General features: G+C 47.7%; 3 protein-coding genes and 1 long non-coding RNA gene across 6 annotated transcripts; 3 read left to right on the top strand and 1 right to left on the bottom strand.

Annotated features, from left to right (window-relative positions):
* Positions 1-27,543: 27,543 nt before the first annotated feature.
* On the top strand, positions 27,544-28,344 carry LOC120663922. The gene has a single exon (XM_039942872.1). It carries the CDS (start codon positions 27,702-27,704, stop codon positions 28,155-28,157), a length of 456 nt encoding a protein of 151 aa, XP_039798806.1. The 5' UTR covers positions 27,544-27,701; the 3' UTR covers positions 28,158-28,344.
* A 4,209-nt stretch (positions 28,345-32,553) lies between these two features.
* Positions 32,554-40,642, bottom strand: LOC120668070 (probable serine/threonine protein kinase IRE). The gene is made up of 11 exons (XM_039948020.1): positions 38,940-40,642; positions 38,350-38,842; positions 38,066-38,158; positions 35,354-35,558; positions 35,139-35,224; positions 34,799-34,887; positions 34,641-34,692; positions 34,493-34,549; positions 33,011-33,187; positions 32,814-32,891; positions 32,554-32,678 (listed from the first exon to the last, which is right to left on the bottom strand). The coding sequence occupies exons 1-11, from the start codon at positions 40,640-40,642 to the stop codon at positions 32,598-32,600; spliced, it is 3,114 nt and encodes a 1,037-aa protein (XP_039803954.1). The 3' UTR covers positions 32,554-32,597.
* A 1,015-nt stretch (positions 40,643-41,657) lies between these two features.
* LOC120668068 lies at positions 41,658-42,373 on the top strand (the record flags this gene model as incomplete). Its single annotated transcript, XM_039948019.1, has 1 exon — positions 41,658-42,373. A coding segment is annotated over one exon (465 nt), but the record flags the coding sequence as incomplete, so codon positions are not given.
* Positions 42,374-43,699: 1,326 nt separating this feature from the next.
* LOC120666995 lies at positions 43,700-48,448 on the top strand. 3 transcript variants are annotated; one of them, XR_005672042.1, is made up of 4 exons: positions 43,700-44,011; positions 44,448-44,522; positions 44,694-48,242; positions 48,341-48,448. It is a non-coding gene; the product is annotated as an uncharacterized LOC120666995 (long non-coding RNA). The 3 variants fall into 3 exon arrangements; XR_005672040.1 differs by lacking the exon at positions 43,700-44,011 and adding an exon at positions 44,086-44,168; XR_005672041.1 differs by lacking the exon at positions 43,700-44,011 and adding an exon at positions 44,088-44,168 and having other exon boundaries at positions 44,451-44,522.
* The last annotated feature ends 4,579 nt before the right edge of the window (positions 48,449-53,027 follow it).

The raw sequence follows: 53,027 nt of genomic DNA, 5'->3' as shown, positions 1-53,027 counted from the left end.
TGACATGCATGGGGAGCAGCTCTCTTGGTGTGGCGCGGCATTGTTCATACTGGCCACAACGTAGTTCATCAACGTAGTTCATCATGGGCACCAAGAAACCCAAAACAACTAATAATTTGGAATGGAGGGAGTACATTTTAGTTGCAGCACATGAAAAACATCATTGATCCCTTTAATTTTGTGCAGATCGATACAGTAGGATGCGATCGATCATCACCTAGTAGCTAGTGTGATAATTGACGGCTAACAACGCAGCTAGCAAATGCATCAGTAAATGATCAGTACAAGTAATATATATACTACACCCCCACTGGCTGATTGAGTGAAACATGCATGACTAACTCTTATAAACAAAGGCACATCGTGCCAGCACTTGCAATGGTTAAACGATCAACGTGTTTGGTCTTTGTCGTACCATCATGCGCACATATATATGGCTTCTTCTTCCTCCTCTGGTTAACACCAGCGGCATGCAAAGCTGTGCCATGGATTGGAGTCAGGGGTACGGTGCTGCTGGGAGGAGGAGGCATCAGGATTCAGGAACTTGTAACGAACATGGCCCCATTTAGGCCATTTCGAGTGATTTTGGTGATCGAGTGACAACGCAATCAATGGGACTAACGAGTTTGCGAGATCATATTTGTAGGATTTCTTAGGTCTCTTGGATGACCTCCAAACCATATCCGAGACGTTCAATGCACCGTCCAGACGAGATGTCCAATGCACCGTCGACACAAGACGTCCAATGCACCGTCGAGACGAGGTGTCCAACCCACTATAGAGATATCAAGTCGCAGTGAAAAAGCAAAGATAGAATATATATGGAGTGTCCAAATAACCACTGCAACGAGTTGGACAAGTGCAACAAAGAAATAGGAAAAACTCAGTGAGTTCGGATAATCCGAATACCCCTGGTCGGATAAACAGGCCAATGCACTCGGATTTTCCGACCCTTGAGAATGTGCGTCGGATTTTGAGTAGCAGCATTTTGCAGAGAGCATGTTTTCAAGGGCTGAAAATTGTCTATGGGATCGGATTATCCGACGGTGAGAAAAAAACATCGGACAAAGGCTCGGGTGATTCTGCAGAGAGCATGTTTTGTCGAGATGGAAAATTGCCTTCAGGGTCGGATGATCCGACGTGGTGACTTCGGAGCGTCGGACTAATGGGCAGTAGCAATGATCAGTGACCGTTGTTTGGAATTCAAATTTGGCAGTGGCACCGGATGATTTGACTTGTGATTCAGAACACATCGGACTAATAGGTCGGATAAATGACGTCAGCACAAATTGCAAAGGGTAGCGGCTATCGTGGAGATCGCAGTGGGGTCGGATGATCCGACGCCCTAGTCAATGGACAGGTCGGATTATCCGACGCATACGCAGAAAAAGGCATAACGGCTACTCAACGGCTAATCTGAGTTGGTGGCCTATATAAGCGCATCTCCCCGGCCATTTTAGAGTTGCTGGAGTTCAGAGAGATCCTAGACACATTAAAGAACATCTCCAAGCCAACCAAAGAGTAAATTGATCACATCCTTAGGTTTAGCACTAGTTTAGCTTGAGTGAGGGAGTGATCAAGGTTGTGTGCCTTGTGCCTTGGTTCTAGGAGAGAACCATCTTGTACTCGGTGAGCCGGCCATCCTTGGAGTCTTGGTGACTCGCCGGCACGTCTTCGACCCTCCGTCTTGGTATTGAGCGGCAACGACAAGCTTTGTGCGGGGGATGTGGAGACCCCCTTCCTTGGAGGAGAAGCTCCTTAGTGGAACCCGGGATCAAGGTGACCTTGGACTTGGTGTCCTCGGAAGAGACTTGATTGCCGAGAAGCAATACTATTTGTGAGTGCTTCAACAACGTGGATGTAGGTGTGCCTTTGTGGCTAACCGAACCACGGGATAAATCCTCGTGTCACAAGAGTTTGCGTTCTCTCATCCTTCTTTAAGCTTCCGCATTTACATATTGCAATCTTTGTGTGCCTTTACTTTCTAGACTAGAATCTTGATAGGATTGGCTATAGGTTGCATAATTCTTTTGGGATGAGAGTTTTCACACTAGAAGAACACTAGTTGCACATCTAGATAGTATGAATAGTTGGATGGCCCAACCAGATCATCAGAATGGCCCAACCAGTGAACCGAACTCGAGCATAGTTCAATGGGCACAGGACAGTCAACTATTGCAAGGGCAAGCACAAGTTTGAGAACTTGAGGTTCGAGAACTATCATGGCTACGAGAAGGAGCAGCAGGGAGACTTTAGGTTTTGGATGTGGTTTCACACTGACTGGTATGAGACGGTAATCATGACCAAGACCCATCCTACCACTGAGATGAAGTCTATGGATTGGAATCACTTGATAGAGTTGGATGTTCTAGTGGTTACTCAGGCCGTGGATACTTGTCAGAACATGCACTTGCAAGACATCATGACCTTCAACTGTCACTGGAATGATGAGGTAGTGGCTTAGTTCTATGCCACCCTCTATGTTGACCGCCCTGGAAAGAAGTTTCATTGGATGCTTCAGGGTGAGAGATTCTCTGTCACTTACCGCAGATTTGCTTCTATCCTTGGGTTTCCTGATACTGATCTTAGACGGCCCAAGATCCATGATGAGAATGTTATAGATAATGGAGAGATGCACTATATGTATGACAATGCTTATGGAAATGTAAAGTTTGGAGAGACCTCGGGACTCACACCTTATTATAAGTTCATGAATCAGCTTCTCAGATATACCATCTCTCCTAAGGGAGGGAATTCGGATAAGATTTCCAACATGTCTAGGAACCTGCTTGCCAAGATGACTCCTGGTGCTTCAGAGTTCAGTGTGTTTGACTTTCTGTGGGAGGAGATTATTTGCACATCCATCTCGCCCAAGAGGGGTTGTCACTATGCTCCTTATATTTTCTCTATGATCATGGAAGTGACAGGCATCAATATCTTGGCGGATCAGAACCACTTGGTCTACAGGCCTAGCAAGGGGACCGTGGACAGGCTCCTAAAGATTGGTACTCATGCTCGTCCTCGATGCACTCGTGGACAGTATAGCTCTCAGGCTCCTGGTTCTTCTGTTGATCCTTCTAAGGCTGGTCCTTCTAGCTCTCGTGGTCCTTCTCGTGCTCCAGGCAAGAAGAAGGGGATGCTCAACTTTATATCTCGTGGCCTCTTTGCTTGCTTCAACATTGGGAAGCACAATGCCGAGGAGATCCGCGCTCATAGACAGTATGTGGATGAGCAGCTCCTCAAGATAGAGACGAGGCAGAAGGCTCTCACGGCCAAGAGCGACATCGAACACTCTCCAGTTAGAGCTCCTATGGAGTTTCCTCCTCCGCCGGTCTTCTACAACCCTTGGGGTGAGATGGGAGATTTCTCTTCGATTTATGGTGGGCCTCCACCGTTCAATGATGAGGATTTTGGAGGTCGTGAGGGCTCCGACGGTGATGATGAGGAAGACGTGCCAGCTGCCGACACTCCCACCGATGACAACAATGGAGATGGAGATGGAGATGACGACGACGACGACGAGTAGTGGCCTTGGCGAGGCCTCTCCTTTTTGGCGCTTGATGCCAAAGGGGGAGTGAGCTCACTAGGGTCACAAGCGCTTCATGATCATCATTTATTTATCTCGCTTCTCATTTGTCTTGTATCTTAAACTTCTATCTATCTATGGCTTGTGGACTTGTAAGACATTATTTGTGTTATGTGTGAGATTATGTGGTGTGCCAAGTGACAATTTCGGTTTGTAAGACTTTATTTATGCTATGATATGCTAGTGTGACTAGACTTATGGTATTTATGCTTATGATATTCATGTGATGGTGTATTGCTTATTTTCACTTTGTTGATTTGATATATCTTGTCATATGCATCACGGGTTATATTGTGACACTTTGCACCCCACTTGTTTCAATGAAATAGATGTGAGCTTCTTAAATTTGTGCAAATAGCATATGAGGCTATTCTTGAAAACTTTTGAACTCATGCACGAATTTAGAGGGAGCTCATCCATAGCATTGATAAATGATTTTATATGAATATCTTGTGAGCCTTAATTGTGTTGTCATCAATCACCAAAAAGGGGAAGATTGTAAGTGCATTTGGCCCCTAAGTGGGTTTTGATGATAATGACACGCACAATTAAGGAGCTAATGTGTTTAGTGAGTTATGAGCAGGATTTAAAATCATTGGAATTGAAAAGAGCAAGTATCGACGCTAAATTCGCAAAAGGAACGGTGCATGAGCTTCATTGACGAGTTTCATTGATTTCTATTTTGAATTTGAGTATAGGAAGCACCGTACTATTAAGAGGGACGCAAAACTACGGTCTGGAGATGCTATAGTGTCTAGAAAAGAATCCATCCATCCGTTTCCCGACACAATGCACACACGGGCACTAAACCTGAATTTCTCAGTAGGGGTCGGAAGTTCCGACCCCCATCGGAAGTGCCGCGTCTTGTCCGACAAAAGGTCCTCAGCTAGTTAAAATTGTTGGGTCGGAAGTTCTGACCCCCCCCCCCACTTCGGAGGTCCTGTGTAGTTTCCGATAAAACCCTCTCGGTTGTTTGAAAATGAACTGGTCGGAAGTTCCGACCCTGTGTTGGAAGTTTCGATAAACACATAAAACTTTAGCAACAGCTAGTTTTTGATGTGGCTCTATATATACCCCCTCACTCCTTTCAGTTGAGGCTGCTGACTCCCCACGGACACACTCCTTCCTCAAGCTTCCAAAACACTCTCCCAAACCCTAGAAGTGCTAAAATCTTGAGTGAATCCAAGCAAGGGCTTGGGTGAGAGCTAGATTCAAGTGTGAGCTTGAGTTCTTCACAAGTGTGAGCAGCCACGTTCTTCTCAATGCGCTAGAAGCATCTCCATCTGGTGAATCGCGTTTGTTACTCTTGGAGCTTGCTCCTAGACGGTTCGGCATCGCCCGTGGAGCGCCGTCTCGTGTGTGAGCGCCCCGGGAAGTTTGTATTACCCTATCCTTTGTGGACAAGAGCTAATGAGTACTCAATCCTCCTTAGTGGTGGATTGGGTGAGGAAAAGGGTTATAGGGCAACCTGGCTCTTTGTGAGCTCCTCAACGGAGACGTAGCATCCTTTGTGGGTGTGAACTTCGGGAACAAATCCTTGTGTCAATTACTTTGCTTGTTCATATCTTGTTCTTGTTGACCTAACCTTGTTTTGTCGTTGTTGAGTAGTTCTTGTGCACGAGATCACTTGCAGGGGTATCTACGACTCATTGGTGAACTTTTGATTCAAACAGGTTTTTAGATTTCATATTTAATTTTGAATCACATTCATACCTAGTTAGGGTCGGAACTTCCTACAGTGGGTCGGAAGTTCCGACAGGACTAATTTCTGCGAAGATTTTTTCAAGTTTTGCAGGTTCTCCTATTCACCCCCCTCTAGGCATCACCAAGATCCATTCACACGCTCGCCTCGGACACCCAGGCCAACCCACCCTCTCCTGCATTTTACGGTCATTTGATTTCAATTGTAATTCCTCCACTCAGCGCTCATGTACTTCATGTCGTTTAGGAAAACATGTTCATCAACCTTTCCAAAATTCTACATATGTTTCTCCTTCTCCATTCTGTCTTTTGCACTATGATGTTTGGACCTCGCTGGTCTTGAGCCATTCTAGCTGCCAGTACTACCTTGTCGTTCTTGATGACTACACGCACTATGTGTGGACATTCCCCCTCCGTCACCAGTCTGACGTGCTGCCAATGCTGGCCTCCTTCCATGCCTTTCAGACTGACAACGGCGGCGAGTTCGACAACACGACCTTTCTCTCTTTCCTTGCTGCTCGCGATATTGTCCTCCGCCTCACCTGTCCATACACATCGCAACAGAATGGCCGTGCGGAGCACATCCTACGCATCTTGAACGATAGTGTGCGCACCATGCTTCTTCACGCTGCCATGCCACCCACGTTCTAACCTGACGCTCTCCAGACTTCCAGTTACTTGCTTAATATGCGGCCTTGCACCCCCTGAAGCCACGCTACGCCCTTCTTCCTGCTCTTCGGGTAGGTGCAGGACTATAACCACTTGCGTGTCTTCGACTGTAAATGCTTCCCCAACACCACAGCCACTGCTCGCCACAAACTTGCCCCGCGCTCGTTACCATGTGTGTTCATCAGCTACCCTGACAACACCAAAGGCTACCGTTGCTACGATCCCCAATCTCGCCGCATACTAACATCTTGACACGTCCTTTTCGATGAGTCAGTGTTTCCTTTTTCGTCAGGTGAAGCCCCCTCCGATGGCGCCTCCGCCAGCACCTTCCCTAGGTGAGCAGGTCATGGTGCACGCGCCACCTCCCCATCACCCTGGTGGTGCTCATCCAGCGCCACCATCTTCGTCGCCATCACCGCACCACTCTCCGACGCCTTCGAGTGCTGTTGTTGCGTCTCCACCGCCCTCAACGTGCCCGGATCCTATGCCGGTGTTGGAACCACTACGACGTTCTCCTCCGACAACATCGATGCACGACGTCGCGTGAGCATCTACTGTGCCCCCACCCAACGACTTGGTGCCCACGACTGCGCATTGTGAGCCCTCGTCGTTGACCATTCCAGCCAGCCATCAGTTGCTCACGCGACGGAAGGCAGGTGTAATCAAGCCCAATCCTCGGTATGCCAACCTCGCCATGGCGGACGACGTACCATGCTCTGTCTGTGCCGCTCTACGTGATCCCGCGTGGATCCAGGCGATGCAGGAGGAGTACGATGCACTGCAACACAACCGAACGTGGGAACTGGTTCTGCGTCCAAGCAATGCACACTTGGTCAGTGGCAAGTGGATATTCAAGAACAAGTTTCATGCCAATGGCAGCTTGGAACGACGCAAGACAAGATGGGTAGTTCGTGACATCTCGCAGCGACCCGGCTTGGACTTCGATCAGACTTTATCTCCCGTCGTCAAGCCGGCCATCATCCGCACTGTCCTCCACCTTGCAGCAGCATGGGATTAGCATGTCTACCAATTGGACGACAAAAATGCCTTTCTACACGGCGACATTGTTGAGACGGTGTACTGTCAGCAACCTGCTGGCTTCATCGATCCATCTTGTCCTGATGATGTGTGCCTTCTGCGCAAGTCTCTTTACGGGCTCAAGCAGGCGCCACACGCATGGTTCCAGCGCTTTGCCACACATCTGCATCAACTGGGTTTCGTCTCCTCCAAGTCCGACAGCTTCCTCTTCGTCTACAACAATGGAGCTGATGCTGCGCATTTGCTCCTCTACGTCGACGATATAGTGTTGTCGGCTTCATCGTCCACACTTCTTCATCACATCATCGACCAGCTTCGCCTCGAGTTGACCTCAGTCCTCTGCATTTCTCCCTCGGCATTCAAGTTTGATGCACGGCACAAGGCTTCTTCGTCTCCCAAGCCTAGTACACCGACGACATCCTTGACCGCGCCGGGATGACCGACTGCAAGTCAGCCTCCACTCCAGTCGACACAAAGGTGAAGTGCTCAAGCTCAGCAGGCAAACCCCTTGATGATCCGACATTCTACCACAGCATCGTCGGCGCACTTCAGTATTTGACGCTGACTCGACCCGATCTCACCTACGCCGTGCAACAAGCTTGCCTCCACATGCATGAACCGCGTGACGTGCACTGGACGCTCTTCAAACGCATTCTGCACTACGTCCATGGTTCATTGGCGAAGGGGCTACAGCTGCAGCGTTCCACTACACCGAGCCTTACTGCCTACTCCGACGCGGACTAGGCAGGCTGCCCGGACACATGCCGATCCACCTCTAGCTTCTGCATGTTCTTCGACGACTCTCTGGTGTCCTGGCCATCCAAGCGGCAAGCAATCGTCTCCCCTTCCAGTGCGGAGGCAGAGTACCATGGCGTCGCGAACGCCACAACCGAGTGTTCCTGGCTTCGGCACCTCCTTGGCAAACTCCATATTCCCATTGATAAGGCCACTGTCATCTACCGCGACAATGTCTCAGCGATCTACCTCTCCAAGAATCTGGTTCACCATGGCCGGACCAAACATGTGGAGCTCGACGTTCACTTCATTCATGAGAAAGTAGCGGTGGGCGACGTCCGCGTTCTGCACGTTCTAGCGCGGCAACAGCTAGCCGACATCATGACGAAAGGCTTGCTGACTACACTGTTCGATGATTTTAATTCCAGTTTGAACGTTCTACACGACACTCAAATTGCGGGGGTGGCAAAGTGGCTAGCATTGTGTTAGTTAGAGGCTAAGCTAGCATTGGGCTTGCGTCCATGTTCCTAGCGCGGACTGCATCTCAGCACGGCGTGCACCACGCCACGTCTGTGGCGTGCCCGTTCTTCTCGCCCGGCATACTCGGCTCAACCACTAGTCACCGTGTAGGATGTCAATACAACTTGTGCATTGCCTTCCAATACTTTTTCACCGTAGGCATATGCACACCCCAAATTTGGTTCTCTGAAACTGGATCGACTTCCTAATCGAGTTCATGTATGTTGTGTTCCCACATCAGCTTGTGATCGATGAAATTATATTTCGGGTTCAGCCGTTTGGAAGAAAGAAAAAAGAGAGCTTGTGATCCAATCCGAAGAGCAGCATCGGTCGGTTGCGGTCGTCGATCCATGCCGTCAATACGATCGATCGGTCGGTCCAACTGATCGACGAGGCCGTACGTCGAACGCAGCAGAGGTAGAGCAGTTGGCTTAGCTGGTGGTGGAGGTGATGTAGAGCAGCGGCGCTAGGTAGAGATGGAGGGCCAGGAACAAGGCGCCGGCAACAGCCCATAGGACCAGCAGCATCAACCAGAGCCCGCTGGCGATGACTGTCTGATCATCATCTAGTATTGTAATTGAGATCCAGCAAATTAAATGCACCAGTACCACAGCCACAGACCCACAAGCTCATCAGTGAAGCATGCATGGCTATAAAAAAAGGTACATGCCACCAGCATCACTTGCATCTCCCTCGCTCATCCCAAAACCCCAGGCCCACATGTTGTAACACCCAAACGATTGGTGTTGCTGGTCTTCTCTTATTACCATATATAGCTTCTTCTTCCTCTGGCTAACACCAATGGCATGGCATGCAACACAATGCTGGGAGAAGGAGGCATCAGGAACTGCACCTATTTGGTCACTTATGGAAGCGGCGTGCGTGATCTTGCTGCCTTTGCTATAAGCAATTGTACATCCGATCCAAATTCGCACCAGCAGATCCAGTTCAGCTTAGCTTGATCACCGCTGAATCCATGAACACACCTTACCTTCTGTGTTGTGGGTCGTGTCGAACTGACACCGGCGAGGCTTGATCCACCAGTAAGACCATGCATGCAACGGTGGTCTTGTCCACCTCACTGAGAATATTGTACGGTCGCCATCGCCATGGCCGGTGAGACGAAAGCGACCAGATGGTCCAGTCCACCACCTTGCACGAATATGTGTGGAGGTGCGAGTCGGCCAGCACGACGCATGACAGGTATTGGTCACTAGAGAGTTGATGGATTCATTTCATGGCCAAGACGAACGCCGTCGTCGTCTCCGAACCACTGCAACACTTGTAATCCAAAGCTTCTGATCTCTACTAGGCTTTGATTGATGCATGTCTGACCTCGACTGTGGTCTGTGGGGAGTGTGGGCTCCTGGACTCCGAATTGAATTACTTTGCATTGACACTAGCTACATCAACGTACAATATTGAGGTTCACCACATCGGGCTGCCGTTTGAGGCATAGAAGTAGTGTTATGGCGTGCTTATGGTTATGCATTCTAGTGTCAATCAGAAAAAAAATATAAGGATCTCCTTGAAAGGTTTGAAACTGAGTTTACCTAGTTTTTCTTTTGAGAACGTCTGAACGTGCACTGCACGTGTTTCATAAAGAGAAATGGGAAAGACCAGCCTACAGTCGATCTAAACACATCCGAGTAGAATGGTAGTCTGAGACAAAATAAATTAAAGCGAGAGAAAAAAAACTCTAGGTGCCTACAAAACAACATAAAGATAATGACAAAGCGCCTGTGTCATCAATCAGAATGGTTACTAGCTAGGGGGTTAACCAGCGATGCGGAACTCTAAATTTTCCAGGAGGAGGGATACTGAGCATCATTTGTCTAGAGGAAACCGACCTTTGCCCATAGTGCCGCTTCTTGTTTAATTTTATCGGTGAGTTGGATTGTTCTTAGTGTTTTGTTCCGGCCGGAAACCCCTTTCTGAGCTGCCAACATGTACACCAAGAGAGAACTAGCTAGCTGGGAGTCATGCGATGTCGATCGGTTGACAGTGACCCATGTGAAGCACCTTATTACGGCTGCCCAGCCACCAATCGATCATTGATGATTCACCAAGAGGTATGTTGCCATGGAGTAATGTTTGAGAAAAAAAGTAATTATTGATGCTTGGCATGGATCGGAGTAATAATGTATTTTTGGGTGGTGTGTACAGTTTATCTACTGTTGGTGAAAGTGCCCGCCTCAGTTGATAGACGGTTAAGTTGTTAGAGGGATCAATGTATAGCTGTGGTTCTAAACCCTTGATTATATATGCATGTAATAAGTGTCTCCTGCTAGGAAATGATAATAGTTACTATTTGATTTTTTTTGTAATCCATGAGAACTCGACTTGCGAATAAATAGACTGCTCTGAATCCATATCATGCATTGAGTATAATTGGTTCGAATCAATATCCCATCACCAACTTCGTTCCGTTCGTCGGTGAGACCAAGAGATACACATCACTTGAGTAAGTGACTAGCTTGCTGCATTACTCGATTCATCCACACAGGATAGGATCGGAGCCACTGCCACTCCTTTTTATCTACTATGTGCACTGGGAAGCTTGCATTATATATGCGGCTGGCGTTCCAGCACTTGCAATATATTTATATATACACACATTGCTCCTAGAACCGCAGTAATCTCTCTGCCCCGGCCCCGGCCAAAATCAACAATGATTGATCGGTGTACTAGGTACCTGGCCGGTCTTCCTCTTACCATTACTAGCCATAGCAGCGCTACGGTTCTGGGAGGAGGAGGAGGCATCAGGAACTGCCAAGCTTTCCTGTTGCCGATGGTCGCTACCAACTGGATTAGAAAGAGCACAGAGCCCTAGAGTATCGGGACTCATGAGAGCAAATGATGCACTATATCCTTGATCAGGTCATGCGATCCGGATGGACTGCATGCAAATGCTGGCAGCATTTGCAGATTGCATGTCGAAGATTGGAACTCTTTGGTGGAAAAAAATGAAAAGAAGTTGGCTTTCTGGAAGGGGAGTTGTCTGTCTCTTGCTGGCAGAACAACTCTGATTAATTTGAGTTTGTCCAGTTCCTTCATCTACCACACGTCAATTTACCTCCTACCAAAAACTATTGTGGACTCCCTTGACAAAACAGAGAAGGAAATTTTTCTGGCAAGGAGGAAATATCATCGGGTGAGATGGGATGTCATTTGCAGAAGTAAACTGAATGGTGGATTGGTTATCGAAGACATACTTAAATAAAATTAATATTAGCCTCCTTCGCAAATGGTGGTGGAAGCTAGAAAATAAAAATGGCATTTGGCAAGAGTTAATAAAGAAGAAATACTTGAAACACAGGCTGGATGATTCTCCCATATGGGGTGACCTGCTGAAAGTCAGACAGGTTTGCCTTAGGGGGAGGCTGATTCATGTGAAAAATGGTAAACAAACTCTCTTTTGGGAGGATGCTTGGCTGAGGGATAAGCCTCTATGTGAGCTATACCCTATCCTTTATGATTGGTGTTATGAAAAAAAAAAGATAACTGTGTTTGGTGTGTTAGAAAAAAAATGGTCACTTCGACTTCAGTAGCTGGTTGCCACCTCTGTTCTTTGAATCTTGGATGGGGGTGATTGAGGAAGTTTTTGCACATCGCTTTGAAAATCAAGATGACAAAATAAGTTGGAGATGGAGTGGCAAGAAGGTTTTCACAACAAAATCTGTATATGAGCATTTGACAGCTTCCCTGAGGGGCCCAAAGTTTACTCATATATGGAAAGCAAAAATCCCTTATAAGGTCAAAAAAATCTGCATTGGCTTGCAACAACAATCAATCTGCATGCAGTTCCATCATCATTCTCCCAACGATCCTAGTTCATTTACCCTCGCAAAAAAAACAACAAAAGCAAATTAACTAAGCGCTGATCTCTCTCAAACTTTGTGCAGAAAAATAATAATGTAGTATGCATGTAATACCACAGTTTCTGGCTCTCATTAAAAAGATGCACATGCATCGTCGCTCCAGCACTCGCATTATTTATATATATATAGATATATACATACATTGCTCCCAGAACCACACTATTAATACCATAGCAAGCAGCCCTGGAGTAGAAGCCATATAGAGACTAGTATACTAGCATGCCCGGCCCATGCAATGGATAGGAGTCGATCGACTAAGAAAAGGGGCAGAGCTGTTGTTGTAGCTGGGAGGAGGAGGCATCAGGAACTGCCTTTCCTGTAGCCGATGGTCGCTACCAATTGGATCCAGGCGTGCGCCGGAGCTGACCGTATAGTTTCGTGCAAGCCAATGCGCTCTTAGATAAATGGATATCATCTTGTGTTCCATGACTTCCCATCGATCAGCTTGTGATCCAACCGCTGGCGATGGATGTGACAGAATCGTCAAGTTAAAACGCTTAATTAAGCGTAACCACCATCATTTGAATGCATCAGGCGCATTAGCTTCATTAAGTGTAATCTGACAGCCTGTGTCCAACCCACAGGCCGATCGAAACACACCAGTAGTTGTGCACGACGGCGAGCGCAGACGGTACCAGCATGATAGAATCTTATAAAAATAGTAACTAACATTAAGACAATTACAAAACCGCTTTCAATATAAAAATTTACAAAAACAGTTTCCAATTTAGAAATTACGTAAGAAGGGATAGTAGCGGAAAAGAATCTAATCTGGGGAACACTTTTAACAAACGACTCATAAAACAGCAAAATAGATTAAAAACTACGGAGACGGGAGGACATCACATCGAGCCCACCGATGTGAATCCCAATTAGCTTCTACACCTGAAATAGGGTAAACAAAAAATCCTGAGTATATTAATACTCAGCAAGACTTACCCGACCATTAGGTATACTTAGCCCACATATCTAGACATGCAACGCTTTTTGGCCGGTGGTTAGTTTTGCGGAAAAGCGACTAAAGTAAATCCTTATTTTTCATACTTTTAGCTCATGATTTTATACATCTTATCCATCAACTAATATTGGCCTATCTAGAGCAATCATGGTAAAGCATGTGGTAACATTTCAAGTAATCATAACCATATTCCATCCATATTCCATCTCATTACTACGCTGTGACGCAGTGATCAAGGTGCCTATGTCCGAAGGAGCGGAGCTCGGGCAATACTCCCATGGCGGCCGGCGATGGAGGGCCGACTCCGGTGGGGAAGAGCTCGAGCGAGGCATGGAGAGGTGTGGAGGAGGTGCGGTACAAGGTTGTGGAGGTCCTTGCGGAAGAAATCGACGAACAGCGGCCGGAGATGGCCGAGGCGCCGGCGTGAGCGAGCTCCGCTCGGCTCGGTCTGGAGGAGAAAGAAAATGAAAGAGTGAGAGAGAAGAGCCCAAGGAGTAGATAAGGCCGGGGAGGTCCGGATGATCCGGCTCTCACTCGGAAGATCCGGATTCACGATCCGGGGTGTTACAATGGATGACCCCGTAGACCGCAGAGGCAGATCGAGCGGCTAGCTACCTAGCTGCTGGTGGTGGTGGAGGTGAGGTACAGCAGCGGCGCCAGGTAGAGATGGAGGGCCAGGAAGAAGACGCCGGCGACGGCCACGAACACCAGCTGCCCGACGCCCATGTCCCATGCATATGCCTGTGCTGAGCGAGCGAGTCGTCAATGGATCGGATGATTAACCGCCGGCCAGGCCGGTGGCGGCTGATGGTGTATAGCTAGGACGGCCGCTATTTGTAGAGCACAGCAGGGGTGGCCGCCGCCGGCCGGCCATGCGCGCCCATGACGACTGCGAGCTGTGAGCTGTTGATTGGATGCGAGTTGGTTTTTGGTTATTTGCGATAAGACTGGTGGAGACCCACGAGCGGCAGCGCGTCATGGACGCAGCGCATGCACACAAGCGCCGGTCGCCACGTGGGCACCGACGTGTCCACCCACGTATGCCCGGCCCACTACTAGAAGGAAGCGGTCAACGGAGTCGACGAGCGACGAGCTCGTTCCTGCCTAGCCCAGCCAGATTTTTCGGCTCACTCACATGTGGAATCCAAGTCCACCTCTAATGTAAAAGCGGCCCAGTTATCTGCAAATGGGCCGTTTGCTCGCTCCTCAAAAAAAAACTAAGAAGAGAAAATAAAATTTGTTTTTTTTTACAATGCAGACCACCACTAAATGGTTCACAGGGGACTATGCGGCACAAGATTATAATAATCTAAAGAAAGCGTGGAGGTCTAGCTGCTAGCTGCTAGCTGCTACTCCTAGCTGCTAGAAAGGATTCTTCTAGTCGTCGCGCTACAAGGCTAGCCGAGAGAGAGCAGCGAGCTTTTTCTAGCCCCTGCTTGGTCCACTAAGCCCCTTGGAGAAGATCTCACGAAACAGCTAGCTCACGGTGAGCTCGGTGTTGTGGAAGACTCGCACGTTGCATTTTTTTTCCACAGCCTCCAGCAGATGAGCATCACAGCCGAACCCAAGCCCTTCTTCCTGTCCTTCGGCAATTCCTTTGCAGGAGCTGCTATTGTTACAAGAGAGAATTCTCTGCAAAGGAAGGTGGGGATTGATGGCAATCAAGAGAAAGTGCCAAAACCTGCTATGAGAAGCTGCAGCCAGTGAGCAGGTGGTGGTGGTTTGCAGTCTCCTCTCCTGATCACAGAGCAGTCCAGATTCGCCTCCTGCTTGCTGCTGCGCCGTGGTTAGGCCGGCCCATCCTGCTGAAAAGGCTCCGGATCTTTCAGCTTGGGCCATTGTAACTTTGTTATGAGGCCCATCAGAACTCCTTCGCTGTCTCTTTCTATACTAGGGAAGATGTACGTTCCACATGGTATTTATTTTCTTTCAAAAAATAATGCACACTTTTTTTCCTTCCATATAACAATGATGTCAATTAATATCCTTCCAAAACCATCAAGCAATGATGCCATTTATTTTTCTTCTAAAAGTAATACACGTCTTCTTTTTTCTTCCATAAACAATAATGTCAATTATTATCCTTCCAAAAGAAAAAATAACGTGAATTATGGGTTAACGTATGCGCAAAGAAAAGTATGTGTATACTAAAGAAAAGTAATACGTTAATACACATCTTTTTTTCCTTCCATAAACAATAATGTCAATTATTATACTTCCAAAAGAAAAAAAATGACGTGAATTATGGGTCAATATGTGCAAAGGAAAGTGTGTGTGCCAAAAGAAAGTAATATGTGGGTACAAGAGGCTGGTATAGAAAATTGCTGGTGTAAAAAATATTAGGATTTTTGTGGAAAACATTAACGAAACCAATCTCCCCCTCTCTTTCGTCAAACCTTTTGACTTGACAAGTGGGGCCTCCGTGAGGCGTACGGTAGGCCTAATCTTGATGAGAAAGAATTTCAATTGTTTCAACTTTTATAGTATAGATATAGATTTACTTTAGTTCTCTTTTTTCCACAATCCTTTTTTCTGCCTTTACAAATGTTACCTCGTATTGAAACACATACCACATAATCTCAAAAAAAAAAAGAAATACATACCACATGCTTGCGTTTTAATGAATAAAAATACGTTTTTGTATCTTAAGAATGACCATAGAGAATGACCACATGCGGGCCGGCCGTTGCGAACCGCGCCAGCCATGGTGATTGCGGCTGCTCCTGGTGGCGGATCCGGCAACCTGGCGGTCGGATCCGGAGCTCCCGTGGCCGGGTCTGCGCAGCGGGGCTGCGGTGGGTCAGCGGAGGCCGCGGGCACGAGGCGTGGCCTCCTGCAGTTACATCTGGGAGCGGAGGCGAGGAGACTACAGGGCGGCCCTGCGGTGCGCCTGCGGGGGGTGCTGGACGTGGCGGCCATGGCGATGTGGCCGCGCGCGAGCTCGTCCCCGGCGACTCAAGCATGCGAGGCCATGGCGCGGAGTCCCCACGGCAGCATGTCGTCTTTGGTGCGTTGCGTGGGGCGGCGCGCGAAGGTGGGGAGTGGCACGGTCTGCTGCGGCTTCCGGAGGCGGCGGCGTGGCAACGTTGCGCCCCGAGGTGCTGGCCGGCATGAAGCTAGGTCCCCGGCGTGGTGCTCGCGGGGAAAGGAGCAGAGTCTGGCGGTCCGACGATCGCGTGATGGCCATGCGCGGTGGCAGCCAGTGGGCGGCTCCGGGCGTGGGCCTTCGACGCGTCTGCGAGGGGTGTGGCGGTGGCCGGCACGCGGTGAAGCATCGGTGATGGCCGTGGAGGGGCACGGCGTGGGAGCGGTGGACGGGATCTCGTCATGGTGGTGGTGGACGGTGGTGGACGAGACTCCGAGTCGCCGCGAATGGCCGTGTGCGGTGGCCGTCGACGGATTGGCAGCGGGGAGCAGCATCACGACTGTGGGTGGTGCCGTGTGAGGAGGTGCGTGTTGGCCATGACACGTGGGGACACGGCTATGCCGCCGCCCCGAGGGACTTTTTCTTTGTCGGGCTGTGGACGTGTAGCTAGGACGGGATTCTCCTGGCGAAAGCCCCGCCGGCTTTCTGCTGGGGTGTCGTTCTCCTTGTTGGGGTGTCATCTTGGAGCCCATCCTTTCTGCGCGGGTTTCTCCGGGTGAAAGCTCTGTCCACTTGTTGGACGAGCGACGGCGGCGCCTTTAGCGTCGTTACCTTCTTGAAAGCGTCGTTGGTGGAGACACTTCTCGGCCAGGCGGTGGAAGGCTTTCCGGTGGTTTGGCGGGGTGGCTTGGTGCAGATGACGAGCTCGAAGGGGGTTACCTAGCTCTTGTGGCGGCGACAAAAATCATGCTGGAGGCCGGGGTTATCATATGGGTGTTGAATCTGGCTGCTTGCAGCGGACTTCGGTGGTTGACATTGCTTGACAATTCTCAGTGCGGCGTGGGACTGCGTCGGAAGGCGGCTGACGGTGGGTGATTACCACGAGCAGGAATTCGTGGGAACCCCCATTTAGAGATTCGGCCAGGGGTATAAACTGCACAAGGATCTCCCCTAAGGAAGCGGGTTGAGACGATGGTTTTTAGACAGGTTCAGGCCGCCCGGAGGCGTAATACCCTACGTCTTGTGTGTGTTATGGTTGGTTCTTTGACGATCCCGAGTTGGAGAGCCTAAGCCCAGAATGTCTGTATGAGTTAGGTCCCGAAAGAATCGGTCCCCTTACATATTTTGAGATCTTTAAATTCTATTTATAGACTACGTCCGTCTTCTGTTAGTCGTCGCGCTACAAGGCCAGCCGAGAGAGAGCGGCGAGCTTTTTCTAGCCCCTGCTTGGTCCACTAAGCCCGGCCCCTTGGAGAAGATCTCACGAAGCAGCTACCTCAGGGTGAGCTCGGTATTGTTGAAGACTCTCGCGTTGCATTTTTTCCACAGCCTCCAGCAGATGAGCATCACAGTCAAACCCAAGCCCCCTTCTTGTCTTTCGGCAATTCCTTTCTGCATGAGCTGCCATTCGCTACTACAAAAATAATATGTAACAATATTCTCTGTTTTTTTAGAGACGAGTCAAAAAGTAACCCGTTTCTATAAATAGAGTAAGATCATTGTAGCTTTTGAACCACCCTTGAAAATGTATTTTTAGGAACGGGTGATGCCATCACCTACCTCTACAAATGAGCTCCATTCTCAGAAGCGAGTGATCCATCACCCGCCTCTAAAAAGAGCATTTTTAGGATCGGGTGGCGTCATAACCCGCACCTAAAAATAGTGGCATTTGTAGGAACGGGTTATGACCTCACCCGTCCCTAAAAATGTATTTTTAGGGGCGGGTGATGGCATGTCCTGCATCGACAAATGGTGCCACACAAAAAAAAATTATAACTTTTCATATAGTCTCAGACGGAGTCAAGTTTTGTATCAAAATTGTAGAGAATGACGAGATCTGAAACTTTGTAGTTGAATTTTTTTCATTATGATCATCTAATGATCCAAAAAAATCATTATAAGTTCTTTAACAGCTATAACTATATTGTATCTCGTAACTTAAGTGTAGAAGTAAAACTTTTTTATTGGTTTTGCTATCTGTAAAGATTTAAATGGATTTTTGGATAAAATAGAAAAATATTTTTAGGTGCGGGTGGTGGTGTCACCCACGCCCTACAGATCAACTTCAGAGTTAATATAAAAGAATAGCATACCCATGAAATCACAATCGACTGTGTGGTGTAGTGGCAAAGAAGGCATGAGTGAGGCTTGAGGTAGGCGTTTCGAAACCCAGGTGATGCAAGTGTGTATATTTCGTCAAAAGAATTGTAGCTCGACACTAGAGGGCATGTGGTGGTGGCTGGTTGCTTGGAATATTTTTTTTCTTGCCCCAAAAATTATTTTTAGCTTGACACTAGAGGGCATGTGGTAGTGGCTGGTTGCCTGGAATATTTTTTTCTCGCCCCGAAAATTATTTTTTTAGGGCGGGTGCGTTAGCTGTCCTTAAAAATAATATTTTTAGCTGCGAAAACTAGAAATGGGTACCATATCTCTTTAAAAATATATTTTTACTCGTCCCTAAAATTGATTTATATAGTAGTGATTGTTTCGAGAGAATGCCACCATGGAGAGGGAAGTGGGTATTGCATCCTGCAGCCTTGTCCTCCTGAGGCTATCCACACTCGTTTTCCTCTATATCCATCCTCTAAAGGGAATACGCATGCCTAGTCATCGAGATTCTCTTCTCTATATCTAGTTTCTCCGCACCCATGCATCCTCTATATTCCTACCCTATATCAACTACCAGAGATGGGACCTACATGTCAGAATTCTTTTATCTTTTTAGCCCACTCTCTCTCTCTCTCTCCACTCCCTCTCCTTCCTCCTCTCTCTCTCCCACCCCGTCGGCCCCTCCCCTGCTCTGCCTTCCTCCAGCACGCTGTGCTCCCTTCGCCAGCGAGGCAGCGCCACCCCTCCCCTGGCGTGCGGCGGCCGGAGCCAGGAGCGGGGGCAGCGGGGCCGGTGGTGGCGGGCGGAGAGGGGCCCAGCGGCGGCTTCCGGTGAGCGACGTCGGCGGCGTGCGCAAGGTGACCGGGAGCCCCCCATGCCTCCTCCCTCTCCCATGGTGGGGGACCATGCCGGTGGCGACCATGGTGCCGGCGGCCAGATCCGCCGCTCCCTCCTCCCTCATCCCTCCCTCTCCCATGGCGGAGGGCGTGGCGGAGGCCGGAGGGCGGAGGCCGGAGGTCCATGCGGCGGGCTGGGAGCGCGAGCGGCGGCTTGGCAGTGAGGAGGAGGTCGAGGTCGGCGACCGGGCCGCGAGGAGTAGGTGAGCTCGTCGGGGCCGGAGGCCGGCTCGCCTCCCTCCATGGCGCAACCCTTCCTCAAGCCCGCTGGCCGCCTTCCTCCTCACTCTCCCTCCATGGCGCAGCCTCCTCCTTCCTCCTCCCAGGCCCCGTCCGCGTGAGGCGGAGGCGCGGCGCATGGCGACAGGGCCGCGAGCTCTGTGCGCACCGGCGAAGATGGACTCGCGACAGCCATGGTGGGCGCCAGTGAGGACGCCGAGCCTCGACCTCCGCGAGCACGCCGAGCTCCGCCAGCTCCGCCTGGAGCTCCGGGAGGGAGGCACGCGACGGCGGAGATCCCTCCTCGTGTGCGGCGGCGGGGAGCAGCTGCGGCGGCGCGATGGAGGCCATGGCGGTGCGTTGGAGGTCTGTGCGGCAGCAGAGGCCTCGGCGGCGGCCCGTCTCCTGCAGTCCTGCTCTCTCGCGCGGGGCAACAACGGCCGCGCCGTCGGTGGGGCCGGTGATGAGGACAGAGGGATCCCTCTATCCCGCTATGTTTGGCAAGACCCGCTTCGTCCAGGGAGCTTTAGCAGAGCCCGCTGCAGGGGAAAAATCGCTACCCCCGTACTGAAGGAAGGGGTAGTGTAACCAGTGCAGGCATCCTCATACACCGTGTTCGGCTGGACCATTTCCGGCTGGTATGGGTTGATTGTGCAGGAGAAACCAGCCCAGCCGTTCGGTTGGTGGATATAGAGCAGCTGCGGCAATGGCGCACTAGCTCCATGTCGCCCTTGCGTTTATGTACGTGTGATGGTGCACCAAATTTGAATTCAAAATATACTGCAGAAACAGCTGGGCTGCTTCCGGCTGGATCTTGCTACATAGTTGCTGCCTACCTGACTCCGGCTAGAGCAGCTGCAGCCCATACCAGCCGGAAATGGTCCAGCCGAACACGGAAATAGAGTCCGCAGGTGGGTGATCCTGCAAGGCTATGACGACGCCTTGGATCTGCAGTCAGTAACTTTGATCTTGAGACTCCTGATCATATTGGTCAAAGTTACTGCAGCCAGTGAGCAGGTGGTGGTGGTTTGTAGTCTCCTCTCCTGATAACAGAGCAGTCCAGATACGCTCCTGCTTGCTGCTGCGCCGTGATTAAGCCGGCCCATCCTGCTGAAACTCTGGATCTTTCAGCTTGGGCCATTGTAACTTTATTATGAGGCCCATCAGAACTCCTTCGCTGTCTCTTTCTATATTTAATTTAGTTTTCTTTTTCCCATAATCCTTTTTTCTGCCTTTGCAAATGTTACCTCGTATTGAAACACATACCACATAATCTCACATAATCTCAAAAAATAAATACATACCATGTGCTTGAGTTTTATGAATAAATATAAGTTTTTAAGCTGAAGAATGACCATGATTATCTCGAGAAGACAAGTTTATTCGTAGATAATATAAGAGATATACTCTTCTGAATCCAGTAAAAGAACGAATTTAATCATGCCTCAAAGCTATCTACTGATAGAATCATCACACCCCTACACACACACACGAGGTCCTTCATTGTTTACTTGAGATATATTTGTTATTTGTTTGGGAAAATTAGTTCTGTAGCATTGAAAGATCACGGCTTCCGTAAAATATCATAAAAAACATAAGCTCCCCTAGAATACCACTAAAAGGTTGAAACGTTACCCAAATATACCATTCTGCTAGATTTCCTTCACGGAAGGTTTCTTTCATCTGTTTTGAGGACAAAATCCAAACATTAAATGACTTGAATGCCCCTGCCCATATGAGCCTTATCCTCTGCTTCGAGACCACTCCTCTCCTGCAGTCCTGCACCCTGCTTCCGCCCCCGGCCCTCCTCCATTGGCGCCCCGCCCCTCTCCAGCGCCTCCCCTGCCCCCTCCCACGCTGCGACGTGACGCCGCGCCGCCCCCCTTCCACGCATCTGGGCGGGTCGAAGGGGCGCGTGCGAGCATCCCCGGCCGAGGTGGCTGTAACACCCGAATTTAAATTTTTTTGAAATTCAAAAAAAATATTCAAAGGATATTTGTGTAAAAAAGAGAAGAAAAAAACTTCCTTCTCCCTTTCTTTTCTTTCTTCTACCAGCCCAGCCCACCTTCCTTCCCTTTTTTTCTCTGTTCTTTCTTTTCTCTCCCACTCGGCCCAGTCGTCGGCCCAACACGTCGCCCCGGCCCAACTCGCCTCCCTATCTCTGCTCTCACCGCCATGCGGGCCCCGCCCGTCAGCTCCTCCTTCCACCTCCCGTCGCCTCACCTCCTCACCGTGCCGAGCGCCGCCGGCCGCTTTCCCTCCCCGCGCGCCCGCTCACCTCCGTCTCCACCTGAGCCCGCCTTGATGACACCATCAGTGCCGCCACAGCCCCCTCGCCCCCTCCTCTTCCGCCGGTAACGGCCGCCGCCTTTATGGCCATCAAGACCGGCCATCGAGCTCTGCCGCCCCCTCTCTTTCCCGGCCTTCCTTCTCCCTCCCTCGCCCTATAAATGGCACACCCGAGCCCTTGCCTCGCTCCTTTTTCTGCTCCCGGACCTCGCGCCCCCTTCCTTGGCTCTGCAGCGCCGCTGCCAAGCTTGGAGCACCACCGCCGCCGTCGATCCGCCGCATCACTACCTCCCCGTCGACTTCGACCGCCTTCTAAGCTTCTCTGCGCGGTGGGGATCCTATCTGACCCTTTTCCCCCTTCTCTTTCGTTCTCTCACGCCGGCGATTGCTCGCCGGAGTAGTCGCGCCGCCCCTCGCCGCTGAGCACCTATCTCCGGCCGCCAAATCACCGCCCCGATGACCCCATCGAGTTCCTCGAATCTTCCTCTACCTCCCCGGACCTTCTGCGCAGCGAACTGAGCCCGGGCGGCCAACCTTGGCCAACTCCGGCGATCCGCCGCCGCCTCCGCCGGCTGCCGGTGAAAACGCCGCCCGCCCGAGCCGCCAACAGCAGAGCCACGAAATGGAGCCGCTGCTCCGCAAACCGAGCCGCCGAGCCGAGCCGCTTGCCAAGCCGAGCCGCCTCCTGAGCCGTCCGATCGCCGATAAACGGCCCAAATCAAAAACAGACCCAAGTCAATCCCCCCTACCGGTCAACTCTCATCAGTTTTTCAAAGACGCCGCTGGGTTTGTTTAAAATCAACCCGCACACCACTTCTGTTCAAAACTAATTCCAAAAAGATCCTTTCTTTGCTATTTTAGCCCCTGAGCTTTCTAAAATTGCACCCGCCGTCCAGCACCTATCTTTTTGCATTCCAACCCTTGAATCTAAGGTTTATTTGTGCTCTAGCCCTTGGTTTCTTTCAGTCTAGCCCCTAGAAGTTCTAATCTTTCACAAATAAACCCCTAAAACCCTGTTTTAGCCATAATATCTTCTTCGTTTCAACTCCATTTTCAACGACTTGAGCTCACGCGATCCTTGCAATGCGTACAATATCTTTATCAACATATCTTCCTCTATTTTTACTGTTTTATGTGTTGTTCCTTATTTTGTATGTTTTGCTTTGTTGTTCGAGGGAAATCATCAAGAGCAACAGTTCGAGGAAGAGACACAACAGTTTGGCAAGGAAGGCAAGTGGACTTCTCCCCCTGCATATTCCATTTTGTCCCAATAATAGCATGATAATTCACTTTACTTTATTGTTGAATTACATAAACTTGATGGGACACCTATTAAGGATTTACCCAGTATTTTACCCCAAAACCTTGAACACCGGGTATAAAATATCTGTTGGGTAGAAGTGCTTAGTTGCTTAAATTTGGGGATGGTGATATCTTTTAATAAATGTTAATCATGCTTTATATATACTGTTATGTTGTGGTTAATCACAAGATCATATGAATTTAATTGGAACATGGAGAACCACCCAAGAAAACAGTACAACCACAAGGAACACATGGCTCTGGTCTTGGCTGATTAATTAGAGACTCTAGTTTGAAGCGGTCTTACCGAAAGGGAAAGAGGGGCAGCGGTTGACGGGGTATAACCCAGTCGCTCTTGGGAAGTGGGCTTTGCTAAGACACTATGCCTATTAGAGAGGTTTATACTTTGCTACTGCTCCAGAAACCTTAGCGGACTACTTCTTACTTGAGAATCTTTGTAAAGACCTCGTAGCGTCCCTATGCAATCACACCTCGGAAGTGTGGTATTGTGCCTGATCAGCACAGCGTGGTTGGGTCCAAAGTTCTTTTGAACTTTTACGCGACTTGTGGGTAAAGTGTACAACCTCTGCAGAGTGTTTAAAACTGATATACCAGTCGTGCTCATGGTCATGAGCGGCATGGACCCTCACATGATAATCAAACTTGAAGAATAATCAACTTGTGGTTCTTTGGTATATGTTGGTTCCTTTATGATCTTATGCTTAAGTGGGTTGGCATAAACTTATACCTAGTCATTAGGTGCTTGCTAATAAAATCTGACAAACTAAAATGCTAACTGCTATAACCTCAGCCTTTCCTTGATAACCTTGCATCTTCTCCCACTTGCTGAGTACCAACCATAAATGTACTCACCCTTGCCTAATTGCTGCTCAGAAGAGAACATAAAAGTAGAGAACTACACCAACTTCAAGGAGTTCTAGGCTTGCGTTCACCAGTCAATTGTCTGTGGGGTTAGATGAAGATTTGTTGAAGATCTCGTTTAGGATATTGGTGGAACCTCTAAAGACCTTCGTGTCTATTTTAGGAGTACAATAATGTTATGCACTCTCTCTTGCTTACGTTTTCAAAATTGTCTTTGATATATATTTCACTTATGACGTCTATCATATGTGTGTAAACTTGATCCTGTCGCACATATGAGATGAATCTGGTTTCTTTCTAAAATCGGGTGTGACAGTGGCCTCCAGGCCGGCGCCCCTCGAAGCCGGGACGGCCAGGCGACATGCAGATGAGCGCTGGACCTGCGCCACCAGCGACGCTGCCCCTCCCATGGCTGGCCGCCGCGCCCACCTCTCCCAAGGCCGGGCGACGCGCTGGTCCCTCTCATGGCCGGCCGCTGCGCCGACTCCAAACTGTATCTCCACCAATCCCGCAACGACAACAACAGCTAGAGGTGGAAGATGCATAGTTTAAGTGTATCTTTTGTCTAAGTTAACGGACATAGCAGCAAAATCTAACGGAATGGCAGTTTCAGTTAAAGTTTGGTGGTATTTCATGGGGCCGAAATCTTTTAGTGGTATTTTACGGAAGTTGTGATCTTTCGATGCTATCCAACTAATTTTCCCTATTTGTTTTTTACACATATACGTTGATATATACACTATCAGCAGCTAATTAGAGTTCCAACAGCTAATATTATTACTCTTTTGGCAGCAATTAATAAACAGCAACATCAGTACACAGATAATTAAGCACGCTGTCCACAAGGCAAACAAATATAACCACATTGCAGGGTTGCAGGGGAAGAAAGAACAAATGGTCGTCAAAGCCATATCCATGGGCTTCACATTCTGTCTCAAACCTTCAGAGAATACCTGTGCTAACGCTTTCAGAAACCTGGGTGGTGGGCTTGGTCCATGTGGACCGCAACCATGGATTAGAAGTGTGTAAATGAGTCATTTCTAACACGTAGGTTATCCATAAAAATTATTCTAACTAGTCCTTTTTAGATTTCAACTAGGAACATATCATGACAATATAATATGTATACCTCTCAGATCTTTTTAGTAAAAGCTAATCTTTTCGTCACATATGTTCTTTCGCACATGTTATAATTAATTGTTGGAGGTACTAGTTTCGTGAAAATTTACCTATCACAGGTTATTTGTAAAAAGATTCTAACTAATCCATTTTTTAACTCAAAAAATAGGAGAACATTTGCTTGACAATATATCTGAAACTACTTTATAAATCTTTGTCAAAAGAAAACGATGGTCTTATATACTAGAAATGGTCGCGGCAGCGTTGCCGCGTGGGCCAGTGAACTGGTCGTTTGAGTCCTAGATGCCATATTTTTCGTAGTACATTTTTTTAGTCTGCATTTATGTTTAGCCATCTACGTATCCCCTCGGCAGGTGATGTGCTGCTGGAATTGTCTTTAATTTGAGGGACAAATAATTTTGAGATTGAAACTGTGTAATTAAAAAATTAGATATTTGTTGCTGTGTTTTTCATATTATTACAGCGAATGGGTTTTTATTTTTTTTTGCTTGGAGTAGTATTTGTTCTTTTTTACATTGCAACATTTGTAAAATAAATCCATGGCTTTGTTATTTTCTCATAATTCTCATGGTTGGCAGCCTGTTGTTGCTCATGTTATATATTTTAGAGAACACCATTATCATAAAAGCATTATTTATGTAATACATTATTTTGTGGAATAAAAATATAGCTATCATATTTTTTTGGCTACATTTATCGTTGGAAAAGAAGGTCAATTATTTTTTTTAGAAGCATGGAATTTGTCAATCCATAACTTATTATTGTTACGTTTTGGATCTTGCTATGAGCTCAGAATTGTTTAATCGGAATTTAGATCTTATTAGTAGAATACAAACAGTAATTAATGAAATTTTGAATAATATTTGAATAGTGCTCCAACAATTATGGGTCCGTTAAAATGTGTTGTGAAGAAATTTATGACGCTCCAAACAATACGAAAATGGATTTTCTAAACTGTAGGAAAAAAATTGGATGTAGGAAATTGGATCTTTGACATCGGTGTCGAAATTCCGTTTCCTAATTTCTAGAAATTCTTGCAGATAGAAAATCCTTAAAATTTATTTCGTATCTAGTACGTGTGAATTAAGAAATATTTAATTGTGAAAATTATCTTAGTTTGTCGGCCAAACTCACTACCCAAGATGCAGCCTAAAAACCTATTAAAGAAAACCTATACTAATTACACACGCAATCCTGCACTCTCGCGCTCTTCCAATCCATTCCACGTTTCCTGTGCTGCCGTCAGCCACGTGCACATCCTCTTGCCTGCCTTATCTTCTCCTAGCCGCAAAATAAGCAAGGCAGTAGCCGATTTTCCTTGGTCCCCTCCAAGCAGCCATGGCGCGAAGGCCCCTTCTTCTCTGTCCCTGAGCTACAGCGGCTCCCCTAACTCCTCTGCCTCCTCGCTCACCTGTGGTAGCTGCGTACATCCTCCTCGTCTCATCGTCTGCTTCCCCATCATGGAGCAACAGTAGGCAAGTGCTGTTCGTCTCTCTCCCTTCTCATGTGCGACGCGACTGAGGCTGGCTAGCCAGAGCGGCCCAGTTGCCGCAGGCGGTCGGCGCGTGGCCTGTGGCCGGGCGAGCGCGCAGCGCAGCAGCCGTCTGCGGCCCGCGGCCAGGCTAGACCGGGCGCGAGGCGCATAGGCAGCGGGCGCGGCCCAGTGACGGCACTGAACAGAGCGTCGCTGCGGTGGGGATCGGCCAAGTCCGTATGTACCGACGGCGGCGGCGAGCAGAGCTTCGCCACGGTGGAGCTGGGTCTGGGTCGGGTGGCAGCGTGGCGAACCAGCTCGGTGGCGCACCGGCCGAGCCGAGCTGGAGCATGGAGGCGGAGGCGGCAGAGCAGTCCATGCTCACGGCCGGGGCCATGGCCTGCCCGGGTCCGCCCGCGCGGAGCTGTAGGGCGAAGGCGGCGCTGGTGACGAGAGCGGAGGCCGTTGGATTTCATATCTACTGCCCGAAATTTTACTGTGTACGTGGCCACTCTGGTTGGGCCCGGTTTGGTGCGTGAATCGTGTTAAGAGATTACTCCCTCCGTTTCAAATTATAGGATGTTTTGATTTGTCTAAATACATAATTTTGTTGTTATCTAGAAATAGTGTATATCTAGATGTATAGCAAAAATAATGTATCAAGAAAAGCTAAAACGATCTATAGTTTAAAACAGATGGAGTATCATGCAAGCTAATTATTGCACACGTAAAAGAATCTCTAAAGACAAACTTTATCGATAAGTTTCAAAGCACGTAGTACTATTCAGCAACACATCATCTTCTTTCAGATCCGATTACCTTTATTGATCTGTCGTGTGCATACCTTACGGGACATGCTGTTAAGCCAAGAGGTTAAAGACACACATGTTTTGTGCATTTTTTTGTTTTTTATCTCCCTTTTTGGCTCATAGACCAGGTGCACACAGAATTCGCACGTGCTTTTCTTCCTTCTAGAAACTGCCTTCTTCCTCCCTCCCTCCCTCCACGGCATCGTTTGTCCCACGTTCCTCCCCCCTCGCCTGCTTTCGTCCCATGGCTAGCTAGCCTATAAACCCACCCACAAGTCCGCTTGTCCTCGAGCCTCCCTCCCATGGTCAGAGCTAGCAGGACCAGAGATCGCGAGGCGGCGGTAGTAGCTGCCTCTGAGATAGATATTGATCTCATAGTCTCGGAAGGCGGGGGCCGGGCTTGATCGCGATGAAGCGGAGCGGCAGCGGTGCGGGGAGTTGCCTGGGGCTGGTGGTCATGGCCGTGGTGTCGACGGGCATCATCCTCATCTCGTACCACCTCCACCGCCGGCTGGAGGCCGACATGAAGGTCAAGATCGGCGAGGGGGCGAACCTGCAGGACCGGCGACGCCGCCGGCCGCGGGGGGCGAAGAAGGTCAAGAAGGTGCGGTTCGCGGACGACGTGGTGGAGCCGTCGTCGAACAACGAGGAGTACCGGCGGCGGGTCTGGTCGTCGTCAACGACGACGATCACTAGCGCCGTGGGCGCGCCCGGCGGCGGGGTGGACGCCGAGACCCTCAGCCTCAGCCTCGGCCCGCCGCCACGAAAGGGCGACGCCCTCCTCGCGCTGCCGGCTCCGACCCACGCGATGCGGCGGCGCACCCGCCGGCTGCCGGAGCCCGACGCATGCCGGCAGCGCGCGTGAGCTAGCTAGCTGGCGCGTCGGTCGCCTGGCTGGCGGTTAGCTTGGACGCACAGATCAGCAGAGCGACCCCGGCCGGTCGTGCCAGCGGCATGCAACATGTCGTCAATTTCCTCGACTAGGTTGAATAAACCGATCACCCAAGATAGTAATAATATAACGTGCCTAGCTGCCATCTGGAATATACAGTCGCTTTCTCGGATCATGTTTCATTTTTTTTACATCGAAAAAATCTTCTTTTACAACTCTCTACTAGGTATAGGTATATGTATAGTATGTAAGCATACACCAAGGTCACACCTAACATCAGCACCGTGCGCCGCCCAACTCGCACCACATGTCTTTTAAGACAAACACACTATATATCACACATCATCTTGAGTATACGCATATCCAAACGAGCATTTTCTGCAGTATTGCAGAGGGACTTGTTCCACTGACGTATGGATCCCACTGCGGTTGGGCCCACACGTCAATAGGAACAAGCCCCTTTGCAGTACTGCACGTATATCTCTAGGAAGATTCATGGAACCTACTAGGCTCCCGCAAAGCTGGTTCTACGGGTGACCGGGTGTTCGGCTTCTCACGGTCGATTTGACCGCTCACGTGGGTAGGTCCCACAGTCCAGTACTAATTCTACAGTCCACCTCACGGTCATTCCGACCTGCACCTTTACAGTTCGCAAAGCGCAAACCAATTCACGTGGAGGGTCCCACGCCCACGTCGCCATCTTCTCGCATCTTCATCCAGTGTCTAGTCTTCTCCTTTTCTTTTCTCCTTTCCGCTTCCTTTCACTTCTCTTTGCTGGATTCTTTTCCTGTGACCATCTTCTTGCTGGCAGCCTGCAGCATGCGCGGAGAGGAGGTGCGGAGCTATAGCGGCGAGCAAGGAGGGTGGCAGGCCAGCGTCTGGAATTCCACACGGCGGGCGGGGATGCATGGCCCAGACGCGGCGGGGCCGGCGGCGAGGCGATGCGGCGGATGGGGCCGGCGGCGGGGAACGGAGGGGCCGGTATTTTTTTCTCTTTTTTTTTGTTTGATAAAAAAATTAACAAATTTTTTTTTATTTTGGATGTAAAAGTTTTTTCTCTTCAAATTATTTTCAATTGATTTTGTAAATATTTATCTTTCAATTTTTTTATCTCTCCAAAAATTTTCTGTCAAGAAAATTTTTCTGCCCATCAAATTTTTTTTCTTTGATTTTTTTTCTGACTTTTCGTCCTTCAAAATTTTTCTTTGATTTTTTTTCTGATTTTTTTATCAGAAAATGATAAAAATTTATCCAAAAAGAAAAAAAACAGAACGGTCGGCAGATCGACCGTAGGGAGCCCCTCCCTACGGTCAACCGTAAACTAGCGAGACCCCTAGGCTCCACGTAAGATTGCACGTCACACTTCCACTTTGATACCATGCGCAAGAGGTGATAAATTTATTTCTCTTCACCTTTCTAGGAATGACAGCTAAACTAGAAAGAAAAAAAAAGACAGAGTCACTTCTTTCCTTTTACATGAAGACTGAAGGTGCAATTGTGGTTCTTTCCCAATATTGGTTTTACCGTCGCCCGCTCGTAAGCGATCTCAGTCGATTCCACCGCCCGAAGTCCGCACAGAGGGGCAGAGGTGATTTATTACGTGGTGGGGCACCACATCCACGTGATTATCGTCCAACAGCCAGCCTTATCCTTTTTCCTTTTTTGTGATTCCTTTCGTCCTCCTCTCTCCTCTTTCATCTTTCTCTCATTCTTCTCTTTTGCTGCTGCATCCTGACTCCCCCAGCCGAGCTCACGGCGGAAGCGGCTCCGTGGAGCAGCAAGGGCGGGGCAGAGCGGCACGGCTGTGCGGTGGTGGAGGCAGCACGGCTGGGCAGAGGTGGTGTGGCCCAGCGGCGGGTTTCCCCTTGGGCGGCGGTGGGGAACTCCCCAGGGCGCTCGCCCCTGCGGGCTGCGGCGGCTGCGAGTTCTTCGGGGTAGTCAACGCCCTTTTTTCCTTTTTTTTGTTTTGATTTTTGGATGCAAAAGTTTTTTTTACAAAATTTTTCCCTATTTTTTAATATTTTGGATGCAAATGTTTTTTCCTCAATTTTTTCTTCAAAACTTTCTCTTTCAAATTTTTTCTCACGGATTTCCGTTCTCTCCAAAATATTTTCTCAAAAAGTTTCTCCGAAAAATTTTGTAGGAGAAAGAAAAATACTAAAAAGCAAAAAAAAAACGGTCGGAACAGCTAGACCCTGGTTCTTTCCCAACAAAATGGAAGATGAATTTTTGAGAGATTTTCTAGTATACATGTTGCTCTTTTTTTTAAAAAAAATATATACGTGTTGCTCTTGACTTCTCACACCTTCCCTAAAATTTTTCCTGGTTCCGCTACTAACTTTAGGCGCGGTGTTCCAGAAGACAATACGGCTGCTTGCAACGCCGACTCTGCTAGTCACACGAACATTTACTCTGTTCTCTTCGTAGATCAAATTTTGATCCCTTTGAAAAAGAAAAAAATGAATAATAATTTGGAAGCAAATCTACCGGTTTCACAGACAATTAAAATTAGGATAGTGTACATTTCAAAAAAAGAATTAGGATAGTTTAACTAACTCTGCATAGTCTGTTTGGATAGAACAGTGCTAAACTTTAGCACTTGGATCCAAACACCCAACTCTACACGGAGTTTAGAGAGTGGTGTCGCTGGAGTTCAGAGTTGAGACGCATTTTTTGTATCACAAGTACCTGTGGGAACTGCGAGAGAGACAGATTGACAGAGAACAAGTGCAAAAGCAGGGGAGACTGGATTCCTGGGGACTTTGGTCTCATCACAGATTGTTCTTGCGTTGCGATAAGGGTTGGGCTGGCTGGCCTCCGAAAGAGCATGCCTGGCGCTGCAACCTCATAGAATACAACCCCCTCGATTGCTATCACGTCAGGTTACTTTTGTACATGAACTTTTCATTCCAACACTGACTGACTATCACAAAGTTCTACCTATTGCCTATGATACGCGGATACTTCGCAAAACTCACGTACCGGTATCGGATACCGTATCGGATACCCGTACTCCACGGATACTCCCGGATACGTATCCCGTAAGTATCGGACTATTTAGTTATTTTCAAATAATAAAAATAAATCGGATACTCGTGGGATACCTGTGGATACCTGTCCGATACCTTCAAACCCTAATAACACCACTCAATCGCTTCGTATAAAGGTCCTCCGTTCAGCTGTGCCACCCTCTCATCCCCACTCGCGCAGCCGCAGACCCGCAGCAGCCTCGCACGGCTCCCTTGCTGTCACCGCCGCTCGGCCACCCACCCACGCCTCCTCCTGCTCCTTCCCCGCTGCTCATCGCTCTCTTGCCGTCACCGCCACCCGGCCACCCGCCCGTGCCTCCACCTACTCCTTCCCCATCGCTCGTTACTCCCTTGCCGTCACCTCCGCCCGCCCACCTGTCCGTGCCTCCTACTGCTCCAGCGGCTGCGCGACCTGTCCAGACAGAGGCCCGCACATCTGTTAAAGCACTATTTAGGGTGGTGCTGCGCTGCTGGAGCTCGCCGCTGGCGGGTCACCACGGCCGCTGGAGCGCGCCTCTGGACGGCCCGCGCGGCCGCTAGAGAGGGAGAAGAGGAGCCGCGGCCGCCGGAGTTGGCCGCTACACAGAGAAAGAGAGAGAGAGTGCCGGAGGTTGAGGAAGAAGATGACCTCATTCGTGGAACAGACGAACATGTAAGATAAGGTTGGTTCTTTTTTCCTTTGCCCCTTTCCTTTTCTAATAATTATAGAACATATGAATATATGAGTTTATGAAGCATTATAGTCCCTAGAACTTCTATTTTCTCACATTCTAGTTCCTGAAACTTTTATTTATTTTTATTTTTTATATATATTGGCGTATTCCCGTATTCTTATTTTTGGAAAAATGGCGTATCGGAGTATCCCCGTATCGCGTACCGGTATCCATATCCGCGTATCCGGGCAACATAGCCTATTGCTTGTGATATCTCTCTACAAACAAGGTATACATCTACAACCAGTTGCCAGAGGTGCCAACAATGGATGTCATGATACCGACCTATCTTCTGATAATGGCCTCATTGCAAAGCCATCGCTTACTATAGTACTGTTCTTCATCTCACCACTACTTCTTGGTCATTCAACATGCATTTGTATTTTTTTTCCTTTTTCAAACAAAGCATGCGTTTCACCATAGAAATGGATCTCCTAAACTGCTCACTAACTGGTCTGAGCAAGTTCCGGATGAAATGTTTGCAGGTTCATTTCCTCACAGCATCATTGATCAGAGAGAGTTGAGGAGGTTCAGTCCCTGACTAAAAGAACTGAAGAGAGAATGTTCAGTGTTAGTTCTACTCAATGTTCGGTAGCTGACAACATTCAGCAAGGGGATGTTGGCTACCTTGTGGCTTGTGGGGGATATGCTGCTCTAGTGAATCCATGCTCTCAGGATTTTGAAGACTGTAAAGGGTCCTCGTTGTGCTTCGTTATCAGATCGTAGTTCATCGATGCTAACTGGGAGATGTTCTGCAGATCACAAAAGAAAGGAAAAAAAAAGAAAATTCAGTCATCAAAGACAGGATTGAACCAGTGATGTTGGTGGCAAGATTCAGACAAAAACAGCTCGTTGACAGCAAGGAATTTTTTCAGATATTGGGTTACCTTGAATGAGAAGTTGCTGAAAGAATACTTCACCGACAATGGCGCGCCAAATTCTTCCATGCTGCCACACTCATCACCCTGACAATGTTTCATCAGGAAAAATCATGAGGTTGAGAGCTACAAAGTGGCCTGGACATCTCAATCGGAAGGGTGGAAACTGATCATAGAGGAATCATCTTATGATCCAGCACACATACATCTTCCTCGTAGTCACAACTGTGTGGGCTGCTGCAGCAGCTCATGCTGCTGGTCTCGCTCCTGTCGTCGTACTCGTTGCAGGGCGCATTGACATGCTCGTCGGCGGTGCCCCAGGCGTGGCGGCAGGCGAAGTAGCTCGTGTCGTAGTCATCATCTGTAGAAGGGATAAATGCAACCTACAAAGAAGATGAAGCTAGAAATTAAGGGACTCTCATTTAGGCAGTCAGTTTCTCGAGTTTTCTGAATTTTTGCACTACTATAGTTTCTTAAAAAATGTGTGACTGTACTAGGCAGCATGGAATACAAAACCGCTCGATAATCGCGATTATCGGTGAAATTTACCGTTACCGATGTTGACTGATATCGGTTTTCAATTGATTTTTCGATGGATTTCGATCCAAATTTCAAAAATTCAAAGAAATTTATAACTAGTGTGGAAAAAACTCTATAAAAAACTAGAGCCTCTCTATAGTCTAGAATGATGTCACATATTAAAAACAACCACCGTTTGCTTAGACAAAAAAATGTTTCCAATACTAAAGCCTGATAATTGATGCAAATCCATCGATAATCAATGCAAATCAGTTGATATTCAACAATTTTGGTTGATTTTCTATTTCCTTTCACCAACTTGACCAAATATGCATGGGGTATTTACTATATTGTTGTATATTATGCTACAAATGGATGGTTATACTGATAATTTGCAATGTAGATTAGTGTTAAATATTAGTGGTGGGAAGAAAGACTTCAATGTTGACTTGTTGTTAAATCAGTTAGGATACAATAGGCTTCAATGTTGACTATAATATGTATGCTTATACTAAAAAAACTATGTCTAACTGGTTTACATAATTATTATAAAAAAGTGTCATTTATGAAAAATGGATGTTTTAAGTGCCTTTCTGTATGAATTATGGATGTGGTCATATGAGTCTGTTACCAATTTGCATAAAACTTGTGTCAATTTATGCTAATATGGACAATGTGGTTTGTATGGACTATGTACTTTTTTGTATTTATGTGCAATTTCATTTGGTGTATGCCTATTTGTGTGGTTTGCATAATTATACATAACATGGATATGTGTAATATGTATCTATAGTTTATTCAATTTATGTCCAAAATATATGTACATGTTTATTTCTAATGCAATTCTATCGTAAGCTATGTATGTATGTATAATTTACCTTATAAAATACCATACTTAACAAACCAAATAAAAATACTATAAAAATTTCTATTTTCCATCTGCTAAATACATTTCTCAGCCGAATTTTCAATAAATCGACCGATTTGCATCGATTATCAATGATAAATCATTGATTATCGATATTTGAATTTGACCTTCCTTATCAGTCGATTTTAGCGATATTTCACCGATTTTCAATCGATTATCGATACCGGAGGGCACTGATAAACCATGTATCAGTGATAACGTAAACCCTGCTAGGCAGTAGTATAAGTGGTTTAGTAGTAACCTTTTGCCTGGCAAGCATATCCCAGTTGATGTCCTTGAAGAACGGATGAGCCTTTACCTGCTCTAATAGCATATTTCAGTTAGTGTCATGTGCAAAATACTAGTCATTTTGCAAAAACTGTAGTAAGAAGAACAAGAAAAGGGAGTACCTCTCCAGCTCCGGTCGCGCCTAATCTTTGCACCGGGTTTTCCATAAGCAGTCTAATATGGCGACAAAATGAGTCGAGATCGCATTTGCAATACGAAGATCTAGTGTGCGCATATGATTGTAAATTTTTGTAAAACCTTATATTTTTTTCTGACTTACTTGTCAATCAAGTCATACGCTTCAAAACTCAGTTCCTCTGGTACATGTGGCCAAGGTATTTCCCGATTCATTATGTTGTCGAATATTATCTGCAGATAACTGATATGGTTATTGGTTAATCAACATAATTTCTGTCAGCAAAAACATACACAAGAAGAGTCAATATTTCCACTTGGCACTTGCTTGTCAGTTCATGTAATTCAGAAAAACTCAATGATCTATGGTAAAAAAAAACATCCTGTTTATTAGTGTAGTTTCAAGTTTCTACTTTAGATCCACCATTTCTACGAACAAAACAAGGAATAAGTATAAGAAAATTTGGGAGAAATTGTGCATGTACCTGTGGGTGCTCGGCATTGAAGGGAGGAATCCCCACAAGCAGCTCAAAGAGGATGATCCCAACTGACCACCAATCTGCAGTCGGACCTGCATTTGGGGGGGGGGGGGGGGGGGGGGGGGGGGCACAGATCGACCATGTCACGCTCTGAATTTCACTCCAAATTCCCCTCTATGAAGCACTGAAGAAGCAGAAGATGCAGCAGGTGTATGTAGAACCGTGGGCCATGCCGAGCAGGATCTCGGGCGCCAGGTAGTCCGGCGTGCCGACGGCCGTCTGCTTCTGCCGTTGCTGCCGCTGCTGCGCGCGCTGCTCCGCGTCCGCCGGCTGATGATCGCCGACGAGGCCGCTGCTGACATCCGGGCCCGACAGGTCGTCCGTGCTGTTGATCAGGCCAACTTTTGACAGCCCGAAATCGGTCAGCTGCATAGCATCCAAGTCAGCAGTTTCATGCATTGATGAACACTACTGTTCATTGACTGATAACTAGGTAGGCCACCCGCGCATTTGCGCGGCTAGATACTTTATAAGGTTATATCCTTTATTTTGTATTCTAACTTTGTGTTTTTTAACCTTTGAGTACAAACTATATTTTTTACGTGTAATTTCCAAAATTTTAATTTGTTTCGACATTTTGTAGATAAAAGTTGTATACAAAGTTGTTTATTGAGGGTATGTGTAAACTCTCAAATGTTAAGAAAATAGCGTGGACAGTTCACACGAGATAGAGAAATGACCTTATCAGCATTATCTATTTCACATTCGATTTGTCCTTGTCTTCCATGAATGTTCTTGCCTGGTCATCGAGATTCATTCCTTTATATCCAATTTCACTATACTCATTCATCCACTATATCTCTACTCTATACCAACTACCAGGAGGTGGACCCAATTGTTTTCTTTTTTATAACTCCCCCGGCACTATCCCTCCTCTCTCTCTCTCGTCCTTCCGCCTCCACCGCGCCTATCCTCGACCTCCCATTGCTCTTCCTCTCCGGCGGCTCCCCCACACCTCCTGCACGAGCTGCATCCTCCTCGCGAGCAGGGCCGGCGCGCCTCCTCGTCCTCCTCTCTTGCGCTTGCCCCTCCCTTTCTTGGATCTGGCGCGAGTAGCAGTTCCGATGACCTCAAGCCCAGCGCCTCGGCCTGCTCCTCCACCGCAGCCCTAGCTCCCTCGCGACGACGCTGCAGCCTGCAAGCGGTGGTCCTCCCCCTCCTCGCGGCGGCGCTGCAGGCGGTGTGGTGGAGCGGCGCGCGCGGGAGGGCGGCGCAGCATGGCGGACACGAAGCGGCACGACATGGTGGGGGCGGAGTCGAGCTCTGCGCCGCCTCGGCATGCGGTCGAGATCCTACGCCGGCTGGCCGCGCATGGATCTCTCGTGCCGGCCCGAGAGGAGCAGCGGTAGCGAGAGCAGGGGACGCGAGGGGAACCGATGGTGGCGGGAGCAGGGAGGAGAGGTGGTGGTGGCAGGAGCACGGGAGGCAAGGATCCTGGCGGCCGACGGTCCTCTCTTCTCCACCTCCTTTCTCCCCGGCGTGTCGAGCTTGGGGTGGCGGCTCTTCTTCGTCGGAGCCTCGCACCGTGGTCGACCTCGCGCCGTGCTCGAGCTCGCCATCTCTCTCTGTCTGGTTGTTGCGGTGGGCAGGCGGGCTGCGGGCCCCACGCCATGTGGGCGCGTAGAGGAGGAACGCCATCTCACCACATTTGGAGGATACCGGCCCTTTCTGCTAACATATAGGAGGCTATACAGGATGCTGCTGCAGGCGTTTTGTACGCCAAACGCTACTGCAGTATCCTTTACAGGATAGCAGTGCGAGTAGCCTCAGTCTGGCAGCGCAAATGGTAAGCTGGTTTGCGGGTGAGGCTTGTATGCTGAGCGGATGCTGTAAGATGCGGTGAGCGGGCACAACACGTGTGGCGAGGAAGCACGGCAAGCAGGGGCAGGAAGTGTGACCTGAAATCTGGTTGCGGCAAGCAGGTGTGAGAAATGACATTTGTTTGGTCCAGCGAGCATTCTTTCCTGTAACATTTTCAAGATTTCTGATTTTTTTTAACTACCAGCAATCTTGTTCATATCCCTTAGCTGCCCCAATTGATGCCCCCTGTCTTTTTTTCAATGATAATCGTTGAATTTCATTTTTTTCAAAAAAATAAATCTATCTGATTTACCGAAACGTATTGAAACGTGATGATGACGTAATTTGTCTGATTCCTGTAGTCGTTGATATTTGATATTAACAATCCACCGGTGTACAAAATTTTTATATTCTGCAATTAATGTATTCATGTGCCGCACGTTACGTATATTGGTTGCAGTGAGCCTGGCTAATTATAAGATAAGGGGTAAATCTGGTTGCGGCAAGCATGTGTGAGAAATGACATTTGTTTTGGTCCCGCGAGCATTCTTTCCTGTAACATTTTCAAGATTTCTGATTTTTTTAACTACCAGCAATCTTGTTCATGTCCCTTAGTTTCCCCAATTGATGCCCCCTGTTTTTTTTCAATGATAATTGTTGAATTTCATTTTTTTCAAAAAAATAAATCTATCTGATTTATGGAAACGTATTGAAACGTGATGATGACGTGATTTGTTTGATTCCTGTAGTCGTTGATATTTGATATTAACAATCTACCCATGTACAAATTTTTTATATTCTGCGATTAATGTATTCATGTACTGCACATTATGTACATTAGTTGTGGTGAGCCTAGCTAATTATAAGATAAGGGGTATTTTTGACTAATTTTATTATAATGGCAGTGATGGGTAATTTAATTTTTTTATTTTCTATTTTTAGACCTTGAGAGCGAACGTGGAGGCTCCGTTTATTGGCCAAATAATAAGATATAATAGATAGATAGATAGATAGATAGATAGATAGATGAGAGGAAACTCTCAGGAATTAAAGCAATGGGTTCCAATTGTTACCTTTATATGGCCATCGCGACCGATCAACAAGTTGTCAGGCTTCAGGTCACGGTGGATCACACTCATGGAATGCAGGTACTCCAATGCAAGAACCTATATATTCAGACAGAGATGAGATGGCATGGCTCCTACCTATTCAGGCATTATTCAGTGTTGAAGAAAGAAAGAAAGAAAGAAAGAAACAAAAAAGTCATACTACATCATTGATGTTTTCAGGTAGGAATAGGATATTGCAGCAAAATGATATATCTCAAGATCATCATCTCACAGGATAGGCAACTCACGAGCTCAGCAATGTAGGTCCTGGCCATGTCCTCGTCGAGGCAGCCGAGGTTCCTGAGGAGGGAGTAGAGGTCGCCGCCGTTGAGGTACTCCATGACGAGGTACAGGTTCTCCCTGCAGGTGAAGGAGTAGAAGAAGCGGACGACGAAGGGGTTGCGCGCGGAGATGAGGATGTCGCGCTCCGCCAGGATGCTTTCCACGGCGTTCTTCCGGATCATGTCCGCCTTCCGGAGCACCTTGATGGCGAAGAGGTCGCCCGTGACCCGCTTCCGAGCGAGGAAGACGCGCCCGAAGGCGCCGCGGCTGATGGGCTTGATGATCTCGAAGTCCTCGATCGACGTCCGGTCCTTGAGCCTGTTGGCGTTCCCGTTGAGCGCCTGGCTCGTCCGCGAGCTCACACTGTTCTCCATGGGCCCGTCCTCGTCGATCGGGTGCAGCTGCTGCTCGCCGGCGTTCATGTCGTCGATCTGCCCGCACAGCTGCATGAACTTCTCCCTGCGATCGGATCGACATCCATGGAGGATCGATGATCTATCGGTGAGGATTATTTCTTTGTGCACCGAAAGATCTCTTACTGCGAAAGATCTCTTACTGCAGGAGCTTGGCGATCCTCCGGCCGAAGGTCTCGACGACGAGGGCGTCGACCTTGCGCGTGTCGATGACGGCGTTGAGGTCCTCGAGGTAGGAGCTGAGGTCCTCGAGCGAGTTGTACTCGGAGCTCTTGATGCTCTCGATGCCGCGGGCGATGGCGAGCAGGCTCTCGATCTGCTGGAAGTTCTCCAGCTCCGCGAACGCCCTGTGCTTGGCGAGCTGCGAGGAGGGCTCGGCGTGGCCCGACCGCGGCGTCAGGAGCGGGGACTGCGGCAGGCTCCCCGACGCCGGCGTCAGCGCGCCCTCCGGGAAGAGCTCGGCGGAGGGCACGGTCAGCAGGTGGGAGAGGGCGTCGTGGTCGGCGTACGCGTCGGACTCGGACGACGAGCTCGCCCAGTCGCCGGCAAGCGGGCTGCGGGACTCGAAGGAGGCGAGCACGCGGTCGAGCACCTCGGCGACGCGCAGCAGGCGCTGGTCGGCGGTGTGGCCCTTGGCGTCGCAGCGGTCGGCGAGCGTGCACACGACGAAGTGGCCCTCGGCGTGCGCCATGGGGATCTCGAAGTCGCAGATGCGGCAGATCATCCGCGGCTTTCCGTCCACGATGATCTGCTGCGCCTCCGGGTACTGGGACGGGACCTCCGCGGCGGCGCCGCCCAGGCACGCCAGCCCGTCGGGGTGGATGCTTGCCGCGTCCACGCGCTCCACGATCTCGTCCACGCTCGCCTTGCCCTGCTGCCGGGGGATGATGGGCTGCTGCTTCTTCTCGTCGGCCTTGGAGGGGTCGGCGGCGTTATTGCTGCTGCTGCTGTTCTTCTCGGCCGGGGAAGGCAGCTTCTTCCAGGACGCTATCTTGCCGTTGCCGGGCGAGGGGGAGTGGTCAGCGGCAGCAGCAGCGGCGGCTCCGCCTCCGTCCCCGGACGACGAGAAGAAGATCCTCGCCGGGGAGAAGTCGACGCCGACGGTGAGGTGCTTGTGCTCGAGCATCCGGCGCCTGATGAGGCGCTCCTTGAGCTCGGTGAGGCTGGAGGTGCTCTTGCGGCCGAGGTCCCCGCCGTCGGCGCGGGACGGGAAGAGTCCGAGGTCGCTGAGCTGGTGCAGGCCGAGCACGTGCTGCTGCCTGCCGTCGTCGCCGGCGTAGGCGGCCTCCTTTCGGAACTGGAGGAGGCGGGTGCAGCGCGTGAGGATGAAGAGGATGCGGGTGTGCGCTTGCTTCGGGAAGCCGGCGGGGAGCTCCTGGCGGCGGTCGTCGAGGCCCTGCACGATGCCCTCGCAGCGGGTCCAGAACTCCTCGGGGCTCATCTCGGCGCACCGCTGCGCCGCCACCAGCAGGTCCTCGAGCGCGAGGCGGCGCTCCCCCTCCGGCTCGTCGCCCCGCTCCAGCGCGCCGACGAGGTCCCCCGCGAAGACGCCCAGCTCGCTGTCCACCTCCTCCTTGAGGCGGATGAACTTGGTGCGGATGGCGCCGATGAACTCCTCGGGGGCAGTGCCGCCGCCGCCGCCGCCGCGCACCATCTTGCGCATGCCCGCCGGACCGCCGCCGCCGCCCGCGCTGAGCTCGTGCGAGAAGCTCTTCACGTCGGGCGGCCGCTTCCGGCGCCCGCTGGTGGCGCGCAGGATCGCGCGGAACCGCGGCGAGTCCATCTCCCGAGCCCCGCCGGCGTCCACCACCGCCGGCCGCCCGCGCGCGCCGCCGCCCTTCTGCATAGCGTGCGTGCACCGTCACGCATGTACGTGGCCGCCACCTCCCCCAATTATATATACAGTGTATATTTGTTTAGGTACCTCCATGATCGCAACGTGCGCGCAGGTCAACAAATTCCTCACCCGCCAGCATCTTTTTTACATGCTTCAAACAAATCCATAAAATCCGATCAAATTTACAAATCCATCCATATCTTATCAGCTAGAAGATCATCAAATGCCGAATTCCTTCTCTCTCTTTTTTTAATAGCAAATGCTGAATTTGTTCGAGGGGAAGAAGAGGAACAGGAGAATTTTGTAATCAATGGCATGCAAATTGAAATGCTATTTGAAGATGAGACCCTGCTTTAGCTATATCTTGTTCATGAATCGCAATCCTTTGGATCCAAACAGGTCGGGCCAGCTCATACCCGATCAAGAAGTCGCCGATCAATCCGCGACTCTGCTGACCTCTATGTGGCTAGGAAGAAGTACGTAATGGGGATCGACACTGAACTTTTCTTGTAAAATGAACAGGAGCTAATTTTAACATCAGGTGCCTACTGTTGTCAAGGCAGGAACTAAAAAGAAGGGGTGGCCCCACATGTCAGTTCTCTCCCCATCACCACCAGAGATAGAGACGGGCACCCATCCCTTGGGCTTAACGGGTTTCCAGCCACGAAAATAGATGTGGCGGTGGGCCCACCAAAACCGCTTATATACGGCCCCCGCCACGCGCATGCCGCAACCGCCGTCTCTCGCCGCCCTGCCGAGGATCGGATGCGTCGTCCCCTCTCACCGCTGGCCGCCCGTCCCACTCCCCCACACGAACCAAGAGGCCAGTGATGGCGCCGCGCCGCGGTCTCTGACGGCGGCGGCGTCGGCGACGACGAAGTCGACGGCAGCGGGCAGCGGCGGCGCGCGATCGGCGTCGATGGCCGAGCCCCAGGCGCACGACCATAAGCAGCCGCGGCGGCACCGGCGGTGCGCGTCGGCGTCGGAGGCGGCGGCGTCGTCGCCCTCCGCGGCGCGGGAGGAGGAGGAGCGGCGGCTGCGGCGGTCCCCGCCCGTGGAGGCGCGGCGGGAGCGCGAGCGGCGGCGCGCGCGGGAGCAGCCGCGGTGCGGGGAGGTGGCGGGCGGGACGGCGGCGGAGTGCGCCGCCGTGTGCTGCTGCTTCCCCTGCGCCGTGGTGGAGCTCGTCGTCCTCGCCGCGGTGCGCGTGCCCGCCGCGCTCTGCTGCCGCGCCATCCGCGCCCGGAGGCGGCGCCGGCGCGCGGCCCGCGCCGCGCAGGCCAAGAAGAAGGAGATGGACGACCTCGTCTCCGAGGACGCCACCCCCAGGGCGCTCGCCGCCGTGGCCAAGGACAGGAACGGCGACGCCATGGACTTCTGCTACTGGGCACCCAGGCACGACGACCTCGCCGACGTCGAGAAGGAGGTCTGGGCTAGCTTCCAGGGCGCCGGCTTCTGGCGGAGCCCGTCGCAGCGCGAGGAAAGGAGGTGACCGCCGCCGCCGCCGCCGCCGCCATCTTTCCCTGCAGTCAATCCGGCCGGTTTCTTGCACTCGAGAATCGTCACATCGATCGATCACCTAACCTTACCCCGCCCAATGCAAACCCCTTAGGAAAAAGATTAACTCCAGCGACTAATCGTCTGCAGATTATTGCAGCCACATCGACCACTGTTATTACCAGATTTTTTGCTCGTGTTTTCTTTTTCCGAATTTTTGTTATGTGGGAGGAGAAAGAAACCGTGCATGCATGCTTAGAGCATCTCTAAGAGTGCCCAAAACACTACCCAAAAATCTCGTTTTGGGCACAAATACTAAAATTACAGCTCCAACAGAAGCTCAATCCAACTCCCAATTTTTTCGCACGTCCAAAAACAGTGGCATCTGGAGTCATATTTCCGCCACTACAGAGAGCTCCCAAACCTTCCACGTGCTCTGCTGGCCCCATGCCTTCACCTATCTATCCCGCCAACTCCATGCACCATGAAACTGGGCAACTAGCAGGAGCCTCTGTCGCAAAGCACGTCGTCGAGAAGCGCTTCGTGCCGGTGACAGAGGCCCCGTTTGGGACAGCGTTCGCGTCGCTTAAACGCGAAACGCAAAAATAATCGCGTCGAACGGTTCGCGTCAGACGCGCGTTCCTTGATCGCACCCAACACAAAACGCGGAGGATTGAACTGCGCAGGAGAGAATCAGAGAAGCGACGTTTTGTCCGCGTTGGCGTATAAGCGAAGCGCGTCTGGCGCTCGCTGTCCCAAACAGGGCCAGAGCCTGCTGGTGACAATCGCATGGGGAGGGAGAAAATTTTTCTATCACGAATGATGCTCCTCTGCTCACACTATATACAGGTAGGATCTATCAAGTGCATGAGAAAGAGGGCCTCCCTAAAATGGAATGACGTGGCTCATTTTTGAAAACTAAATATAGGACAACTGTTGGAGGAAACCAGTTCTTTTGTGCCCAAAAGTTTTTGCAAAGGTCCTAATATAGAATTATTAGGAGCAAATATATTGGGCACTCTTGGAGATGCTCTTAAGAAAGAGAGGAAGAGCACGCAAAAATATCTGCTTCTCTTCTTCTTGATCTGTGTGCTTTATGCTGTGCTCGTGTTCGTCTTTCAGATCGATCTCCAGGTTGGACGATTATTGGATCCTTTACTTTCTGATGATGATGATGAGATGGGCGTTTAGTGGAAATATATTATCTACACACGATAATCGATCAGCGTAAACGGAAACAAAAGTGTGAAAAAAGGGATAAACATGACGACTATAAGGACAAAAGTGTAAAATTGAGTAAGTTTCCTGAAGCCGATTTTGGGCCGCACTAAGCTTCAAACAGCCCGCTGGCCGGCCCGTTTGCTGAGGGGTTCTTGTGTTGTTGGCCTGTGTGCGCCTTGCCATTAGGTTCAGACCCAACGTTCAAAGGCGCAAAGCTGGTTCTACGGGTGACCGGGTGTTCGGCTTCTCACGGTCGATTTGACCGCTCATGTGGGTAGGTCCCATAGCCACATCAATTCATCACTTATTACTAGCTTCATCCATCCGTCGTCCTCATCCAAAGCACCGAGCGCTTCTTCTCATTTCTTTTTTTCTCCCCTTCATCTCTCTCTTTTTGCTTCAGATCTGAATCCTAGGGAAGCTCCGCGAGCTTCGGCCCCAAGAGCGAGCAGTGCGGAGCGCTAGCGGCAGGGGAGGTGCGGCGCGACGGCGGGATTCCCGAGCGGCTGCGGCGGCGTCTCCAGTTGGTGGAGCTCCGCGAGCGGTGCGGCGCGACGCCGGCCTTCCTGAGGAGGCGCGACGGCCTTTCAAGGGAGCCGTGACAGCGGCGGCAGGGACCTCCCCGGGCGCTCGCCCCTAGCGGCGGCGGCGAGCTTCACGGGGGTAACGGCATTTTTTTCTTATTTTTTTCCTTTTTTTTGTTGATAAGAGATTTGGGTGTTTTTTGTTTTTTTTTCAGGTGTGATTCTGGTTTCACGGCTATTCGTATCTGCTGTAGGGGGTGGGGGTGTTACAGATCAAGTTAGAATGCATATAAAAGGTAGAGCACCAGTATCGTCGGTACGGATTCATGGTAGTCAAACATAGCTAATCCATATCAGTTTTTATTTTCAGTTATATTCTGGTAGCTGTATTATCTTCACAGATCACTGAACTTTGAATGTCCAAGTATTTGAATAGGGATGCAGAGATCTAGAGGGTTTCAAACACCTTTTTTTATGAATCTAGTAATAGATGTCACTAGTTTTTCTGAATGAGTATATACCTTTTTTTTCTAATAGCTATAGACAAACCTTTTTTCATTTTCTTTTTTGTACAGTAGATGGATGACAATACTGATTCGGAAGGTGTCCGGTCAAGTAATGAAGCTAAAAGATCGAATCAAACCTCCAGAGTTAGTATCTCTTTTTTCACCATTTTATCTCCCCATGCGCCTTTTTCCATTACTTTTGAATAATCAGATTGTTCCTTTTATGTTGTGTGCATGATTTTTTTACCGGGACCAAGTAAGTAATGTAACACCTCCCCCCCTCCTCCACATTTTTTTGTACCTTTATGTTCTCAGGAAGATGAACACACAAGCACCTGTGATGGCGCCGGCGGCTCTTCAAGAGCGGCAGTGCCAATGAATTTGGAAGGATGTTCAGTATGTGCCCCCCATCAACAACTGCTGTTATTTTTGTTTTTGTTTTTTCATGCCGCTACATATGGCCTTAGGAGACCTTAGCAGTAAATTTATAACAAGGTTTATATCAGAGACCTTAGCAGTAAAGTTTTTTATGTGTTAGTTAATTTTTTATATGGATATGTTCTGTATCTGGCGGCCATCTTTTTTTTTGGTTGATAACTTTTGACCAATTTTTTTCACCTTTTATATCATCACAAAAATCTTTTTCATCTACCAAAATTCCCCCTGTAAAAAGTTTTCCTGTAAAAGTTATACGGTACTATGTTATCACTTCGACAATGACAAAATTTTTTGCTTCTGTTCACACAAACTTTTATACCATCGATGTACAACTTTTGTATTTGGTAATTTTTTTCATCAAAAAGTTTCTCCACCAAACTTTTTCTCACACCTTCAACATAATTTATTTCTTTGCAACAAAATTTTGTCTCTCGTGTCAGTTAATTTTTTTATGGACAAGTTCTGTATGCAAGGGCAGAAGTTTTCTTAGCATTTTCAGCACCATAGAAGTGTCTCAAAAGTTTTGCAGCTATAATTTTTTTTCTATGAACAAGTTCTTTCTGATGAGTATAGTTCAATGGACATTTTTCTTTCTACTCAATTGTTTTATGCACCAAAATTTAAATCTACTAGTATCATGACAAAGCAATTGCATATTATTCTGAGGCTGATTCCAACAAAAACCATATTCAGTTTTTTTTGCATATTACTTAATTTTTTTCTCCTATATAATTGAATTTATTTTTTTTGTTTCTCAAAATACTACCCAGCTCTGACAATATTACTTAAATTTTATTTTTCTCCTATATAATTGAATTGAATTCATTTTTTCTCCTATATAAGTTTTTTATTCAAAAAAATTATGATAAATATTTTTTCTCTTAAATTTTTTCATTCCAAAATTTTATGATAAATATTTTATTCTTTTCTCAGAAGCATTTTTTCAGTAGTGATCATGATAAATATTTTTATTATCTTAAACTTTATACAAGTTTGAAAATATTTTTTTCCTATTCTTTTTCTTCTGAGTTTTTGTTTGCGGATAGAACTTATTATGCTAAATATTTTTACTATGCATAATTTTTTCATTTTGAAATCTTTTTTCTGCCTCATAAAGTTTTCTGATATATTTTTTTATTCTCAGCTTAACATAAAATTCTTTTCTCCTATATTTATCGTTTGCAGAAATCTAGCTCCAATTCTCACTTGCGAAGATGACTAGACTTGTTGGTAGACTGTCAAAAGTTCAGAAAGAGATTGTTACATCATGTGGATTTGGGTCACTACTTGCTCTTAGCTGCTCATCCATCCCAAACAATCTAGTAATTTGGCTGGCAAAACATTATGATTCCAGATCCAAGTCTGTAAAGCTTCCAGGTGGCATACTCATTCCAACTGATTAGGGTCCGTCACGTCAACCTGCCATACTCGGCCCAACTGATTAGGGCCAGTCACGCCAACCTGTCATACTCAGCCCAACTGATTAGGGCCAATCACGTCATCCTACCATACTCGGCCCAACCAGTTAGGGTTGTTTGGGTTTTTAGGGTTCGACTTTGTTACCATATGTCTTGATTTTTAGTATATATATGAAGGTTGACTTGCCATAATTGGCTCAACTGATTAGGGTCACTAACGTCCACCTACCATACTCGGCCCAATTGATTAGGGTCAGTCACGTCATCCTGTCATACTCGGCCCAACTGATTAGGGCCAATCACATTATCCTACTATACTCAGCCCAACGAGTTAGGGTTGTCTGGGTTTTAGTGTTCGACTCAATCATCATATCCTGTCATACTTGGGTTTTAGTGTTGACTTGCCATACTTGTCCCAACTGATTAGGGCCAATCACGTTCTCCGGCCATACACGGCCCAACTGATTAGGGCCAATCATTATCAACCAGCCATACTCATTCCAACTGATTAGGGTCCGTCACGTCAACTTGCCATACTCGGCCCAACTGATTAAGGACAGTCACGTCATCCTACTATGCTCGGCCCAATTGATTAGGGCCAATCACGTCATCCTACCATACTCGGCCCAACCAGTTAGGGTTGTCTGGGTTTTAAGGTTTGACTTCGTCACCATATGCTTTGTAGTTTTGTCAAGTGTTCAACTAGCTCGAGCTATCAGGTGATTTATTGTAGTTTCATTTATGACTTTGTCTGCATACGACAAGGCTAGTTCATGTGGGGGTTTTACAGTCCTTGCTCACTGATGAGTCAATTTGATTAGTGCTTTGGCGGATGTGTTGTTTGCTTGTTATTATGATTTCGTTTGTGAACTAGCCATACAATCTAGATGGATCTATCTTCATGTAGCTTAGCGATGTTGATATTTTGATGCTTTATGCCAGTTCTAAGTGCAATTTATTGTCTGCATCTAGAAGGCCTTAGTTCTTTTCGCCTCATTTGTAGCTAGGGAATTGATGAAGATTGGCTCTTATTGATATATTAGTATATTCTGTTCGGTATTTGAATCGTGGCTTGGGGTTTGAGCTTGGCATAGGATTGACTTTGTGCTATTGGGCTTTGCGAGTCTAGATTTAGTTGCAGACTTGCAGTTTGGCGCTTTTGCTTTCAATTTATATGTTCTGGTTTTGGTTAACTGGACACAAGTGCCCATGAATTATTTGATTTAACACACCCATCTGCCAATTTGGATGGTGCTTACATGTTTTGTATCTGTTTTGGTATTCAGATCCTAACATTTAAAATGTATTTGCACATGAAACTTATATGGCCCCTCCGTATGGTTATTTGCTAATTTTATGGTTCCTTCTTGATCCTTGTCATGAATCGTGTTTTAGTAGTATCTGTAGGACCACCTGAAACGTGCTTTGAGCATTTTTGGACATGGCCCAGGAATTCACTTGAACACTAGTGAGCTCTATGAGTCTAGATTTTCGTTCCGGTTTAGTTTTTATTCTCTAACTCTATATGTTCTTTGTTTTTTTTAAAAAAAGTTCGCTGCCAGGAAAAGGTTGTAATTGAATTCAGCAGGTTTTTGCTAATAATTTTGTTTATTGCTAATGAATGGTATATTCTACCATGACACAGACCAAATTGACCATCTGTGAAGGAGAAGATGGCACTGAGTCATCTAATGGAGATGTGTTGATCTTTCCAGATATGATCAGATACAAAGCCTTCTAACTAATAAGCTTGTTTAGGCTTTTAAAGCCAACTGCTTCTTATTTTTCAATCTGTAACATAATGCTTGCAGAGGTCTGACTCATTTTGACGTCGACAACTTTGTTGAAGAAGCACTTGTGAAGGATACTGAGTGGCTTCCTGGATCTCCTGAGGCTATCGACGAGTCCTATGTCTTCACCTTCTTCATCATTTCTTTTAATTAAATTTTATTTCTATCTCTATAAACCAGGGTGTAATTCTGGAGAACAACATTGCAGGGACCAGAAGGTACCCCACCACCCTAGCCTATGCCCATCCATTAGTTCACCAAATTCAAATATCATATATTTTACGTATCTTATATTTTGCAACCGTTTTTTTTGTAGGAGCCATACTTGAAGATTTCCAAACAGGCATCATTGCGTTGTTAGACCACTAAGTAACGTCAAAAAAAAGTTTGCAGGAAGAAAATATTTCTATTTTTTATGCGCACCAAAATTCTGTTGGTTATTGAATAGTTGTAATCCTTTATTTTATATATATATATATATATATGGAGACAGTAAAGGTGTGGCGTACATTTTTTTGTTTGATCATTCTATTTTTTTCCAATTGTTTGTTGTTTTGTTGATGAAGTAAACTTGTCCTCAATTTTTTTTAAAGATGTTCATGTAGTAAAGTTTTTTTTTCTCAAATTCATTTTCTTCCAATCTTTTTTCGCGTACAAGGTTTTCCCACAAAATTGTTCAATACTATATTATCTATAAATTTTTTCATGTAAGAAATTTTCATGTCAGACCTTTTTCCTTCTTTTCGAACATGTAAAGTTTGTCGGGTTCAATTTTGTTAATTTTAAATTTATTTTTTTGAGGTATAATTTTTTCCCACAAAAATGTTCAACACTCTATTGTCTATAAATTTTGTCATGTCAAAAATTTTTATATCAAACTTTTCCTTTTTTTACAACATGTAAATTTTGTCGAGGTCAATTTCGTAAATTATATATTTTTAATGTTCCAAATTCTTTAATTGTAACTTTAAAACTTAGTTTTATTTTGACTCCCCCACCCGATATTTGCACCCTATTATCCCACATCCCGAAGAAAAACGATTCCTGAAAGAGATGGAGTGGGGCGCGATTAGTCTTCTTGCATGCGGCGGGAACCTGTTTCCCGAAAAGAGAAGGAAATAAGCGGCGGGAATCTGTATTCCGAAAAGAGAAAGAAAGAAATATAATTTCTTACCTAAAATGAAAAGGTGCGCTGGTCAGAAAATCGACCGCACGGTCGAATCCCAACGGGCGACCGTAAACTAGGCACGCCCGTTCAAAGGGGCCCTTTGTTATCGGGTCGGAAAAAGTCCTATTTAGATTGTGGACCGAGTTTAAATTTCCATAAAAAATCGGGTATTTTGACTATTTAGATTCGCGATACCGGATAAGTGACCTCCTTGCCCAGTTTTTGTTAATGATTTTCTTTCTTTTTATATTTATTTTGGATAAATTTTTAAGAAATGGAAAATTCAATTTTGTTGACTCCACATGATTAGATATAATAGGATATAATTTAGTAAAAAACTTTGTTGTACTTCTAAATATGTATTTTATGTAATTAATTCATATCAAATTTTCCATGATCCAATTATAATGAATTTTTTATGGTGGTCTAATCATTACATGATTATTCTCTAATAAAAATTTCATACTCATTGGATCATACATGCCTGAGTTATAGATTCATGAGTTTAATTCCAAGCTATATTAGACTCTTTGGTTTCTCAAGCATACATGATCCAATAAACACTAAATTTTTACTACAGCTCCATAATATAATTATCGGTCCACCATAAAATTTTTATCATAATTAGACTAAGGAAAATACAGACATGAATTAATTACATAAAAGTATATATCTAATAGTAAAAAACAATTTTTACTAAATCATATCATATAATATGTTCATTGCATAGATTTACTCATGTGGAGTACAATAAAATTGAATTTTTTATTTTATGATTTTTTTGCGATTTTTCAAAATTTCACCCAAAATAAATATAAAAGAAAAAGAGGAAAACCACTAAGAAAAACCACCCAAGGAGATCATATGTCCGGTATTGCAAGTCTGAGAAGTAAAATAATTGGTATTCGAGTTTAGGGTGAAAATACAAACTCGGCCCATAGTTTAGGTAGATAAATAGGATATTTTCATATTCCGTCGTCCACTTCGGCCCTTAGGACGTTGGGCCGGGGCGTGTAGTCCTGCTGCTTCACCAAAAAATTTCAGGATTCTGTTGATCGCTCTAGCTTCCTGCACTGTTGGGCTTGCAAACATAATGACGTCGTCCGCGTAGACATTGCATTGCTACATGATTGCTAGAACCTCGAGTTTCTGAACAATCCCAGCTTCCACTGCATTGCGACGATACGGAGGACAAGAGGATGGAGATCCAGCTGCAGCATCTTGTGCCGAAACTGACTACATGCAACACCTCGATGAGGAATGCCCAAGATACCGTGTCGCTTTTGGACTAAATTATTCAGTAATATTGACTCATTTGCTCATGATATTTATTTTATTGTTTATTCTATATAAAAATATTTGTGATATTTAATTTTTTCGTAGTATATTATTATTTGTGCATCATGTTTAACTTTTTGTTCTAGTATGAAATAATTAATTATTTATATATTTAAAATATTTCTTCACAGTAGCTTGAAACTAATTATTTTGTATTTAAAAATGTTTTTGAAAAATATTGTGCAAATTTATACAAGTGGGGTCTTATTTTGAAAATCTCATCATAAGAAAGATCATGGTGCATTCCAAATTTATGACAAGGAAGATAATGGTGCGATCTAGATTTAATTTGGATGCACAGTTCAATAGTTTATTTTTTTTAATTTTGCATTTGCATGCATATGGAGACATCATCTTCATTGTCTTTTGTTTATATGCATATGCAGAATCTCTCTCCTATTTAGCTGACAACATGCATGCACCAATTTTTTATTTGTGATGTTCAAATTTTGTTCGCATTGTAATGTCATTTGTTCGTCGGATTTAATAGATTGTTCGCAAAGTGATTTGCATTTGTTTGCAGTAATTCATACTTTCAAGTTTTATGAAAAAATGTTTGAAAATAAAAATTGTCAAAATATAGTTAAGTGTGGTCTTGTTTCGAAAATGTTGACTCAAGAAATACAATGGTGTAATCGGAATTTAATTTGAATATTACCTTAGGGATTTACAGATTTTTTTGTTTAAAACTTATTTGCATGTGGGTGATGTCATTATTTTGTCCTTTCTACATACATGCACATATCCTTTCTATCTCCGTGTGGCAAATAATAAATTTAGACCGTATCTAACAAATCACACTCCCTTTAAGATGATGGTTCGCGGAATCTCCACGTGAAACGACGCATAATCGCGTCCGTGTTCCATTCCCAGGTGAGCGCTGTGATGATTGTTTGGGTATCTCTAGCACTGCTGGGCCTAGAGTTCTTTACTGACAGACTACACGGACTAAAGCCGCAAAGGATTGGACTTGAGAGTCCGACTTATTACAAAACATCTGTATTTGACCTCACTAATACAGCAGCCATGGAGTTAAGGCAAATTGCAACAGCTATGGAATTAAGGCCAGACGCCAGAGTAACAGCCATGGTTCATGACCATAAATCAAATTTATTACTGTTGTTACACAGGGCATCAATGGGTTACACTAATTCCTGAAATTAGTGACCTTGCAATCTTATATATATATATATATATATATATAACTTTGAGATCAATGAAATTCAGCCATTTGTCACTATTCCATTGTCTCTACAATTTTACCACAACACGTTATCAGCAGCTTCTTCCAATTGAGCAAGAACAAGAGTTACCAGTTTTGCAAGGGTAAGAATGACCTGTAGATCAATTTCCTTTGAAGTTGGTTCCTCTCTCTCCCTACAAATCTCCGTGCACGACTCCGTCGTCCCCTGCTGGATGCACTCCTCCGGACTCCAGTGCGTCACCCTCGACGCGGCAGGGGCTTCTTCAATCGTGGAGGAAGACGCCGCAACGGTCACGCCGCTGCCCGAAGAGCTACTCAAGCCAACAGCAGCGACTCTAGCACTCACGCGACTCATCGTGGACATGAGGCACCCGTCATGGTGACGGCGTTCTGTCCTCGTCATGACCAGTCGTCCTATCCTTGTGGCGATGACGGTTCCTCTTCATCGGAGTACCAGCGCAGCCATGGAACATCAGCGCGGTGGCACACCGGCGCGACGCATCAGCGCGACGAGGCGGCCTCAGGCGACGGCATGCTGCTGGCGCATCAGCGAGCGGCACGGCGGCAGCGCACCGACGGCGCATCTGCGCAGCGCGGCGGCGGCTGCACGGCACAGCGGTCCGGTGCCGCCGTTCGCCTCTTACTGGACCCGTCTCCCCCGCTCTGCTCAAGCCTCTCCCTCACCTGAGGGCGGGGGGCGTCGGGCCGCACCGCCGCCGCTCGTCTCGGCTGGGACGTGCCCGGTCTTGATGATGTGGCCGGGACGCGCGTTGGCCGCCGCGGTTGCGGTCGGGCGGCCGGCAGTCGAGGGAGCTGGTGGTGGAGGTGGAGGCGGTGTTGCCGGGGCGTTGTTGTTGGAGCTGCCTGCAATCATGGAGAAGCGCGGGGCTCCGCGGCGCGCGGCAAACATGCCTCTGAGAAGGAATTCCGGCGGCGCGGCCGGAGTTGGAGAGTTTGGCGGCATTGCCGGCGTGTACTCCGGTGAAGTGGAACCGTCGTTGCCACAAGGATAGGACGACTGGCCATGGCGAGGACAGAACGCCATCACCATGACGGGTCCCTCGTATCCGAGATGAGTCGCATGAGTGCTGGAGTCGCTGCTGTTGGCTTGAGCAGCTCTTCGGGCAGCGGCGTGACTGTTGCGGCGTCTTCCTCCACGATTGAAGAAGCCCCTGCCGCGTTGAGGGTGACACACTGGAGCTGGAGGAGTGCATCTAGCAGGCGACGAAGGAGTCGTGCACGGAGATTTCTAGGGAGAGAGGAACCAGCTCAAAGAAAATTGATCTACGGGCC

The sequence above is a fragment of the Panicum virgatum genome, chromosome 3N (assembly GCF_016808335.1).
Source record: "Panicum virgatum strain AP13 chromosome 3N, P.virgatum_v5, whole genome shotgun sequence".
In the NCBI taxonomy this organism is placed as follows: Eukaryota; Viridiplantae; Streptophyta; class Magnoliopsida; order Poales; family Poaceae; genus Panicum; species Panicum virgatum.
This window is presented reverse-complemented; position numbering and strand designations above follow the sequence as displayed.

Bases quoted from the DNA above. Each gene is read 5' to 3' on its own strand.
- LOC120663922 (XM_039942872.1), top strand. From the start codon at position 27,702: ATGAAGCGGAGCGGCAGCGGTGCGGGGAGTTGCCTGGGGCTGGTGGTC.
- LOC120668070 (XM_039948020.1), bottom strand. From the start codon at position 40,642: ATGCAGAAGGGCGGCGGCGCGCGCGGGCGGCCGGCGGTGGTGGACGCC. The intron at 35,559-38,065 runs GTAACAATTGGA...GATGCTATGCAG, and splicing joins GTCGCGATGGCCATATAAAG to CTGACCGATTTCGGGCTGTC. The intron at 34,693-34,798 runs GTAAGTCAGAAA...TCGCCATATTAG, and splicing joins GCGTATGACTTGATTGACAA to ACTGCTTATGGAAAACCCGG.